Genomic DNA, 72,089 nt, shown 5'->3' with positions numbered 1-72,089 from the left:
ACTATATTTAGGATTAAAAGATTGTGTGTGATATAGTGATATGTAAGAAGATAAGATACAGATATGTATATATTGTTAATTAAAATTCTTTTTATCACATATAGTCCTTGTAGTTACTAAAGAGAAGTTACTGTCATGGACTGTTGGCAACGAAAATAAAAAATCTAAGGACCGTTTGCAACAAAAAAAGCACAGAGAACAAAATGCAAATATAACAAACCATAGGGGCCATTTGTAACATTTTCTCATATATTTCTGCCCCTCTAATGGAGCTAGATTCCAAATCATAATCAATTGATAACCTGGCTTAACTATCTTTTATCCATATCCATATAACACTATAAACCCATAATATAATAATCCTCTTTTGATAATCGCTAAATTTATCTTATCACTATTGTGGAAAAACAAATGAACAAACAAAAATAAAACTACATCTATATAAAATACTAAAAATCTTTGCTGAAAAATATAAGCTTGAAATGTTTGAGGCTTCAAATCCACATCAATTATTTTTTCTTTTTTTCTTTTTTTTTTTAATTATTGATAGCTAAATTATCTTACAAAGTTATAGACATTGTATTTAATAATCTTTGTGTTTTTATATTGTGTTTCTATATTCTTACAAAAAAAAAAAAAAAAAATCAAGGTTGGTAATGCACAGCTCCATCTAGACTTTATAATTTCAGTGTAACCATCTCTTATTATTATTTTGATGAAGTTTTTAAGTTAATGTTGCATATGATCACCATCTAACTAGTTGAATGACAAATGCATTATCACAAATAATTTTCAATTTAGCTTAAGCTGAATGTATGAATATAACATAGTCTTAGTTGAATACACTTGGAATCAAGAATGTTGTGAAAAATGTTGTGAGGATTGTTGAATTGTGTGGTTTCTCTCCGTCTTCCAATGGTGCAAGAATATGAACAACGATATTTGTATCTTTTATCCCTTGTTCACGTGTCCTTTTCTTGTTGTCCATCTATATCAATCGGGCATGTATGAAGAATCTGCAATAACAATGAAATAATCAAAATAATATCTCATACATACCTTTAATACTATCTTAAGTAGAATTGTGTTAACTTTATTTAAACCCTTGATTTTCTATTTAAGTTTCTTAATGCTCAGGCTTGTGATCATTCAGCTATTTTCCAAATAGGTGACATTTGTTTTAAGTTTTGTATGAAAGTAGTGTTGTAGAGATCATATGTTAAGATGGATAGAAGATGGAATTGTTCAATAGAGAAGTTTTATATGACAGATGGTTCCCAAGCCGATTGTGGGTTCATCTCATGGATCTTTGCCTCAACAAACTTGCTTGAGGACTCCTTGGCCATTAACACTTGACATCTTCAAATCAATACTCCGTACATTTTAAAATATTCTACTAATATTAATAAACATTAACTTTATATATTTGTGTGTTAAACAATCTAGAAGCGGTCAGTAACATTGTGTGTTAAACAATCTAGATGCGGTTAGTAACACCGTTTCCAACTATTATCACCTTCTGACACATGTATTGAATTGAGTTTAGGAAGTTTATGCACAGTTGCACACTATGATTTGATTTTTTTTTTTTTTACATAAAAAAATAATCATAATCATTTCATCATAACTTATATACAACCGATTTTTTGATGACTTTTGTTTCTAAGCACTCCATTTGTTTGTCGATCCAACCCAAACACTCCATTTTGCCACACCCCCCATGCGAACACTTAAAAAAGAGATGAAATATAGGCCATGACTTCTAAAGCCGTCTTTTAACACTATTAAATTATTAATCTTCATGAATAAACTCGTACAGAATCCTCAAATGCATGTGATCACATATATTAGAGAAGTAACCGAAAGTCCGAAACAATTAACAAGTAACAAAACAAAACTACTACATCGCCGTACCCAGAACATACTCTCTCAAGAACACCAGCCCGAGCTATATTCTAAACACTAACCTCATTGAAAACTCAAGTTTTCATGTCCCATAAGCAATTTTACTACTACAGAGATGATAACATAGTTGATGTATATGAAATCATCAGTAATAGCGTGATCCAGAACCATAAACACGCCCACCAGGATACTGCCCTCTGGGCTCAAATCCGGGGTCTCTAGAATCCCTATTACCTCCAGCGAACCGAGGCCTGTCTCTGTAAGAATCTACATGAGGGGTATTATAGGCTGCTCTATGTGCTAGAGACTCTCCGCCACTGTAACCATGGGGTTCACTAAATCCAACGGCACTACTGGCATGTTGTTGTTCCATTGCAGCTTGCTGGTATTGTTGTTGCCGCGCTTGTGATTCCCTCCGGAGAAATTCATCTCTACGATTAGTGTGCCTGGCTCGAAGTGCAGCCAGCTGTTCCTCATATTGAGTGTTTATTGCATTTATTCTCTGCACAGATCATTCTTGTATTAGCAATTAGCCTCACTAATGGCATAACATGCAAATATTTATTCATGAATTTGTAAAATAGATTGGATGCAATTATTTAACACCGAATTTGCAATCACAAAAAAAAAAAAATAAAAAAAATAAAAAAAAAAGACAGAGACAGAGAGAGAGATGACATATACTCACATTCAATAAAACAATCACTTGAATAAATAAATAATAGGCTTTACGCCTGAAATGCCAATGTCCTTTTAGGAATGTAAACAGTTGCACTACATACTTTTCATACATGCACATCATGCTTTTTTATTACCACCAAACTTCCAGATATTGCTATAAAAGGGTCATCTCTAAATTCTTCAGATATGGTTATTAGAAAGTTGAACAATATTCAAAAGTTGATAACCATATTTGAACAATACAAGAAAGTTAATGGGCAGTATTTTAGAATGTAAACAACTTTACACGAATTGTCATAGTGTGTATCGAACTTCAATCCAGTGCATTGTATGTAATGAACTTTCAAATCCCATTGTATGCGTCCAAGTATATGTGGCAACCAAATAAGCTGCCACTTGTAAGTTTTTTATTGGCCGAATACATACAATGCACAGGATTTAAGAGTTCATTACTTACAATGCACGAGATTGAAGTTTGATACACACTATGACAATTCGTGTAAAGTTGTTCACATTCTGAGGTACTAATCCCTAGAAAGTTTGATGGTTGGGCTGTACGTGACTAATTTTAGTTTTAGGAAATTAGAGATGCCTATTCTTGAAGAGGAAGAAGCTGGTGAATGTAAATTCCCTATGGAATGATACTTTGACATCCAGACAATTGAGGCTAATCATCACTTACGGATTTTGCTTATATTTGTATTGTAGGCCCAACTATTTCAGGGTTTTGCTAGAGTGTGGGTAAGGTATCTTTCAGAATTTGGAAAAGCTTAGAATGATCCCTGACACGTTCTCCTGGTAACTTTGACATCCAGACAATTGAGGCTAATCTTCAACAGTCTTATGTGGGTACCCCTTATGAGCAATTTTTAACTGTTACTCTGGAGAGCTCAGCTAGAGCATAAATTACATTATTAGGAAAGTTAGCAGGAGAACTTGTCAGGGATCTAGACCCAATTTTGGAGGGAACCTTTTCTGAAAGACTCAAACTTAATTTGCAGGCGGACATTGTGTTATGCAACTCGACTGTGTTAACCATGCGGTGATACTATCCATCTTTATAGATAAAAATAAACTTAATGAAACTGTTTCCATCCGCTGTGGTTCAATTAGGCCATCTATATCAAGTATCAGTTACTATAGCAATCATAATAGTAGAACTAGTTCCAGGCTTTGTAGAGGTTCATCTGAGAAAAAAAACCAGCCTCACTTTATATTATTATTTCTATATGTAAATTATTTTTAGTTTCTTAGATTGTATGTGTAAGTGCATTGTTTCTTTTGTGACTATCCTTCTAAAACAACAAAGATATAAATACAAAATATCTTATTATTGCTCAAAAGAATCTCAATATTAACATCCCGTTTACAGTGTGGTTTGGAACCTATCCGGTTCCGTACTGGTACCGTATCAGACGCATAACATACTCCAATACTCCATCAATAAAATTTGGTACAGTTCTCTTCGGATTAACCCTGTTCGAATAGCTTGGATTGAGAAGAATCTCAGAAAACACAATTCCAGAAGGTTCACCGTTGTAACCATAACAACGGGAATCAAGCTTGGGAGTTGGGAGGAGAAGCAATAGGAGCACGCTATTAAACTCAAAGTTCCCACTCACATCCACTTTAATGGTTGAAGGAGGCTATAGGACGCTTAAAGCTATTAGATACTATATAAGAGGAAGACTGAATCTGCTCAATACGAATAATAGGGTTGATACATCATCTGTCCACTAACTAGTCTTATTCTTGTGCAAGTCCACAATCACTACACCAAAGTAAATTACATCCCATCTAAGTAGTTAAGGACCAAAATTTCGGTGTTTCGGTCAAGCACTGGTATTTGAAATATCGGTTATTTCAGTGGTATTTCGGTGATCTTAATATTGTGAAAAATATTATACATAATTATATATATACCAAAAAGATTGCAATTATACACAAATTGGAATTATATTAAGTAAATACTCAATCTAAATATCAAATTCAAGCTTAAAAGTGCCAATCTTTGATAAATTAGTGTTAATACTTCAAAATTTTACTGTTTCTTATGTTGTTTTTTAGTTTGGAAAAAAATAATTTAATGAAATAAATTTTTAAAATCTGAAATACTAGTATACCACCGAAATTTGGACTGAAATTTGACCGATTTCGGTGAGATTTTGGTAAATTTCACCGAAAATCTCGGTACCGAAATTTTGGACAAAAATCTATACCGGTATAACAGTGGAGGACCGAAAACCGAAATACCACCGGTATATGACTGGTATACCACCGAAATTGACTACATAGCATCCCATCGAAATAGATGTTCTAATGAACTCAAAGGTAAGATGTAACTCTCAAAGAGCATATCCATTTTTTCTTTCCCGTCATGTTACTCTCAAAGAACATATCCAATTTTGGTCTAATAATAGAAATACCACCCATACTATGTTATCAATTTCGGTGAAATTTTGGTGGTATTTCGGTGGTATACCGGTTTTCGGTGGTGGGACATAATTTCGGTACTGAATTTCGGTTTTGATATCGTTTCCGAAATTTTCGGTGGTTTTGACCGAAATACCACCGAAATTTCCGAAATTTCGGTGAATTCTGTTTCAGCACTTCCAGGTTTTATCTTTTACTCTTATTTATGTGTATATATATATATATAATATTAGAATTACCGAAATACCACCGAAAAAAACGATATTTCGTATACCAGACTGAAACACGGAAATTTATGTCCTTGACTACTTAGCAGTTAGCACCCATATCAAACTATAGTAATCTGGATAACCACAATGAAAACTTTCTTATAATCCTCATCTAGATTCTCATTATATTGGAATTCCTAGATTATGAGCCCTTCATCCCATCTATTATAGTAATGTTTCCTAGATGATAAAGCATTTCTTCAAGTCTATATTATTTTTCTGGCATCATAGCCTTGGGCCCATTCTTAACAATTTTAGGCCCAACAGCAGATAATACACAAACTTATTCAGACATGTATAAGAAGTGAAATAACTAGGAAAAAATATAGAATGGAAGATATCAAGAAAAGTAACGTAATATTCTACAAAGTAACCTCTCGGTGCCGTGCATTTTCAGCATCCTCCGCATCGTTCTGTTCTTTGGTGAGTTTCAATATATCATCATAAAATCTTTGCTCAAGACCTTCGAAAGTCTGGCCTGCAGCACCATCCTCATAACCTATATCCATACCTTCCTCGCGAGGCTGAGATCTGAGATCATTACCCTGCTTCTCAGGGGCCAATCTTTGGTCAGATCTTTGACCCTGGGTCTGATAATAAGATCTAGATGCATCTGCCCCTTGCCCTACATACAGCAACATAAGGCCAAGTATAAGAAGCAAAATCTTTAATATCCAATATCAAATAACATCGACATACTACCTAAATCATATTATATACTTCATAATCTGATTACAAAAAGGTCAGCAAATTCATAATTTCTACCCATAATGATTGACCATTTTGAACCAAGCCCATTTTGACCCAAGCCCATTTACACACAACAAATATGTGTGATAAGATGTACACAAAATAAGATAGCAGTATGAAAAGGGCACAGGATAGTGCATACCTTCATTGAACATGTGGGATGACCCATCCCGTTCCCATCTCCATTGTCCCTCCCCTTTTAAACCACCATATGACTTTTCACTTTCAGAATTCACATGATCTGCTCGTCCTTGGTAATTATTGGGCTTGTGCTCCATTCTTTGACCAGACATACGTTGCATTTGGGCGGCAGCATATGCATTGCCACCAGAATCAGCATACTGCCCAGGTTGTCTCATCTCTAACACGTAACAAATTATAAATAAGACAAATCTGAAAAATACAAATTCAGATACCAAGAATGAGCACTAGAAGGGAAAGAATTTAAAAAAAGAATAAACTAAACGAAAGAAAAGAAAGGAACGTCGCTGGGATACATCTGTAGCAGTAATTTTTGGTGAATCAAAGTGTAAAACAAGTTGCAAGCAGATATATATAAAATAAAATAAAAAAAAAAAAAAAAGTGTGCCACATCCAAAATCCTACCCTTCTTACGTTTTCTACTATTAATCAAGTTTTCTACGGTACGTCGGTACCTCACCCTAATCTCTTAACCCACATATTATTTACACTAAATTTTCTCCAGTAAGAGTTGAACCCATCAAATCTTAGTTGACGGGTCACAACGAATAGCACTAGGCCTTTAGTTTGAACTTAAGTAGCTAGAGTCATAATTAAACAAGGGGATAACATATATGTTGCTACCAACACTACCGTACGAAGATGTTCAATTCCATTACTATACTTTCAAAATTTATAGCAAGATACTTATATTTCTATAAACATCAATTAAGTACTACTACAGGTATAAACTTATATATTAATAATTAAATTGGATATAATGAATTGTGGGTGCAAGAAACTGATGCAATTTTTTTAACACCTTTGTTAGTTAATATATGTATATGTAATCCTGGGTTCAAATCCGGGCAGTGTCGTATAATTAACTACTACAACTAATTAAAAAAAAATAACGTATAAGTATATACATATATTATCAGGATTCAGAAACATAAAAATCACAATTAGAAATTTGAAGCTCATTGATGAAACCCTACCTCGCATCCACACAGAGATAAAGTTTGATATACCAAACAAAATTACAGAAAAAATATATAAATAATGATTGAAATTAAAGAAGAAAAAAAAAACTAACCTTAGAAAAATTAAATAGATGATTGATTAATTAATAACGATAGGAATCGACAATCACCAAACAGCCAAAAGCAATCCGTGTTCAAACTGTTATTACTCAATCTCCCATTTTTTACAAATTAAAGCCTTCAACTATTCCTCAATTACAAATTTGGTCCTTAAGGAAATCAAAAGCAATGTTAATTTCATTCGAGGAGGTTAGTGCCTTGCCGCAAGAGACCAAGAGTAACCTATTAGCGACAACAGGTACCTGTGTAACACGGTAACAGTATGGTGGCGGCGATGGTTAACGGTGGTGTGGTGGTGACATTGAGTAGTGTAGGTAAAAGTACTGAACGTAAAATGAGTAGTGATGATATCTTAAAAGATTAGTAGTAATAATATAAATGAATTTATTAAGGACACTTTGTTAAATTCACATATCCAATAAGTATGACTTTAGACATAGAGGTATAACGAGAGTAAGTACCCGCACGTTACGACGATGGGATTGTGGGGTGATAGCTCATAAAGTGTGATAGCCATAGAGTGGTACTCCCTCCGTCCCATCAAATATGTCCATTTTTAAATTTTCCAAGTCATTTTTTTTACAACTTTGACCTTGCATATCTTTATTTGTGTTATATAATATTCGATTAAAGTTATACCGATTTAAAAATATGTATAACTCAATTAATTCATATAAATTTCATCAAGTATTATATAACACAAACAAAGATATTCAAGGTCAAAGTTCTAAAAGATTGACTTTGAAAATTTAAAAGTGGACACATTTAGTGGGAATGAGGGAGTATAACTAAATACCTTAACCGTATGGGTTCGACCTTGGATTTAAAAATTCGTCGAAAATATATCGAATGACATCTCTAATGAAAGAGCATGAAATTTTAAGAACACCCATATAATTTTTATAATTTATCGATGTACGGGTTTTGAGATAAAAGATTTTGAATGAATTGAAGAAATAAATGATTTAGTTATTTTAAGGAGACATGTAAGGAGAGAAAAAAGGTATTATAGTTATTTTTGGTAAATATAGAATAGATAGGGGCATTTTGAAAAAGTAAATGTTGAAACTTAAAATTTAAACAGGGAAAATTTGTTTTATAATATAGTATATGAAGTATACGATAATATAAAAGTATAGAGGTATAAATATAGATAACTTTGCATAAATCATGTTGTATTAACATAAACTAGGTGGTTTCACCCCACCCGATGGACGGGTTTTCTGAAAATGTTTGCGTTTATGGACTAAAAATAAAAAAACCTAAAGCTTTTTTCCAAGAATATGGAGTATTCATTTGGCTCAAAAATAAAACAAATTGCATAAAAATAAAGTTGTCACGTCTCATATACCATTTCTTTCCCCACACGTTGTTGTTATCTGTTTTCCTTTTTAAAATAAATACCACAACTACACCAGCATGTTTATCTTCACAAAATTAACATGTTGTAAAAAAAACTCAAAAGTTAAAAGAAAACAAAATAAGCGACTAAATAAACTAAAAATAAATCGGATAGAATATATATCAAACAAACTTTGACCAAAACAAATAGCTAAATATATAAAAATGTTAATAAAAGAAAATATTATAGAAAAGAAAAAAAATGTTACAAATTGTAGAAAATCAAAAATGATTAAATAAAATATTAAATAACAAATACAAAAATTCAAAAATGTTAAAAAGAAATGATAAAATATCAAAAATTACAAACACATGTAACAAAAAATGATAAAATACAAAGCACCAACAAAACAAAAAATATAATAAAAGTTTTAAATTAAACAAAAGATGTTAAAAAAAAAATATTTTAAAACCAAAAATTTAAAAAACAACTTTTATTTCCGTATAGTATAAAATTTAAAGACTTCTAAATAAAAAAAATAAAAAGTAGAATATGTCATTAAAACATCTCCAAATATTAGAAGGGCCCAACAGTATCTTTAATAAACATAAATAAATAAATAAATAACACAAAAACGATGAGAGTCATAACTATAACCATGTACCTCTCAAATAAAAAGAGAAACAACAACCAATCCCTCTATTTAAAAGTTTGTTCATTTATTTGGTTTAGTAGATATATATGCAATTCAAGATTTTATTTTTTTTATATTTTTACTAATCACATCAAATTACTTTAATACAGTATATAAGTAATATTTCTATCCGGGCGTTGCCCCAGAAGAAAAATAAAACTCTCGTGACAAAAATTAAAAAACATTAAGTGAAAAAAAATAATTTTTGTGGCAAAAGTTAAGAAAATAAAAGTTGTAGTCAAAAGTAAAGAAAATGGTATGTAGTAAAAAACAAATAAAAGAAAAGTTTCAGAGACTGAAGAAAAACAAAGTTATGTGAAAAAAAGTATAAAAGTTAAAAACTTAAACTTGAAAACAAAGCTTGTTAAAGTTATGTAGAAAAAAAGTAAAAGGAGAAATGTAAAAAAAATAAAAAAAGTTTTCGTGACGAAAGTTTAAAAATAAAAGTTATGTGGTAAAAATAAGAAAGAAATAAACTTTTGGCAGGAAAAGGGTAAAAACTAAAAGTTATGTAGCAAAAAGTAAATGAGACAAAACTTTAGTGGCAAAAGTTAAAAAACTTAAACTTGAAAACGCACTCCGTTAATTATCCTTTTGTAACTACCGCTAGCTAGCCAAACAACACTTAACGACCGTTAAGACCGTTAGTTATTTCTTTTTACCTAATGTAAATATTTTCTCATAGAGAAAATCTTATGATTTTATCTATGCATGCAATAGATAGTTATACTACGTATGCTTAGAACACTTGTAAAACCATATAACATTTTAGTATATATATATTGACAAAACATGGATAACAATAATTATATTAGTTAATATCGATAATGATATTCTTATAGGGATGATATAATGTGGAACTCACGATAATTAAAAAAATGATAATACATTTTAAAAGATATTAAAGATCACACTTTGATACAATTATATAATGTATTTCAAACAAATAACTCAACAAAAACTCAATATAAAAGAAAATCTTCAGTTAATAATGTATATATTTTTTTTATGAACTTCTTGTAACCATAAATATATAACCCACGATGATTTATCCATAATCTAATTATAATGTGTATGGTTGATACGCTTATTAAGCCCAGACTACCTTCATGTATCAGAAAACTGATTTCAAGTTAAGAAAAGTTGTTATACATCTAACTTTTAATGTAAAAAAGTGTATGTAAAATCAAATTAAAAGAATATAGTTCCAAAACGTTAAACTCATATATTATATTTCATCTTTTATAATATTTTTGTAAATAATGTTTGTTCAAATTTTTATGATCCAACATCTGTTGTTTATCATCACTTTAAAACACTACTAGAAAACTGGGTATCATTGACGAATTTTCCGACGATTTTTTTGTTCGGAAATTTTACTATAATTTACCAACGAATTTCAAACAAAAAAAACATGAATAATTGTGCGTACTCGAGACACTTTTTGATTTACTCGAGATATCGTAAAGTATAATTGTGCGTACTCAAAAACTGAACGTCGTAACTACAACCAGCTTTTAATAAAAATAGTTGATAGCATTTTACATGAACATTGTACCCTTTACAGGGTCGGCTCTTTAGTGGCTCAGATGGTGCTAGGGAGCCATGCCTACCTTTTTTGAGGACCCACAGTTTTTTATAAAGTTTGTTTAAATATATATATTCTTTACAGCGTTAGTACGAAATCTGGTGAATTATTATATATACTAAAAAGCATAAATCAGTTTGCGTGCGCCACACATTTTCAACACTTTTAGTCCCTGTCGTTAAATTTGTTGCAGCAATGGTCCTCATCAGCTAACGGCTGTTAATTTTTTCCTGCAATTATAGTCCCTGTCGTTAAATTTGTTACAACAATGGTCTTTATCAGCTAACTCTAACCTTTTAACTTTAGGTTTCTTAATATTTGCCACATAACTTTAACCTTTTAACTTTTGTCACATAACTTTAATTTGTTTTACTTTTAGCACAAAGGTTTGCTTTTATTTAGTTTTTAAACATATGTTTTTCTAACTTTTGCCACGAAAGTTTCATTTTTTTACTTTTTATGACGGAAACTTTTAACTTTATTTCACTTAAATTTAATTTCTTTTATTTTTGGCACGAAAAATTTGTTTTATTTATTTTTTAAACTTTTATTTTTCTACATTCTTCCACGAAAATTCATTCTTTTTACTTTTTATCACAGAAACTTTTAAACTTTTACTTTGTGTCACATAACTTTTATTTCTTTTATTTCTTGCACGAAAATTTTGTGTTATTTACTTTTTATACATTTTTTTTCTAATTTTTGTCACGAAAGTGTCATTTTCTTTACATTTTATCACATAAATTTACGAAGTTTTCGTCATTTTATTTTTTGCTACATCACTTTTATTTTTTCTACTTTTCACACAAAGTTTTGTTCTATTTACTTTTTATACTTTTATTTTTTCAACTTCAGCCACCAACGTTTCATTTTTATTTACTTTTTATCACATAACTTTTTACTTTTTAACTTTTGCCATGAAAATTTCATTTTATATAATTTTTCACATGTTTACATGTTACGTAATGTCTCCCGGGATAACGTCTGGGGACAAAAGAGTAGTTGGTGTCTAAAAAGAGACGTTGGCTATTATGGACCATAGAAAGATATAAAAGCCCATGGACTTCTAAGTATAACCTGACACCTTCTGCCCTTCTGTGTCTCTGTTTCCAAATAGCACCAATTGACAATTAATTCATGTTACGTATAAACTAATAAAATCAATTGAAAACCCATTTGTTTGTCAAGTTGCAGCCCATCCTTAGCAGTCTAGTTCGACTCTTTTCTTTTTTTAAAGTACTATTATTCAAACCTAAATGGCTATAATTTATTATTTAATTGTTTATTAATTTAAAAGAACATATATCTTAGTTAGATTTTACTCATTAATATTGTAGATCGACAACTTTGCTTAAAAAAAATTGCAAAGAGAGTTGTACGATTTATTTAATAATATAAACTAGGTCATTTTTTCCATCATACTTTGATTTTATTGTCGAAAATGTTTATCTCCATAATACTATGCTATTACATTTTATTATTGACTTGCTATATTAAAGGGCCATTTTTATTTTTAAACTAGGCCCGGAAAAATTTTTACATTCTTGAAGACGACACTGCTTTTATTTCTATTCAAAACAATGTATCAATTTATTGGAAAAAAACAATTATCAAACTCAAATTTTAAAAATTAAATATATTGATTGAAAAAAAATATTTGACATTCATGATTGAGTTAAAAGATAGAACTTGAGATACAAATAAATGAAAATTGATATTATATAGTAAATTATCAGTTAATAATATTAAAATAAAAGAGTTATTAATTTAAAAGCTATAGAATTATGTAATGATTGACACCGACTTTTGCTAATCACATTAAATATTTGGTCTAAGATAAAAATTATTTACTGAAATCAAGGATTTTTATTGGTTAATATGTTGTTAAAGTAAAAATTTTAATATATACAAGGGCAGACATATACGTTATAAAAATTAATATTTCGTAATGAATTTCATATGGAATAGACGAGTCTTTACATGTTAAATGCTAAATATTAAAGTATTATATATTTTAATAATTGTAAACATTATTATATCATTATTTATGTAATTTACTAATTATATTTTAATATTGTATATATATATATATATATTTATATATATGATATTTTAAAGTTATTGTGTTAAAATATTTAAAAATAGATTTATACATTTTTAATACTTTGATTTATATACCCATTGAAAATATAAGTTAACATATAACTTTAATTGTTAGGTCAGAAATCGATCAAGTATAATTTGTTCAGAAATATTGAAGCTCAAAGAAAATACTTGTACAGAAATTCTGAGACGTCCCTCAGAATTAGTTCTCTGAAGCTTCACCTCAGATCAAGATCAACACATCTGAAGACGTTCATTCAGAAGTCGAAGACTGAAGACTGAAGAAGGGAAACTTCTGAGAAGCAGAACTCTGAGAAGATTCCATCTGATTAAAGATCTGAAGGCTCTCAGTGAAAAAGTATTTACAACACTTTTTCACTAATTACGAGGAAGTCTTTTTACAGGCTTTAAACTACCTTTACCCGGTTAATAGCTTTATACCTGTGATTGGGACAGTTTTAACAAAAGATTGGGAATAAAGTATGTCAAGTCACATTAAAGAAACTTACATACTTTACCTTAAAGAAACATGTTAAGGATTTGTCCTACAAATCCATAAATACACCCAACCATATTTATACGGCATTTGCCACGTCATCAAGTCATGTTTGCCTATAAATATAAGACTTCTCACACTTGCAAAATGGCTTGGAACTTTGGCATTGCAACGTGTGATATATACTCTAAGTATTCTTACGAGTATTTCCTTGTTTGTTTAGATCATTTGTATTTCTAGGTTTTTTAGATATTTTCACAAGTGTGATTATCTTTGTTCCGCAACAACCTTTGTATTTTGTTTATGACTACAAATAAAATACTTGGAAAATACATCTTGACTCTTTTCCATAAAACTTGATTATACATAGTATTTATATAGTTTTAAGCACTTGTTCTTTATTGTTCATATCCATTATCTGGATCGTAACTCTAAACTAGTCTTCTTCTAGATTAAAATTACTTGCCAGTCAGGCTACTTGATATATTCTGTTATCATTATTATTCTTTTGTTATATCTTGTTCTCGTCTAACATCTTGTGTAGGTGAACTCACATTAATATATTAGGAAAGGAGAAAATTTATAAATGATATATTGAAATTTTTTAAAATTAAATAAATGATGGAAAATTAAAACAAAGTTCTCAAAGTCGATAGCTAAAAAATGTAATGATTAAAAATAAGTATTTAGTGAGGCTAGCAAGTGTAAATTATTGAAAAAAAAAAACAAAATAGTATACATTAGTGAAATTTTTTTTATAAATACTAATATATATTATCATAGATAATGATTATTATGATTTTTAATTTATAACTACATTAATAATAATAATAATAATAATAATAATAATAATAATAATAATAATAATAATAATAAAATCATCAATATGTAAAATTTGAGGATTGAAAAGTCATGATTGATAAATAAGTGGTGAAATCAGTTGTTTATAGTATATATAAAAATTCGGGTTGATATTTCTCATTGTTAAAACTCGATAAACTTAAATGGAAACACTATCATCTCAACAAATTTGTAATACAACCAATAAGCTGTCATCTCATCAATTCAAAATCATTTAACTTATTTATTTTGTGGTCGATGCAATCCATGCCACTTTTGGTCCAAATGTACAAAAAGTATTTATCTGCACGTTTTTTAAAAGAAAATAGCACATAATAAGTGAAAAACCCAAGACTTTCGTAATAAATTTGATTGGTAGCACGTTTTATTTATCTAAGCTTTAGTACAACTTTCACATTTGTATTCAACATGGCAAGGAAATAGTACTAACATGACAAGGAAATAAGTACTAGCATATGTAACATGACAACGATATAGAACTAGAAATCAATAGATTTGAAGAATAGATTTTGTACTTGACTTTTTACACTCGATAAATAACTATCTTCGTTATGTTGATAAACCACTTGAGAAGCTCTTGATATGTTAAAGGCAACTCGGATAATCGGAAATAATGCTTGGTCTAATTTAACTAGCTCTGAATTTAGATTTTTCCATAAAACATGGATTATCTGCAATATTTGTTTCCTTGCTTCTTTTTCACATGTAACGTTCTTATCTTTCATGACTAATTGTATGCTTGATAATACATCTCCTCTTTCCACTTCCTCCTATATACATTTTTATAACCACATAAGATTTTGATCAAACTTAATCATTAAAGCATTAGGGCCATTGTACAATAGGATAAATTGAAAACCTTATGCCTATGTACTTTTTTGGTACTCACATAATCCTAGCAAGGATAGTGTTAAGTAGGGCCATTGTATTTTATGAAAACCTCTAATCGAGTTACTTACTTTTGTTATCTTTAGTAAGCTAGTCACTTTACTTTTGTTATCTTTAGTAAGCTATTCCGGTTTTACATGTTAGATTCAATGATCAAATTGAACTTTTCTCGTAAAGTAGAATGACCTCAAGTGCTCTAACCCGTAAGTAAAGATATATAAATTGTCATCTTTCTTAAAATATAGTACTCATAGTACTTAGAGGCTACCCAATACCACTTGTTCCTCACTCGTTCGGCTTGGAGGAACGAATCCACATCATTGGGTGGGACTTGTCCCCCACTCGTTCCTCGTACTCGTCCATTCCATTCGTTCCTGCATGGACGAGTTCATGTAGGTGTTTTTTTTTTTATATAAATAATTTTTAATCCTGTATACAAGGAAGAAGACAAAAAAAAAAAAAACTGGTGGGTCCAAGACTAGTTCTTGAGAGATGAGTGTATTGGGTATGTTTTGGAGTAATTAGTCCTTGAAGTGTTTTTTTTACTGATGTGACACTGATTGAGACTAGTCCTTGAGAGATTTAATTTATACAAGTACCTTAAAAGAAAAAAACGTAAGTTGAGTGACTCAATGATAGTTGTTTTAGTTCACAATCACCATGAATTGAAGTAACATTATTTATCATAAATCAATACCTTAGAGGTTCCGAGGTCATCCCATAAACGAAGAATGGTTCCAGCCAAAGTGAAAAATTTAGGATATGGATCAAGAAGACGTCTGATGTTTTCGTTTGTAACCCCTTCAGATATTAGAACGAATAAATGCACCATTGCCATATATGTCCCTGATGATACAATCCCATTGTCCATGTAATCTTTAAGGTTTGGTACAACCCCTTGTCTTACCCATTCGACTTCCACCATGTAAGCTTCAACCAAGTCAATCCACTAAAATATAAATAACAATCAATCAAACTCTATCATTTAATTTGAAAACAATGCACCTTTTTTTTATAACACATGGTAGTAGTTGTTAATTAGTAAGTTTTTCTCAAGTTAATATGTAAACGCCAATATCAAGATTTGAATACGAGACTTTTTGAGAAGAAAAGACTTTCATCTTGTCTTGGATTACTAGACCAATAGCTCATTGTCGAAAACGACAACTTTGTTAATCAAATACTCATAAAAATAAATAAAAAATAAAATAATAATGGAATATTTACCGTTTTTTTAAGAAATGGTTGGACACACAACCCATGTTCTTTGAGGACTTGGTCACAAATCTCATTGTTAGTGTTATACAATGCCATGTAGCATACTTTCATGTACTCCGGAAGTTGTTCCACTTCTTTCAAACCCCATCTATGAAAGATTTTGAATATTTTCAACTCAAAAATGAGGGTAATAAAGTTTTTTATTTAAAGAAAAAGATGGCCTAAAAATTAAACAAACCTTTGAATTGCTCTAGTAAAGAGGACAAGATCATCGTAAGCGCCATAAGTGTCATATATATCATCAATAACCAACATAATGGCGATGGTTTTAGCAAGCATAATTCTGCAACTCGTGTCATTTGGCTCCGGTAAGAGTCCCACGGTCCATACAAAACACTCGACATGTCGATCTCTAACAAAACTTAGCTTACTAGCTAGACCCAATTGTTTCCACCAACTAAAATCATTTCAAAATCACTAAATGAGGACAACTTATAAAATTTACAATGGAAGTAATCAACTAGGGGAAAAAAATTAAAGAAGTATATTACCTGGTTACCTCAACCAGCTCCTTTCGAAAAATTGATTGGACCCGATTGTAATCCATCTTTGCAAATTTTAGCAGCATTGGGCTATGATCATCTTCATTTTCGTATTCTTCAATGTATCTTCTTGCTTCTAACCTTTCCATCCTCATATGTCTCGGAAGCTTTAAACCGTCAACAACCTTTTTCTTAAGTTTTGTGCTAAGTTGTGATAGAGATCTCTGCAGGTATTTTGTAGTAATATCCTGTGCATCCAATAAAAGATATTCTTCATTTGTACTGAGGTACGAAGCTTCATATAAACTCAACATTCCTTCTATGTCTTCACTTAATGACTCGTTTAATTTTCCATTTGCATCCAAGAACTTTTTAAAGACGTCTGTTTTGTCATTCAAAGTATATCAGAATTGGAGAATTAATAAACCAAACACTACAAAAAATTAACTGAAATATATATGAATAAGTTTGTTTTTTTTGTTCTGTTTTTTTTATTCATATATCCACACTTAAATATGAGACATAATAATAGTAGCTAAGTGGAGATAAAAGTGATATGACAAATAAAATAAGAAAGTTCACACTTAAAATTATGAATTTTTAAAAATTCACACTAGATAAATTTCTACGCATTTTAAAGTGTGGACTTTTGTAGTTTGACAAACCTTTATTATTTGTTTACAATAACTAAAAGCGTGGATACTTGGTTATATTTTATGGATTGAAAGTAATGTAAATTAGCAAAAGTAGTATTATGATTTGCATATGTCTTCCACAATGGTTGAAATGAAATAGAACAAATTATTTGTGCTAAGGTACGTAGATCAATCAAGTTGATATAAGTTTGTACCTGGATTCGTATGAAGGCCATTATGTCGTTGAAGGCGAAAACATAGGGCTATAGTAAATAGATCATCATCATCATCAGGCAGAAGATGTGGTAGGCTACTCAATATTTCATCAATTTCTTCTTTGAAATAATAACCAAATCCCAATCTTTGAATCGTGTCAATTAGCTTCATCGTCATTATGGGATCTGAACTCATCATCAAAACTCTTCTCGTATTCTCTTTAAGCTTTTTGATTTTATTGTTAGCATCAACCTGGAAAACATGTGTTTGAATTACCCATCAATTATGAGAATGAACAATATTGTGATTCATCATGGTATGTTTTCTTCTTCATATATAGTAACATACAAGTGCATACAACTATACAAGTAATAGAGAACTTACCTTTAGTTCATGATGTCCGTCCAACTTAAGAGAATTCTTTTCTTGTTTCATTCCCGTATTGTTTGCCCCTAGAGATGTTGAAGAAGAGATACACATAGGAATTTTTGAGATTTTAAAGTGTGAAATATTCACAAGCAGCTGCCTTGGATATGAAACTTTGCATGAAACATCATTAGGCTTAAACATAGAAGTTATGTAATACTGTGATGTCATCTTATTAAGTCTTTTTTTTCTAGGTACGTAGATGTAAATTGATGTGTATTGAAATCACTTGCATGGAATCAATTTATAGTAAAATACTTTATACGGTTGTTCAATGTTAATTATATTGATGAGGCCGGCTTTTATTATGCATATCACTAAAAGGGAATTAAATATGTTACATGTGATGGTGTTGCTAATTAAGGAATAACATATTCCGTTCGAGAAGGCTTCGCGGTCGGTGTGGAGACATGGACAAATGCAGGGGGAGTGAGTTGATTTAAATATATCTATATGCATGTGTGTGTGTTTATTAATTACTACTTTATTTTATGGCTTATAGATTGTTTTTGATTATGAGATTCTTTTTTTTCCGCTTCTATATGCTTGTTTGATTTCTTACATATAACACCTCTAGTATATCAATAATATACTGATGAATATAATTTTATTACGAGTATGATTTAGCTAGATTATCGTATATAATATTAGTTCTGATGGGCTGCTGATAGTGATTTCGTAACTACTTGTATTCGACATGGATCATGGGTTTATGGAAGTTTGTTTAAGTATTAAGTAAATTTAATTGGTTGTTTGATTTATTCGTTTTACATGGCAATACACATAATGTACTATATTTATTGAAAGAATCTTTTAAAATTTTCTTTGAGCTTGATAAATTTTGAATTATTAAAGTTGCATTTTTTTATTACTACAATATGAATTATATTTATTATTGTAGTGATTTACAAAACTACAAGAATGTGATGGCTAATTGGCTTCTAGATTTTTAAACAACCAATCTATCAAATAAGCAACTTCTCTGAAAACTATAGCTTAACGACTCTATATCCCAAATTATCTACAAGCATTCGATGATATTACACGACTTGCAATTCAACCCTGATGGTGTAATTTCGAGTCTTAAAATTTATAACACGAATCACCTAGCGACTAGCGACTGACTACTATACACTTGCGGGCAGTGGACCCGTTCGTATGCAGTATAGTAAACCGTTAAATCCAATATCGTTCACAAGGACTTTTGTAAGCAATTGTCAAAATAAAGTGATTCAAGAAAAATGGGGTTTTGTGACCGAATTGTCACGTTGTAAATAGTTAGTGAAATGGTTAGTAATCCCGCAGGATTCATCGCAAGAGAGAAAGTTTTAATGTCAAAAATAATAATTTAAAAGGCATCCATCTTGATTTCGCTCAACAACATGTTCAGATTGCACATAAAATGAAGTTCAAATTAAGTTCAGTCGATTAAATAACCGAGACTCAAACAAAGCACCAACCCCATAACTGTCAAGTTAATAACTTTATTCAACTCTCTTGTATAAACTAGTTCCATTACAAAGACCGGTACCCCAAGACATCTTTTATAACTATACTAATTCAACAATGATTTTGGTTATTAAGATAACAATTACATCTACCGATTGTACCCAACCATTAACACATTTATTCCTATTATCATTTAATGATTATCTACCGTACCCGTCATAGATCCAACTCGTTTGTACCCAAACAATTGAAATAAAATATATGTGAACAATAATTACCATTGAAGACACATATAAATCACCAACCAATTCAAGATAAATGCTAAGGAATAAATATACTAAGATCACGATCTAACGTTAAGTATAATCAAGCTTGAATTATTAAAAAGTGTGCAATCCTTACATATTGTCTTACTCCATCAAGATGGATGAAATTGTGATTAGCCACTCATATTAAAATATGAATGATAAATCACATAAAGAAAATTCATCGTCACCGAAGACAAAAAATTGAAAGGAATAAACGAAATTGATCCAATTGTGTTCTTGATCTTCCACGATGTTTCTACAGATGAAAAACTCCTGAAAAAGCTCTTGAAAACGGCTAGAAAGAATGAGATAGGGTTTTGCAATGATTAAGCATGCTATTTATAAGTTTCCAAAAATTATAGTGCAGATTCGGCAGTAGCTGTGGGGCAGCTACTAAGCTGCGGCGCGCTCACCTTGACTGTTGTGGACTTTTTGACTTATGTTGACTTAGAACTGGAAGTGCTGCTGCGCAACTATACCTTTCTGTTTTTGAGCTGCTGCGCAGTGCTTCTATCTCCAGCGTTGACTTTCGTTGACTTTATGCAATCTTCATCCAAATGCTTCGGCAATCATCCGTAAGCACTTATTTCACTTCAAGAATGTCGTTTTCTTCAAAAATACGCTCAAATACCTGTCGGTAACCTGAAACAATAACAAATACCATAAACTCGCCAAATGTATATAAAAACGACTCAACAAACATGCTAAATCAACTCTATTAACCGTGGGAAATGAGTATAAAATACGACATATTAAATCCCCCCACACTTAAGCTTTGCTTGTTCTCAAGCAACTCCAAGCTGAAAATCATAAAATACCTTGGCAAATCATGGAACTACATTTCAGTAATAAAAAAGAAGCTCTACCATGATCAAAAATTAGAATAGGTGGGAATTTTTAACAATATTTGACTGATACACAAGTCTTAATAACACGACTAAGCACAAAAAAACAAATAAGTGATTTCTCGCCTATCCTACTCTAGCTAACTTACTTTTGGGGTTGAATATTTGAATAATCACTCAATGCCAAGTCGTGGTGCATACTCTTTTAACCATAGACTTGTACTAGGTTCATTCCTTCTTCGCCAAGGCGCAAGCACCCTATAACGTCTATTGAAATAGGACTTTAAGGATTGTAACATAGTTGAGGCTTAATAGGGTATTTAAATAAGGTATGGAAATTTGGGTAAACAAGTAGTGTTAACAAAGAAATAACACAACATGAAACAAATTTTTCACATATAGTCTAGTCCATAAATCCCATGTCATTAGTTGCCAACGGTCCAAAACCCGAGAAGTCTTCCCGACAATACCCCCCAATAGAACGATAGAAACCTACACCATTGTGGTGTATGACAATCAAACATCTCAATCCTCCTAAACTATCCATGATGGCTTAAACGAACATGCCAACTAAAGAAGAATAACTCAAAGGATATAGTATTGCAAGATCCTTTTCCCATTGGTTATAAAGATGTACCAACTTAACTTAATAATTCATATAAACGATGAAGCTTTTGTTGGTGTTATAGATGAACCAACTAACAAAACAGATTTGACAAAAAGGAGAAATACCAACCGACAACCCAAGATCTTTTTTTATTTTTTCTATTTTTTTTATTTTTCTATTTTTCAATTCTTTTATTTTTTCTATTCATTTTTTTTTGTGAGCTACTTTTACTCTGACTAATTGGTATTCTCTTAGATAATGTAAAAACAGTGACAAATCATATAATAACATGCTAAGACGAATAATCCGGACTTGATAAAAAAAATCATGACGAATTCAAACTACCCCCATAAAATGAGAATATCCCAACCCGACATAATAAGACAAAACCCAAACCATCCACTAGCATAGGCAACCAATGACCCACCAGGACTTCGACTATCGGTATGGCTAGGAAAGATGAAATTTTCAGTGGATTTAAAAACAAAGAACAGGCTAATGACAACAAGTTTTCGATTGTTTCTTGCACTAAAAGTGAGTGCAACATAAGGGTTTTAACAGGTGGTTCACTAACCAGTGTAGTTAACTACTAAGCACATTAACAAAACATGCACATAACAATATTTTACGAAACAAAGGGTGAATATACAATGAACAAAGGTTTTATTCCTAAATTGCCTCTTCTTCATCTAGAAAACCATGCAACGATCAACCATAACAAGTTATAGAATCAACACAATCACCGGCACACTCATAGCAAATGAAATAACTCAGAAATAGAAAATCAACCTCAAACTTGCACATCATAGTTCAGAGCTCTAAAAGAGACCCTTACTTCTAGAAAAATCTAAAAGCCTATGAGAGGGACAAATTTACAATGCTAATAATTCCAAAACCGTAACACCTATCATACTAGCAATGAATCAATAATCTCACAATTTGGGTGTTTTGATGCTTTGAGCGTGCAAGCAATGTTATTAATCCAGAAGGGATGCCACGTGAATCAGTCAAAACACATTCCACATATTAAATTTTTGTACCAAGGGTGTAGTTACATTGCTCATTAATATCTATAATTAGGTGACAAAGCAATTAACTACAAGGACAAGCATGCAAAAGTTTAAAAATTCCTATAAAAATACCCGATTTTTTCCTATTTACCACCCCCAACACTTGAGTTGGACAATGCCCTCAATGTCCAATGAACTAAGGCAAACTATGGGAAATAGGGGAAAGTAAATAAAAACAAAATCAATAACAAGAAAAACTTGCCGGGTATAACGGGTGTTCCATGCTTGAATGATGCCATCAAGAATATTGCGCTGAACTTTCTGCCAGCATATGCATATGACAATCAACATGCTATCAACATTAACACACAAATCAACGCAAATAGGAATACCAAACAAATTGCATAACCATAACCATCATCAAAAAGTTCATTCAAAAACACAAACAAACAGAAAAATGAAAATTTAACATATAAATAACAAAATAGAACACACGGGTTGCCTCCCGAGAAGCGCTTAAATTATTAACGAGTCGTTAGCTAGACTCCTACACCAAAAAATTACCATGGTGGGGCCTTTGACGCCCCCACACTTAAAGTGTTGGGCGGTCTACCCTTAAATGGTGAAAAACAATTAACTTTCACCTTTGTTGGACTCCAACTGTTAACATGACCAAGACATAAGAAGTCTAGTGGCCTACACGAGTAAGGTGAAATTTTGGTAAACTTAACTTTTATCCTTACCCATTCCTTAAAATCCACCTTTTCAAAATCTCCATCCACATGATCTATCGCATCCATTTTTAAATCTATGAATTCTACCCAATTCATCCATTTACTATGATCAAACAATACTGGGTTACCTGAAGTGTAAATACGACTCTTTTTTGGGAGAATTAAGCACTTATTAATGAGGAAAGTAGTCGATGCTCCCTCTAGCTTCATCTTTTTGCTCACCATTTTAAAACTTGCTTGAACTGTGGGTAATACATCTGTTATGCTTTTCACAAGCTTAATCATCTTGATCGGACCTGTCACTTCCTCTTCATCCAAGGTATTTTCGAATTTATCTTCCAAGTCCGGCAAGATAAAGTTAGCAAAATTTGTGTCATCATAAGAAACATCATATATCTGATCAAGAAAAGAGGAACAAATCTTTAAGTCAACAACTTCAAGCACTGGCTCATTGCTAAAGATTAGTAGTTCATTTGGTTCCGAAGGAGTTGACTGATAATCATCTTCTTTCAAAATAGCTCCCATGAAAGGTTGTGAATGGAATTTTGGTTCTTTGTGCTGCTATCTTACTCACACCATCGCCCAGTTCCATAAATTCTTCTTCAAGGCTTTACTCTTCCATTATCACTTTACCAAAGTCAAATTGTGGAAGAGACACATGTGGCTCCTCCAATGCATCAGTGTTCAAGATTTGAAACGAATCCTGTATATTTTTGGCTTTCAAGAGGTTGGGTATGAGATTCATTTTCCAAGAAATCATAAGCTTCCGTTGTTTCGTTCTCTTCTGAAGTCTCATACTCTTCTTGCCATCTTGTTTCATTTTTGGGCAGATACACAAATTCATTCGATTGAACAAATTCTTCCAAATAATCAAATACCTCGTCAGTATTCATCCCTACTAATTCCGCATCTAGAATTTCGTATGATTCGTCATCTAGCCCACACAAATATATGTTAACAAGTTTACCAACAAAAAAGTTGTTCGTGGTTAACTTATCAACTACGTATCTCATCCTCAACCATGCTTCATACCAAGTTTCGTTGGGCAATTGCTTAAAGTACCGAATCCCGTCCGGATATTCTGCCTCCAACTCATAGTCTTGATCTGCCATGGGTGATGCTAATACTACAAAACAAAAACTACACACCCCGTGAAAAGCACAAATGGAAAAGAAAAACTAAACAATAAAATGGACTAGAACTAAATAAATAAAAATTTAACACTAAATTACGCTAATCTAAGAAAGCAATTAACTTCCTCACAAGTGAGAAATGATCGAATCACAAAATTGAACAACTACTTAAACAAAAGTCCCTGGAAATGACGCCAAAAACTTGATGTGTAATTTCGAGTCTTAAAATTTATAGCACAAATCACCTAGCGACTGACTACTATACACTTGCGAGGAGTGGGCCCGTTCATATGCAGTACAGTAAACCGGTAAATCCGAGATCATTCACAAGGACTTTTGTAAACAATTGTAAAAATAAAGTGATTCAAGAAAAATGGGGTTTTGTGGCCGAATTGCCACGTTCACGTTGCAAATAGTTAGTGAAATGGTTAGTAATCCCGCAGGATTAATCGCAAAAGAGAAAGTTTTGATTTTAAAAACAATAATTTAAAAGGCATCCATCTTGATTTCGCTCAACAACATGTTCAGATTGCACATAAAATGAAGTTCAAATCCAGTTCAGTTGATTAAATAACCGAGACTAAAACAAAGCACCAACCCTGTACTCGTCTAGTTAATAACTTTATTCAACTCTCTTGTAAAAACTAGTTCCATTACAAAGACCGGTACCCGAAGACATCTTTTATAACTAAACTAATTCAACTATGGTTTTGGTTATTAAGATAACAATTACATCTACCAATTATACCCAACCGTTAACACATTTATTTATATTCACATTTAATCATTATCTACCGTACCCGTCACAGATCCAACTCGTTTGTACCCAAACAATTGAAATAAAATATATGCGAACAATAATTACCATTAAAGACACATATAAAACACCAACCAATTCAAGATAAATGATAAAGAATAATTATACTAAGATCACGATGTATGTTAAGTATAATCAATCTTGAATTATTAAAAAGTGTGCAATCCTTACATATTGTCTTACTCCATCAAGACGGATGAAAAGGCGATTAGCCACTCATATTAAAATACGAATAACAAATCAAATAAAGAGAATTCATCGTTACCGAATACAAAGAATTGAAAGGAATAAACGAAATTGATCCAATCGTGTTCTTGATCTTCCAAGATGTTTCTACAGATGAAAAACTCCTCAAAAAGCTCTTGAAAACGACTGGAAAGAATGAGATAGGGTTTTTTAATGATTAAGCATGCTATTTATAAGTTTCCAAAAATTATAGTGCTGATTCGGCAATAGCTGCGGGGCAGCTACTAAGCTGCGGCGCAACTAACCTTGACTGTTGTGGACTTTTTGACTGATGTTGACTTAGAAATGGAAGGGCTCCTGCGCAGCTATACCTTTCTGTTTTTGAGCTACTGCGCAGTGCTTCTATTTCTAGTGTTGACTTTCTGCAATCTTCATCCAAATGCTTCGACAATCATCCGTAAGCACTTATTTCACTTCAAGAATGTCGTTTTATTCAAAAATACGCTCAAATACCTGTCGGTAACCTGAAACACTAACAAATACCATAAACGCGCCAAATGTATATAAAAACGACTCAACAAACATGCTAAATCAACTCTATTAACCGTGGGAAATGGGTATAAAATACGACATATCAACCTCTAAACGACCATAACAATAACCACGATTTCCATAAATGAAATGGACATCAAAACAGGTTCCATTGATGGTATGGAACCATCAATTGTTCACGGGATAGATTACACATGAGTTAGGTCATTGCGATTATCTAATAACGCTACATATCAATTGCTACACTGATAATTTATCCTCTTAGGTAAAATCCGATTATAGCCCAACAAAGTAACAACAAAATAACCAAAATTGATACAATAATTGGTGAAAGGAAACGATACACGGGATTAGAAATATCATCATCTTCCAAAATAACATATTGCTGTCATAAATTTGAATATATCATCCAGGCAATTGTCCAGCCTATATATTACGACTAAGAAACAACCCATAGTTTTCATATTTAGATTACAAGTTTTTGTATATATAGTGGCTTGATCATCATTGTAAATCATCACTTAATCAACGATACAATCAATTCTTTCTTTCATATAGTTTAACATCGTATCAGAGCTTTGGTTTTGATCTCATCATGTACCAATTCAACCCACAAAATAGTTTGAGCCACCATGGCAAGTAATTTCGGCTCGAACTTAGCATTGCAAATTGCATATCTGTTTCAAAACAATACAAACCTGCAAACACAAAATACCAAATTATCAAACAACCTTCAAATCAACCTTAAATTAAAGAATTAAAATTATGACCTATGGACTCAGATGATCCGAGTAGCCATAGGAGGCCGACCAAAAAATTTGTTAACACATTTAACCGACAACCCACAAGAAAATTATCATCAGATAAATATGAGATATGGGAACAAGAGGACCTGATCGTGTTCTCGTTGCTCATTCAAAATATCGAACCAGTTCTTGCCGGCATCCTTACCGAATATTCCACTGCAAGAGATTTATGGGATGCCTTAACCGTCATATATAGCAGTAGGAAAGACAAGCTGCAAACTTTCAATCTGCACATTAAAGCCAATGAACTCAAACAAAGTGACTAGTCACTTGAAGATTTTTGGATTGCTTTACTCGTGTATGGGGCGAAATAGATCGAATAGATCTGAACCCAATGAAATGTTCTAATTATATCAAAACATTTGCAAAAATCAGAACAGACTTTCAATTATTACAAGTGTTAGATCAGAAATTCGACACCATTAAAAGGGAGATTCTTCGAGTGCACCACTTCCCTCTACAGAGGCAGGATACACCACGGTTTGCAAAGAATCCGCTCACCAGAGTATTCTAGGAGCAACTAGCAATGATTCACCAGGCGTAGCATTGGGTTTAATCGCCAGAGATATTGAGGGATCCGGTTTCGAAACCAAGGGATATCGTCGAAGATATGATGCTAAGAAAAATTCGACAACCATAGATAATAAATCCGATTTTCAAATGTAAAAAATGTGGCATGAGTCGACACACCAAAGACTAGTGCTTCGAAATCATTGGCTACCCGAGTTGGTGGACCGATGGTCATAAAACGTCGAACAAATCGTGTGCCAAGAAATTCCCTACCGTCGTTTCAAGTAATCTCATAAAAAAAATAATGATCCAAAGTCAAATGGGGGGTTTTGTTGGCATCGCGACGAGCAGAAATAGAGAAGAGGGGGCGTCGACAAGTTGGTGGTAGAAGGTAAAGGGGGGAGAGAAAGTGAGAGTATTTCTCACAATTATCACAAATATCCTTCCCTTTTTTACCCTAAATCTTCTCACCCTTTTTTTTCTTTTATTATCCTAAATCTAAACTGATGGGAGGGGGTTCGGGTTTAGAGGCCCAACAGAATGGGGGTTTAGAGGCCCAACAAAATGATTATTGCCCTAAAATGATCATGGTGGTTTTTGGTTAGTGTTTAAATTTATAATAATGTTGTACGAGTAGATATCTCAAACTAAACACACCTTTATAGGCAAAGGACCAGATCAATGTAGTATAGTAAGTGATAAGTACGGGATCGCTGTTAGGGACACTTGCGTTACCTAATCTAATAATATGTGTAATTTTAGCGGTTGGAGGTTGTCACGATGTCCTATTAAACTTAATAAATACTGAAAAGTAAATAGAAGTCGCAACCGCTTATTCAGCGAGAGGCTTAGTCTGAAAAAAAATTGAAAAAGAAAATAACAGTATTTAAATTAAAATACTTGTTTGGCCCCTCAGATATCAATATACGACCGGATATTACTCTACCTACTTCTTATATTGTTGGAAACTTAATCACGGCTCAAGTTCTCGTTAGATTCACTTTGCCTAAGTAACTAGTGTTGTCCCTAGACTCACACTACTCTTTAAACAAATTCTCGTTTGATTCATTGTTTAAGCATTAATGACTTAAAGTTTGTGTTACTAATTCATCTCTAAGTTGTCTGGCTCTTTAGCTATGACCAGATAATAATTCCCTCTGGTGACCATGTCACCAGATCGCGTCTGACATTGTTAAGCATAATGTTTTATTCATCCTAATTACTATGGTTATGGATCCCTTAGTTGTAAGTGAATCACCTTTTACATCTAGTTATAGACCGACTAGTGTTTTTCATCCTAGCACATTAGTCCTAGTGTATGATCATAGACAACCATAAGAATTAAACTACTATATTCGGATATAGAACCGATAATAATATGAAAAAATAGTAAAACATGGATCTACGATAAATAGTAAAACACATTCCAACAGATCTAACAAAACAAATTAAAATAAATAAACGTTTACATGATTACATCGATCCAAACAAGTACTCACCCTACTAGCCTACCATTATTAAAGGAATAACAAAGTCTGAAAAGAGGAAAGACATTGTTTACCAACTGAAAGTAAAATAAAAGAGAAGATCTAGGTAGAAGATGAAGATCGAAAGGTGTTAGAAGCTTCAAAACCTCTTTGGAATCTGCAAAGTGGACCTAAGGGGGCTAGGGCTGCTTGATCGGCTTTCTACTAGGGTTTTAAGGGCTACTTCGACGTAAATAGAGGCATAAGTCGGTTGTTGAACTTGGCCGCTTAGCGGCGTTAGTTGGGCTCCAGCGGTGTTGCGCTTGGGCCAGCCGTGCTAGCAGCTCCTGCCGCTTCTCGTATCTCTTCGTTCGACTCCCGAATCACCCTCTTGTGTCTTGTAACCTCATAGGCCTTCATCTTGAGTCACTTGATGCCATTTACCCTCAATCGCATCTTCTGTGAACCTGCGTAAACATAGAATCCATTAAGTACCGATAGTTCTGGAATATCAACTTATTTAAGACATTGAAATGAGGCCCTTCGATAGGGGTTTTTATCACAAAATGAACGCTCATCAAATTGTCCTCGTTGATAGCCTCCTCGGTATTGGTTCTGGATAAAATTGACTTGTTCGGTAGCTTCCTCTTCATAATCCTCGGTATGCAATAAACTTGACCCAAGTATATCTTGAAAAATCATCAACAATTACCAAGATGTATTTCTTCCCATTTCGGCTTTGTACTTTCATCGGCCCACAAAGATCAATGTGAAGCAAATGAAGAGGTGCTAATGAGTTTGGAGATTTCTTTGGTTTATGAGAAGCTCCTTTAATATTCCCAACAACACAAGAAGGACAAACATGTTCACTTTCATACTTATAGTCAGGCAAGCCTTCAACAAGATGCTTGTTGACCAAAGCATTGATAGTTTAAAAATTTAGATGAGAAAGTCTTCTATGTCATAACCAAAAATTCTTCAATGTAGCCTTTGAAATGAGACAAATATTATCGGTTGGTTGGTTATCATCGAGATTGACGGTAAAAAGGTTATCATCACGATCACCGCAAAGAATGTCAACTCCATCTAGAGTTTGGACTTTACACAAACATTGTCGAAAAAGAACTTGAAGATTGTTGTCACAGAATTGTCCAACACTGAACAAGTTATGACTTAATCCTTCAACATAGTGAACTTTCTTGATGACAATTCCATTGCGTTCAATGTCTCCATAACCTAAGATAGGAGCAAAATTGTTGTTTCCAAAGCGGACAATTCCCATGAATCATTCAACAAAATTCTTGAGCAACGATTTATTTCCAGTCATGTGCTTCGAACACTCGGAATCGAGTATCCAAACACAGATGGTTATTACCTGCAATCAAAGAAATTTATCCGACCTTAGGTACCCACTTGAAAACGGGTCCTTGACGGTTAGTTAAAACAGGCATGGTGTATAACTTAGGAAATGCATACAAAGATGCTTTAGAATCAACATAAGCATTAATAAGCACATTATCAACAAGCACATTTGGATAAAAAGTACGAACATTCACACGGGAATTAAAGGTAACATGTCTACAAGTATTAACGCCAACCACACGAGAACATGAATTAACATTGTTTACAAGCTCACAAGGCTTTGCCTTGGCATCATTAACATTGTCTAACAAAGATGACTTAAAAGATGAATTGTTTGACTTAAAAGAAACACTCTTCTTCTTATTACCAGCCTTTCTCCTTCGCCTTTTCTTCTTTTTCTCAACATTAGTGAACTTAGGTACTAATGACTTAGCTATCCATTTAGTATCACTATTTATGCTCTTTCCACCTGTTGAATTAAAACTAAAAAGATTAGAACGATGGGAATTAAACACTTTCATCTTATTAGGAGCTTTTGGAGGTGGGGAAACCTCTTGCTTCTTTGGTTTAATGAAGAACCAACCATATCTATCTCTATATCTAGTTGTACCATTTGATGTATCCTTAGTTAGCAGAACTGAGCTAGACTTAGACACCTTAGGTAAAGAACTAGATTGAGAGTTAGATGGAGAAGCCTTAGGATAGTCTTTCGGAAGTTTCACTTTGGTGTACTTAGGTCTAGGTGCGGTCTCAGCTTGTTCCTTTTTGACATGTTTAACTGGGGTAGGAACTTTTGGTTCTAACTTAATGGTCTTTGGTTCAGTCTTGACGAGTTTGGTCTTAACTCATTCCTTTGAGTAGTATGAAGTTGGAGCTTTGAAAATTGGATTATGAGGTTTAGATTTCTCTTTTGTTTCAACTTTGATTTTGGTAGATTCAATCTTTTTCTCTGTTTCTGAATCGAAAACATGTTCTCCCTCCATCAATTTATCAAAATCATCTTTAGTGAAATCATTTGGAAAATTAAATTGCACTGGAGAGTGATTTGTTTTAGATTTTTTTAAAAGTTTTGAACAATTAGAAATCTTGGTGTCCAACTTCACATCATGGGTTGTAACAACCGTCTTAGAAATGTTCTTAATAAGTTCTTGAAACGTATTTTCGCCACTAGAACGGCTAGACAGTTCAAATTATCTAAGTTCTTGACGTACTTTAGACCTAAATTATGTGCTTATATGAAGGTCAATTTGATTTTAAATCTTGATTTATATGACGAGTTCATGACTAAGTACAATGAAATATTAAAGTTTGGTTCATAAACGTTCGTGTTCATAAAAGTTCTAGACCAAAATGTTCGCAAATGGTCCTTGCATTTATTGAGTTCATTTAATATGAGAAAGGTATATAAAGAAAAGGATGAGAAACCTAGAGAGAGGAACAACCATATTTCATCTCCTTCTTCTTTCTTCTTTCTCACACTAGAAACACATAGTGCAGCCACATTTTCACACACAAAATTCATCTTTTGATTTTGGATTGTTAGACCAAAATCATTTGTACTTTTAGCATCCTTGTGATGATCAAAACATATTTCTGGAATCAAATTTCAGGTAACAACAACAAATTATGAGTTTTTGATCAAATTAAAAGTGTACTTTTTCAAGTCTATGTTCTTGATGATTTGGTCCAATTTTGATATGAAATCGTGTTAATGATTAATGAGTTTGTGTCTAAATGTGTTTAATAACATTTGTGTGAACAAATTTGGGTCATAACATGTTTTGATTTACAAAACCCATTTTTGAAAGTGAAGTTAAACTTGTTCTTGATGTGTCATGGCTTGTTCATGTTATAGATGGTCTTGAAATCGTTAAAAGTGTTAATGGTTAATGTTATTGTGCACATATGTACTAGTTTTATGTTCTAACAAGTCCCGGAATCGATCTAAATCTTCGTGCTAAGTTCTGTTCTTGTTCCACCCCATTTGGGCAGTGGGACGGTCTTGAGGTGGGACGATCTTGGTCCCCAAGATCGTCCTAGGCTGCTTGATGTTCTATAGTTCATGTTCGTTCGATCTCGTGTGGTGTTGTTGGTACGTACATGGGTAATTGATCCTTTGGATTGGTTTAGCTCAAACAATTGTTCAATCAATTGATCATGTGCCTTGTTCTTGTTCATTGGATCATAGGACGATCCTGATCTAAGTCCTTTAGGACGATCTTGAGGTATTGTGCACCTAAAACGATCTTGGCTAAACTAAGACACTAAGACGATCTTGAACCTTAACTTGTGAAACGATCTTGTACAATGAGGCAACTGAAACGATCTGGTCTAAGGTCCTGTAGGACGATCTTGAGTCACCTAGGACGACCTTGAGTCACCTAGGACGATCTTGAAGGGTCACCTAGGACGATCTTGCATCCAAAACCCTAGGAAGACTTTGTGAAACCTTGAACCAACACATACTTGTTCTATATCATACCACACTTGATCCTTAATCATCAAAACAGTTCATAACATCATTATCACTTGATTAAACACATCAGAGGTTGTTCATTAACATCCAAGCTAGTTCATAAGTCGATCTAAGACAATGTAGAAAGTGCAAACCCTAATTAAGTACATTTAAGGCATGTTCTATCTTGATTACTAAAGTACAAGTTCTATGAACAAGTGAATCAAGTTCTAAAGGCTAAAAGTTTATCATTAAAGATATGTTCAACTCATTAACACGATAAGTACTTATGTGTGAGTTCAAAGACGTTCAGTTCGAGTCAAGTTCATGTACTTAAAGTTCATTTAAAACTTTTTTGAGTCAAAACGTTCAAAGATCTTCAAAGGACCAAATCATCAATTCATCAAGGACATTTCAGTGATTGAATATCACTTGAACTAATATATGTACTTATTTATGATCAATGATATGTGCTTAGGTATCCATCAAGACGTGCTTGGATTGTGATAGATATAACTATCTATTTCTGCTTGTTCTCTGTGCTTGTACCGGATCACTGTGAGTTCACTAATCCCCCTTTCGTACATTTTGTTCAAAGTTCTTTATCGGGGACTGAAAAGTATGAAAACTATTTTGTACTAGTACGTATGTTCTTGAACTATCTTACGTACTATTTTATGATCTTGAACTACTTATGATACAATTCTGAAACTGATTTACAAAGTGTTTAAGTCTTGAATGGGCAGGATCTTAAATACATCTATACTATTGTACTTGATCTTTACTATGTTCTAGTTCGTATATGTACTTGTTAAGTTCTTGTTCACAGCTATCAATTCATCTCCCACAGTTCAGGGAATGAACCGTAGGTAATTATGGACAGCGCTGTTTAGGGTAGGCCCACCCTCATTCTCCACAGTTCAGGAGGATGCATATTACTTGTTCTTGTTCATGTCATTGTTCTGACATAGACCTTATTTGAAGTACTTGAGCTATATGAGCATACTATTACATTAAAGTTCAGTTCTGGCCAATCGATTTAGCAGTGACAACTTATAACTAAAGTTCATTATATGTTCTTGTTCTGTTCATACTATTATTGTAAAGTACTTATGTTCAAAGTGCAGTTCTTGACCTAGTTCATATTATTATAAAGTACTTATGTTCAAAGTGCAGTTCTTGACCTAGTTCATATTATTATAAAGTACTTACGTTCAACGTGCAGATCTTTATCTAGTTCTTATCATTACAAAGTACAATGGTTCAACGTACAATACTTATGATCTTGTTCTTATTATACATATATACGTATATGTAAACTAAACGTACATTATGTGAATTTCACCAACTACTTTTGTAGTTGACCTTTTGAACTTATATGTTTTTCATGCTAGGTTCATAGTTCTTTAGCATAGGAGTCTTCCTTTCTAAGCTCATCCTTTTGGCGATTGTTCGAGCGTGCAAAATCTGGAGCTGTGAAGACCTCCCTTGTTTATTCTGTTCAAGACTTGGTACTTAAAGACAACTTGTTCTGTCTTTGGTTCATTAACTATTCTGAGTACATTTTATGTTTTGTAATAACTATCGTACTTCTGTTCTTTAATGATCAATGGCTGTGTTGGAACTTGTACTGTGTGCAATTGTGCTTATCTGTGCATCCCGTATATTCCGCTTTAGCGGGGTGTTACACGGGTAGTCTCAGAAATTAGGTCAACTTGAGCTGACACATCTTCGGTCTCACAAGAAAATTGAGTAGAAGTATCAACACCTATACTAGTACTAAGCTTAGGGTGAACAACTAACTCATCAAGAGTATTGCATGTGAAAAACCTATAAAAGTACCATAACAAAACTAAACTATGCGCAAGTTCGTCATAAGATAAATCAGATTGCACATAATCATCAGCTATAGAGGTAGCTGTATCTTGATAAGTACATTCAAGAGAATCAGTCAAGGTCTGAGTGGAGGAATTTGTAGATGAAGCACAAGTAGTTTGGGTTGAATGGTCTACTAAATCAATTAGGTCAGTTTGAGTAGAAGCATTCTCACAAACTTTCTTAGCATGTACAACAACCAATTTATCCTCTGAATTTGGACTTTGAGACTTGAGATGATCAATGACTTTTTGTTGAGAATCCACCTTTTGTTGTAAACCTTCTATTTGTTTTTCCAAAAATGTTGATGGAATATACATTTTAGTTGGTTTAGGTGGAGGACTTACAGATTCTTGGTTTTGAAAATTCGATGCAATTTCTTCCAATTTAAAAATTGAAGACTCTTTTGTTTCGTAAGAAGCATTTAGAGCATCATAATTAACCAAATTCATCTTTTGGTTTCTCAACTTCATTGGTCTTAAATTCGTTATCCAATGGACGAATAAATTGTTGTACCATACCAAGTCGAAGAAATTTTTCATCATACAAAGGTTTTATTTCATCCTTGGCTTTTTGCAATGGTGTGAGATTCTCAAATCCCAACCCGAGAAGAAGATCATCTTTTTCAATTTTTGACTTGTTAAAATAAGCAGTGAAATCCAAGAGAGGGTTTTGTTTAACTTTATATAACTTCTCTTGATAGAAAAGTATATTCTTTTTAAACTCCTCAATCTGTTTTTCAAGATTTTCAATCTCAACGCCTTTTAAAAAACAATTATGATTTAAGTCAGAAATCTTCCTTTCGAGTTCAACATTGTTTGGTTTAGCTTCTTGAAGCTTCTTATTGAGAATATCAACATCAATTTATCTAGCATTTGCCCGAAGCCAGTCATTTGTCTTTTGAATTTCAAGATCTTGATTGGCTTTTCAAGATTATGACATTTTTGTAATAACTTAGAATCAGGAGAGGCATTCAACTCACATTCTTTAACCAACATCTTGTCTTTATAAGCTTGAAAATCTTGTTTAATAGTATCATAATCAAAAAGCAATTTTGAAAATTCACTTTTAGAAAATGAAATACTATTTTTCAACTTTTTGTTTGTGTTGGCTAAAGATTTGATATGAGTTGTCAAGTTTGACAAAGCTAATCTACAAGACTCTTTGTCTCTAATTAATGAAAAAGTAGAGTCAAGATTTACCTCATCATCCGGGTACTCATCATTAGTGCTTTCTGCTTCAAGGGCTTTGTCTTTGGTCAACCTCGCCATAAAGCAAACATTAGCAGAGAGATCTTCATCCTCATTATCGGAGAGCAATAGCCATTTGTCATCTTCAGCGAGCAAAGCATGTCCAACTTCAACTTGTTTTGCTAAAAGCATCTTCTGCTTGTAGTACTCATAGTTCCGCTTTCGAGGTTGCTTGCAATCAATAGCAAAATGACCAGGAATTCCACAGTTGTAGCACTTTTTCTCCGATGTTTTACCCTTCTCAACAACTTGTTTCTTAAATCCTTCTTTCTGCTCACCATGCTTTGATCTACTTCCTTCACCCTGCTCATAAATCTTTGAATGATAGTGTTCCTTCTTGGGAAATGCACTTGTAGAAGAAGTGCGGAGATTGTTGTTTGTTGGCCTCGCTTTGTAGAATTTCTTCTTGAAATGCTTAGTTACCGCGGCAAGAGCTTGATATAGTTCATCTGAGACACCATCTCTTGTAGCCATCATATCATCTCCCTCCTCATCTGAAGAAGAAATAACAACCATTTGCCTCTTAAGAGCTTCCGAAACCTTCTTCTCAACAATCAATGCCAAAGGATCAGAAGATACAACTCCTGGCATTTTGTTTGATGATGCTTTGCTTAACACTTGATTTTCATTGAGCTTGAAGGATTCATAAAGAGTATGAATGGTGAACTTGGTTAGATTTTGATGTTGCTTGATTTGAGTTCCAAAATCTTCCCTTTCTGGACCAAGAGCTTTAATGAACTTGATGTTTAACTCAATCTATGTTTTCTTGACATTGTTCTTCCTCAGTTCATTGATAATATTGCAGAATCTGTAGTAGACATCTTCAAGAGATTCATTTGGCAGTTTGTTGAAGTTGTCAAACTCAGTCAAAGCATTGGTCAATCGAATGGTTGAAGTTATGTCAGCTCCTTCCATTTGTCTTGCCACCTTATCCCATATCTCCTTAGCTGTCTCATAAGAATCAACGGAGCCATAGATCTCATCGGGAAGTGCTTGATACAAGCATGATCTTGCTCTGTTATCTGCAGCTGTTCAATCTTTTTGTTCGGCATTCAAAAGATCAAGAGTGAGGATTTCCTTAGTAGTGAGATGGCGATGAACTGCAAGTCCATTAAGAATTGAATCTTTAAGCATGTGACCATTTTTTTGACGTTCCACATAGTCCATAAATCTTTTCTTCCATAGTCCATAAGAACCACGGTAGAGAACTGGAGGTCTTGTATCTGAACCCAATGCCAATGCTTCACGAGAAGCCATTTGAAATTGATTTGATTTGAAAATTGAGTTGAAATAAGAGTTGAATAAAATTGGAAATGAAACGATCTAGGGAAAGATCGTCCTAGAATATCGTTCTAGGATGAAGATCGTCTTGAGTGAAAGACAGTTGAAACGATTTTGAATGAGATCATCTTTGAAACTTTGAAAGAAATTTGGCTAAGTATGAAATGAAATTGAAGTAAGTTTTGAAATTGAATTTAAGAAATGAAATGAAATGAATTGAAATGAAACGATCTTGAGAGAATCGTTTTGGAATTCTGGAAATGAGACGGTCTTGGAGGAAGATCGTCCTAGAGTTGATTAGTTGAAGAAATTTTCTAAGTATTTTTGTAAAAATTGGACAGAGTTTCAGTATTAAATGGATCTAAAGAAATTTGAGCAAAACCAATCAATGAGATTAGTTACCCAGGAAGTGTGTGATTCCCAATCACAACGACTTCAAATGATCAACCAAACCACAACAACTTTTCAAAGAAACTGGGAAGATCTTGTTAGGATCGTCCTAGAATCAGTGAGCTGAGACAATCTTGAGGAGATCGTCCTAGCTTTCTGTCACAAAATTTTCAAGTATCAAATACTTTTCAAGTATTTGAATTGACCAAACCAATCCTTTCGGACTAATTAGCCACAAACAAATACTTCACACCACAACCACTTGCCAGAACGATCTTGAGGAGATCGTCCTACAAGCCACAAAGCTTAAAGTATGATAAGTGAAATATCAAGCACCGAGACGATTTGATGAAGATCGTCCTAGTGAGAATCGTCCTAGCATCATCTTCTTCATCATAAAAACTGGTATTTTCAAAAACTCCATTGATGACTTCTAAAAACTTCAATATCTTTCAAATTACTGGGAGTTATGACTTGAAATAACTTGCAAAAAGTTTGTTTTCACCCCCGTAACAAAATCAAATCCCAAATTTTAGCGCCAAAAACTAAAAAATTCAATCTCGAGTTATAGATTGAATTCGAACTTGAAACTTGACAGGATTATGTTTTAAACTATCAGGAATCTATTGGTGAACAAAAATCTATGATTTTATGTGATTTGAGCGGTGAAAAATGATGAAACAGTGGACGGATAGAAAAACGGTTTTCGAATTTGATTTTTGATGAATTTGAAATCGAATTCAGTTATGGATCGATATCAGAATGATGTTTGCTCTGATACCACATGTCATAACACGATTTCTCGCCTGAATTCGAGCTCAACAATGGTGGATTTGTGTAGTGTGTAGTGTTTGTGTTCTTGGTGTATGTGTGTGTTGAGAGAGAACGTGTGTGTGTTGAAAGTTTGATTTGATTAAATGTGTAAATGGAATGGAAAAAGGTTATGATTATCTAAGGTATGAGGGTATTTATACCTAAATACACAAATATGCTAATTATCACAATTAGCCCCTCAACCTTAGTAATCATTCACCTATGACCTAACTACAAGTAAGCCCACTAATTTAAATTACAATTTATCACTATTTTTGAATTTCTAACAGTCTACATGATCACATCGATCAAAATAAGTATTTAGCTTATTAGCCTACCATTATTAAAGGAATAACAAAGTCTGAAAAGATGAAAGAGATTGTTTACCAACTGAAAGAAAATAAAAGAGATAGATCTAGGTAGAAGCTGAATATCGGAAGGTGTTAGAAGCTCCAACACCTCGTTGGAATATTCTGCAAAGTCGACATAGGGTTTGTAGGTGGCGGCTAGGGCTGCTGAATTGGCTCTCTCTTAGGGTTTGAGGGTTTCTTTTGCTTAAATAGAGGCAAAAGTCAGTTGATGATCTAGACCGCCCAATGCCGCTGGCAAGGGTTTCAGCGACGCTGGTAGCTCCTAGCTCTCTGATTTTTTTCGTTTGACTCCCGAATCGTACCCTTGTGTCTTGTAACTTCATAGACCTCCATCTTGTGTTGCTTGATGCCATTTACCCTCACTTGCATCTTCCGTGAACCTGCGTTTATTTCGGTTCTATTAAGTACCAATAGTTCCGGAATATTAACTCATTTTATACATTGAAACGTGGCATTTTGATGGGGGAAGTTTTCACAAAATCAACGCTCCATCACCTCTACATACCTGATCAACTGTCTTCCAACAAAAATATTAAAAATGAAAACACTGTTAGACATATTGAAACAATACACCACAATCCCCAAACCCCTTATACTTCAACCTCGGGTGTTTGGATGTACAGTTTTTGTCCATTTCCCAAAACTTACCAGGATAAACTTGATCCATGTGCGGAGAATGTGTTTTTGTGGGGTATGACATCAACCAAAAGGAGTACAGATGCTATCATCCTAGCACTTGTCGGATTTTCACCACCATGAATTGTGACTTTCTTGAAACCAAATATTACTACTCCACCCAACACAGTGGTCAGGGGGAGGAACAAGATGACACACTGAGTTGGTTAAGACATGGCACTACTAGTGTCACCGAAGAACCAATCACAATACCAAAGTACCTGCAATTTCTTCTTTGAATACCAGTGCACTAAAGATATTGTCCTGAACTTGGTCTCCGTTTCCGAGGTAAGTAATTCTTAACCTATGAATTCGATGAGTGAAAACTCAGGTAATATCACTAATGAACATGTGGTAGAATCTGCTTATGAGAATAGATAGGAACACAAAGAAAAATAACCTATTTCTGGGGAAATACCGAGAAAGTGTGTACTCCCAGAAAGATCGACCAGAGGAGTCCCAGCCAAGAGATATTCTCCAAAAAAAACTAGCAGAAGCTTAAAATACCCTATGGCTAACATGGCCGAGGGAACTTTTTCCCAAGAAGCAAAAGCATTCACTGCAAGTCTCTATTCAAAAGAAATTCCCTCAAGTCTAGAACAAGCTCTAGAGTAAGTTGATTGGGAAGAAGCTATGAAGTGTGAAATGGAGACATTAAGGAAACATGAATCGTAGGACAAATGTATCCTACCACAAGGAAAGAAACCAGTAGGATCTCGGTGGACTTTTACGATAAAGTGTAAGCCAGACGAAGAAATTGAAAGATATAAGGCCTGATTAGTGGCAAGAGGATACACTCAAATTTATTGTATCGACTAATCTGAAACCTTATCTCTAGTTGCAAAAATTGATACCATAAGAGTGCTTTTTTCCATATCTGCGAATCTGAATTGGCCACTTCACCATTTCAATTTAAAAAATGCATTTTTACATGGAGAATTAAAAGAAGAAGTATATATGGAAGTACCACCTGGTTTCACTCATAATTTTAAACCATGAGAAGTTTTTGATTGAAGAAGTCATTATATGGCCTGAAACAGTCCCTCAAAGCATGGTTTGATAGGTTCACACTGGCGATGAAGAAATATGGATTCAGACAAAGCAACTCAGACCATACACTATTTCTAAAACACAACAGTGATCGTGTGACATGTCTAATTCTTTATGTTGATGACATGATCATTACTGGAAATGATGAAAATGAAATCAACAAGCTAACAAAAGGGTTGTTTACAGAATTCGAGATGAAAAGCCTGGGAAACCTAAAATATTTTCTTAGGATTGAAGTAATGAGGTCACAACAAGGAATTTTCATCTGTCAAAAGAAGTATATACTAGATCTTCTAGCAGAAATAGGAATGATTGACTGCAAACCATCTGAAACACCTATGACGATGAACCAAAAGTTGTTCATTGAAGACGGAGCCAAATCAGCTGACAAAGAAAGGTATCAACGAATAGTAGGACAACTGATGTACCTCTTACATACCCGCCCTGATATAGCGTATGTTGTTGGAGTAGTCAGTCAAATCATGCATGACCCTCAGGAGGCACACATGAATGCAGTCTTAAGTATCATCCGATATCTCAAAAGAACGTTAGGTCATGAAGTTCTATTTAGATCAAATGGACATCTCAAAATACAGGTATATACAGATGCTGATTGGGCTAGAGACAAAGGAAATAGGCGATCAACTTCCAGATATTTTTCCGTGGTAGGTGGAAATTTGGTGACCTTAATGAGTAAAACGCAGAAAGTAGTAACATTATCAAGTGCTGAAGCAGAGTTGAGAACCAAAGGATTAACAGAAGCACTATGTATCAAAAAACTCATGTTTGAAGTAGGATTTTCCCAAAAGAAAGCACCCAGCTATCCAGATTTCAGAAAATCCTGTTCAACATGATCGTACAAAACATGTTGAGGTTGACACACATTTTATCAAAAAAAAAAAAACTAGAAACTGGGATTATCCGTATCGCATTTGTCAAGTCATCAGATCAACTGGAAGATATACTAACCAAATCCGTAGGAACGACTACCTTTCACTAGTGTCTGAACGAGGTAAATATCGGTGATCCCACTAGTCAACTTGAGGGGAAGTGTTGAAAGGAAATTAATGACACACGGGATCAGAAATATCATCACCTCGCAAAATAAGAGATTGATGTCATAAATTTGAATATATTATCCAGCCAATTGTGTTGCCTATTACGACTAAGAGACAACCCATAGTTTCCATATTTAGATTACAAGTTTATGTATAAATAGTGGCTTGATTATCATTGTAAATCATCACTTAATTAGTAATACAATCAATTCTTTCTTTCATATTTTTTTTTAACAATAATCGTGGTTGTACCTACACTTGTGATCGAAGGACAAAATCTTGCAATTAACCTTCACGAAACCACACAAATTTGGCTAGTAAATCAAAGGGGATGCTTTGGGTTCTTTTTTGGATCGATACCTCTTGCTTCAATCAGAAAATGGGGCGCTTAGGGTTGACTAATCCCCTTCAAATCCATATTATAGTTTGCTATAAAGTGTCACTTAAACTCCTCAACTCATTAAGGACTAAGTTGGCTTCAATTAATGACATAACACACTAACGGGTACACAACACGGTTTATACATATAAGACACACATTAATATACTTAATTTCTACATTATAATTCATATACACTAACACGTCGTTTTAAAAAAAAACTCATATAAAACACAAATATTTCTCACAATAGTTATCTCCATCAATTATAACGTAACGGGAGACCAACTTTGACTAATGCTCAAGGTTAACAAATGAACAAAAAAGTTTAGGATGTTACAAAAAAAAATCTCTCCATTAATTCTTCGGAATTAATAACTTGATCCATTTAACTAACTAATTTCATAGAATTGTGCCAACACGGTCACAACGACCCCCCTTTTACTCTGAATTGTTTTACTTAATTTTCTAAACAACAATTCTTGTGTTCGACCTCGAATTTACCAAGTGAACTATATTACATACGGACGGGTATATTGTCCGAGGGTATGTAGTAGTCAGTAGCTAGGTAATTTGAAATTACACATCAGGTTTACAATCAGCTTGAATGAACATTAAGGAGCTTGGATTTTCACAAGTGTTTCAATTTTTCCTTATGAATTCTACATAACACCATCAACCTTGGGATAATATAAACATGCCCAGTGGGTTAGAAGTACTTTTTACCTCTTGGTTTAGTAGAATCTGTAAGTAGACTCTGTACATCCCAACCTCTTATTACACGGTCAAAAACAATATTGAAAGCCTAAACCCATAAATAAATTACGACATCATTACTTACTTACTGCTTGTTTTATTTTTCTCAAAAAAAAAATAGTTCATGATAATACATAAGACTTTTGAAATAAATATGATTGTTACCACATTTTATTAATCTTAACTATCTATGATGTCGACAACATGCACATATATCTTACATGACAATGAGATAGAACTAACATATTAACATGACAAGGAAAGAGAACTAACATGTTTGAATTTTGTGAAAAGGAGATCTAACAGGCGGTGCATTTTTGAACTAGAAATCAATGGGTTTGAAGAACAGATTCTGTACTTGACTTTTTACACTTGACAAATAGCTATCTTCGTTATGTTGATAAACAACTTGAGAAGCTCTTGATGTGTTAAAGGCAACTTGGATCATCGGAAATAATTCTAAATTTGATTTAACTAGCTCTGAATTTAGATCTTTCCATAAGCCATTGATTATTTGCAATATTTGGTTCCTTCCTTCTTCCTCACATGCTATGTGCTTATCTTTCATTAGTAATTGTATGCTTGACAATGCATCTCCTCTTTCCTCTTCCTCCTATACACACAATGTAAAATATAATTACCACTTAAATATTTTTGTAAAATTCAATGAGTTTCTGGTGCTTTAATCCATGATGATATCACTAGGGTTAAGTGCATTTTCATGAAAATGTAATAAACTTTGCTCAAAAAGTTATTGTGTGCGTGAACTTACATAACATCTATTGTATGCACAAATTTTGTAAAAATGTTTAAGTTATGTAACTAAATATGATTAACCAATCAAAAATTTGCATGTGGCAGCTCATATGAGGTGTCACGTACACCATTTACATGACTTGAACATTTTTACAAAGTTCATGCATATAATAGAGGTTATGCAAGTTCATGCACACAATAACTTTTTGGGCAAAGTTTATTACATTTTCATGCCCTTAACCCATATTACTAATAGCAATTTTTTTCAAAAATTAATACCTTAGAGGTTCCGAGGTCATCCCATAGACGAAGAATGGTTCCAGCCAAGGTGAAGAATTTAGGATATGGATCAAGAAGATGTCTGATGTTTTCGTTTGTAACTCCTTCTAATATAAGAACGAATAAATGCACCATTGCCATATATGTCCCTGATGATACAATTCCATTGTCCATGTAATCTTTAAGGTTTGGTACTATCCCTTGTCTTACCCATTCGACTTCCACCATGTAAGCTTCAACCAAGTCAATCCACTAGAATATAAAAAACAAATTAACAACCAAAACATTGTCATTTGAAAATAACGGACTTCGTAAATCATATAAATACTGGGCCGCCTAGGCATAGTACGAAGTGGGCGACTCAGGCTCGATTTTCCGACGGTCCAAATTTTATTTAAATATTGTATATATGTACGAGTGTGTATTTAATTCGTTGCGTCTAGGTGCCTTTTGTCGCTTTTATAAATAGGCTTTTTTTGTTGTACCATGAGCTCATAAATCCTGAGGGCCGCCCAGATAATATATTCTGTAATAGATAATCATAATTGAGTATTTACCGTTTTTGTTAGAAATGGTTGGACACACAACCCATGTTTTTTGAGGACTTGGTCACAAATCTCGTTGTTAGTATTATACAATGCCATGTAGCATACTTTCATGTACTCCGGAAGCTGTTCCGCTTCTTTCAAATCCCATCTATTAGAATAACACATTGATTATTTGTATGAAAAAAACATATAGATTATAGATTTTGAATCTATTCAACTAAAAAATTAAGTTATTAAATTTTTTCGGAAAAAAAAAAGATGGCCTAAAATTAAGGTAAACAAACCTTTGAATTGCTCTAGTAAAGAGAACAAGATCACCATATGCACCATAAGTGTCGTATATATCATCAATAACCAACATAATGGCGATGGCTTTAGCAAGCACAATTCTGCAACTCGTGTCTTTTGGCTCCGGTAAGAGTCCCACGGTCCATACAAAACACTCGACATGTCGATCTCTAACAAAACTTAGCTTACTAGCTAGACCCAATTCTTTCCACCAACTAAAATCATGTCAAAATCACTAAGTAATGAGAACTTATAAAATTTACAATTGAAGTAACTAGGGACAAAAAATTAAATTAAAGTTGTCTATTACCTGGTTATCTCAACCAGCTCTTTTCGGAAAATTAATTGGACCCGATTGTAGTCCAGCTTTGCAAACTCTAGCAGAATCGGGTTATGATCATCTTCATTTACATATTCTTCAATGTACTTTCTTGCTTCTAACCTTTCCATTCTCATATGTCTTGGAAGCTTTAAACTATCAACAACTTTTTTCTTAAGTTTCGGGCTAAATTGTGAAAGTAGTGATTCTTCAAGGTGTCTTGTAGCAAAGTCCTTCAAATGCAATAAGAGATATTCCTCATTTGTACTAAGATATGAAGCTTCATATAAACTCAACAATCCTTCTATGTCTTCACTTAATGACTTCTTGACTTTCCCATTTGCGTCCATGAACTTTTTGAAAACATCTACTTTGTCATTCAAAGTATATCAAAATTAGAAAAGTAACCAAATTAAGGTTAATTAGTAAACATATATATTATATGTGTTAAAATAGATGAGTTAATTAAGTTGAAGTGAGATAATACTTGGATTTGTATGTAGGCCATTGTGTCGTTGAAGCCGAAAACACAGAGCTGTAGCATATAGACCATCATCATCAAGCAATAAATGTGATACACTTTTCAATATTTCATCAATTTCTTCTTTGAAATAATACCCAAGTCCCAATCTTTGAATCGTATCAATTAGCTTCATCGTCATTAATGTGGGATCGGAAGTCATCGTTAAAAGTCTTCTCGTAATCTCTTTAAGCTCGTTGATCTTGTTAACATCAACATGTGGCTGAATTACCTATCAGTTATGAGAATGGACAATATTCTTGTTCATATATTATCTTATGGTAACACACATGCATGCACAAAAGTAGTTAAAAATTTACCTTTAGTTCATGATGTTGGTCCAGCTTAAGAAAATTGTTGTCTTGGATCATTCCCATGGTGTTGGTAGCTAGTATAGGTGACATAAAATCTAAATTGAAACAGCAAAATATCACTAAATGTTTATATATCTATTATATGTGACTATATAATAAAATGCATAATTAAAGCTAGAAATGCACTAATTAACTTAGTATGGGGTACTAGTTTGTTTTCTCTATAATATAATCATCTCTAAATTATGCGATTAACTTTTCTAAAACATTACAATACCATAATGGCTTTTATTTATATATGTTTTCTATGGAACATGAATGTATATAAATATAGAGTTTTTTTTAATATAATGATTGAAGAAGGTCGGGCATGCAACTTGTGTACACACCTGATAGTATGTCGATGTTGGTCTTCGTTGTGTTGGTCTTATTTGCGCCTAGCAGTTTTGAAGAAGAGACACACATAGTACATATCTTAAAGCTTTTGAAGTGTGAAATATTCACTAGTTGCCATGGATATGAAACTTTGCATGAAACATGACTAGGGACGTTGAACTTACAAGTTATGTAATATCGTGAAGTCATTTTGTAAGTCTTTTTCACTTGGTGGATGTAAACTGATGTGTATTAATTAAATTTGTGTGGAATCATTTTATAGAGAAATATGAGATTCAATATACATGAGGGTTTTATTGTGCACATGAAAAAAACGGGTTTAAATAGATTAGACGCAGGCTTTCACGATACAACGCATGGTAGCGTCGGTTTTGTGGCGGTGGTGGGGCAGTGACGGGTGGCAATGGTGGTTTCGGCGACGTGTGGTGACGACAACGGTATTGTGGTAATGAATCTCACAGTAATTATGTAAAAGAATTTAGTATAATTATTATTAGGTTAGATGAATTAATGTTTATTTCATTAAGGATGTTATAGATATATTAGGAAAAAAGATTTTAATTAAAAAAAATAAAAACTAGGGGCAAAATAGGAAGATTGTATTTTGAAAAAGGTCTTTTTGCTTTAGAAAAAACTTCTTATTTGATGGAAATCAAGCAAATGCAATAGATGCAACTGTGTTAGGTCCTTGATTTTAAAGTGCTCCTGATTACTTTAAAATGCCTAAAATTTATTTTTAGAAGTTAATAGTTTTCAATTAGCATTTGAGATATCACAGTAATATTCAATTGGGCAGTATAAGGAGCACAAATCAAACATGCCTTGAAATCCAGGACTCTCGAAACCCCCTAATAATCCACTTCAACTAATGTAAGAAGCGTAATTCAAACCCTAATAGATTTTTCCAAGGTCTAACGACTAATAGTGTAGTTATCTTAAGTGTTGAAAAATTCATGCTGTAAATTATTTTATTAAAGGTATTATAGTTATATTAAGTGAGAATATTTAAATAGAAATAGGAAAATTGTCTTTTTTATTAAAAAAAGGGGGGGGGGGGGTTTGCTTTATTAGGTTGACATATAAAGTGTTGCAAAGGAATTGTATTTCATCGAAAAAACCTCCTGCTCGACGGAGATCGGGCAAGTACAATAGAGGAAGTCCTTGATTTTTAGACGTATCTGCTTATTTTTATAATACTAAAAATAACTAAAAAAAAATTTTAATATAAAAAAATCACATGTTAGATATTCTAGAATGGGAAATAATTAATCCTCCTAATTCATTAGCCTAAAAATCCTCTTAATATATTGGATGGTGACATGTGAAAATTTAAAGGGAGAGATCAGAAAAAGATTAAGTGAGAACCACTTATCACATTCTTAAAGTTTTAAGAGAATTTTTAAAGTAATGTTTCAAAAAATCAATCATTTTTCTTTAAGAATACAAAACCATATATATGGACATGGAGATATTCAATAACATTTTTAACCATCGATAATAATATATGTTTTATACACTTTAAGATTGTCTTAAATATATACTGTGTAGCTTTTTCATGGGTCTACTTTTTCATTTTTTAGGCACTATTCCTTTAATCATTGAATATACATGATTATCTTTCCCTTGTCCATATATAATTATTAACATTGCAAAAACATGTCAAAATTTATGGTTAAGATTAAATGATCATCTTTTAAGTCATGATTTTTTATTTTAATGCAAAGGTTAAAATCGTTTTAACTTAACAGACTTGACGGGATCCTAATCCCTTTGTATTAAAGATGAACGTGAGACTCTCGTATCAGTCCCGATACCGAAAATCACTTAAACATGGTACCCATTTCATGTGTGAAAGTCAATTTTTAACACATGATTTCTTCACACCCTCCATGTGTGAAGATATTATGTATTACAAATTAACTTTGACACTCTTAAGTGTGAACAATTGATATATTTTTATACACTTTAAAGTGTGAACTTTCCTTTTCTACATGTATAAGTGTGTAAATATTGTGATTTTTTAAATTTCTTCACACACTTTAAAATGTAAATTATTTCTACACACTTTTAAATGTGATTAATTATATGTGATTCGATACAACTTTTTGATACCATTTCCATGCACTTTGGTCCTAAATTTCACGAATAAAAAAAAAATGAGTATTGGTCCCGATCCCCAACCCATTTGGAATTTGGATATCATCGTCGGAACATGATTGGGATTCGGAAAATTATATATATTCCTTTCGCTTGTTATTGTGTATGATACATATATAGTACATTTAAACATTATAAAGTAATTTGAAAATTGTGATTAGAGCTTAAAATAGTAGAAATAATCATATAAAGAGGAAAAAAAAAATTTCATTGTGCATATATTGGTCTATTTATCCGACAGTTATAACATGACTTTTATTTTTATTTTGTTTTACTTTTACTAAGTACAGCCATGTAGTTAAGGTATATTAAAAAGATGTAAACTTATTATAAAATTTAAGGATGAACATTTTATATGAAAATTATAATTTTTTATGCACATTAATTACAGCCCTAAATGCTACATTTAGTAATTTTTTTTTTTTCAGGTTTCTTCTTTTGGCAATTACAAGATGATAAAACATTTATATTAACTTTCGCATTAGATAAATGTAAAATGAAAATAATTTAGAAAGAGAAAACTAAAAGTAGTATTTTAATTTTTTTTCGAACCGTCAAAAGTATTATCATTGATAATATTACCTAAAGCTAAATTACATAAAGGATACAAGCTAGTATAGGGAGTTGTAAAAACAAAAACCAGTGAATGAAGAAAAACCAGGGACTAAACGTTAAATCCATTCCACTACGACCAGTCTATATCTTGTGAGGGCGCTCGGTTGGTGAGCCAAAGGAAGCTTTTGTCTTTGAGCTCTTCTGTTGCTAAGTGAAGGGACGATGTCTTGTTATTGAAGATGCACTCATTTCTCGTCTTCCATATTGTCCAACAGTAGGCCAAAATGATCAGGTTTATAAGCTCACTTTTTTCCTTCGTAAAACAAGGTCGAGGTGTAACTGAAAAAGGTCCCTTATGGAGGTGGGTTTCGGAGTTGTGAGCTTACACCATTGCATAATAAAGCTCCATAACATGTCGGCAAAGGGAGTATTTCATTTTTAACACTAAATTTTGTTCCTGAGTTTTAGTTTATTTATTATCGTTTTATAAGGCGTTTTCAAATCACATATATATATTTATTTATTAACTATAAAAGTTATGGTAACTTTTTCTTGGAAAAAATGAATTTCTAATCTTTTATCTTAATTATTTTTTGATGATGATAACCTTCAAAACTTTATAGCATAGTTTAATATTATAATAATATGCCTAAAAAATGTATCTATTTATTTAAGTTTTGACATATAGATTACATATATTTTTTTTCATAATCTTTAATGTGTCATTCTCTTTTTATCAGGGATATATCTTTAGGCTTACATATTAGGCATATTAATCATTTTTTTTTCTTATAATTATCTTGTAATCTAGTTATCTTTGTTGTACGTTTGTTAGGTATTTCAGGTATTAGGACGGTGTATTGTTGCGATTCCAAATGTTCGCTTTTTATATATTTTATTTGAGTATTTGAAAAAAAATATATATATTAAAAAATAGATATATATTTAATCACTTTCAAGTTAGCTTAGTCGTCAGATAATTTTTTTTTTTTTTAGAATTGGTTTCAAATGGTTAAAGAAATGGTTAGAAAACTGAAAAAAGGGTATCTACCAATAAACTAAACAATGTTCTTGAAATGATCTATGTCGTAATTCTTGATCGATACTTGTCATTTTGATTTATTTATTTTATTAAATTAGTTTTTTTAGTTATATACAGATTCAATTTTTTTTATTATACTTAAAATTAAACTCTAACTTTAACTCTAAGCTTATAGATACAAAACACATTATAACCTTATTTAATTGATCGATTTTTCATTAATAAAATTGTCTTTTTTTTCCTTAGTTCTTCAACTCCTATTACTTATATTACTTATAATAAGTTATTCACCTGAAGATTTCAAAGTTTTGAGTTTACGATCCGAAATCAAAAACCTATTTGACTTCATATATTATGCTTACAAGTTTTGATTTTGATGTGATTTTAAAAGTTTCAGCTAAATCCAATACTTTAGCTAAACATATATTATATTTATCATGACTGTTTATCATAATTTAGCTTCAATAATCGGTTTACTTTAACCACAATTTATTTCATACTCACGAATCATGTATGAGGCATATTTGAATTTCTTTATAATATAATCTATATAACTACCGTACATCGTATGGGTATTAGGTTTAGTAAATGATAAAATGGTATGGTCACAATGTTGTAGACATAAACTATCAGCCTATTGTACGTGAGTTGTGACCCACTACGCCGGCCTTGTTCACCACAGCACGAGATATTCATCTTAAACATTTTCCAATTCTTCATCCTTATCCTATGTCGTTTCCTACACCCTACGGCCTACCCGAAAACATTAAAACTGTGCTATTCCATGTGTTACACACGTCTATAATCTATATACACATGAATTATTGAGTGGCGTGTCACTAACTCACAGGAGAAACTATTTAAAAAACATGACTAAATGTATCTGATATCTTAACAAGTCTCGGGTATTTAAGGAAAGGTTTAGAAACATTTGACTAAGATATTCCGATCTCTATATAGAATAAAAAAAAATAAAAAATTGTTTTGACATAAGCATTTTATAAAATGTTAAAATGAAGTGGCTTCAGCATAAAAATTTATACATTTCCAAATATAAAATAGCTTATATGTTGTCTTCACATTTTTTTCTTAAAGCTTAGTTCTTTTTTGTTCATGTCATAAACACTTTCCTTTCTTAAAAATTATTTATTTTTATTTTGATTATTTATGACATCATTTTTTTAATATGATGTTTTTATTTATCTGAAAACTCTAGTAATTTATAAATCATCTTTTAAATTTTTATTATCTAAATGATATTTTCATAACAGTTTTTAAGTTATCCATATATTATGTGGGTTAATAAGCTAATTATATTTATTTGAAAAACATAAATATATTATTCGGATGTTATGAGTAATATATTTATGTTTGTTGTTTACCCAATGCACAATAACTATATTTGAAAAAAAAATTAAAAATAAAAAAAATTTGAAGGTAGCTATAAAAATTTTAGTTATCCAAACTAAAAATTGTTTTAGTAAATTATCACATAGGCATTTGGGAACAGGCTAAATCAATTTTGTCACAACTTCAATGGTGAACATATATTTTTACAAAACTTTTATTAGTATGCTCAGATTGAACCCGAGTTAATTAACTAGTTAGACAACGTACATATATATGAGTCAAATAAACTTTTCAACTATCATATTTGACTGGAGCTATTTTTTCTATATAACGTATACAGTTGTAAAACATCTATCTATAGACAAACTTAAATGATCCATATAGTCGGCATGGACGGAGGCAGCATCGGGGCAGTGGGGTCAGCTGCCTCCACTCCAATTTTTATACAATGTAATTTTTTAAAATTTAAATGATATATTTGTAATTTTTTGCTAAATGTAAAAAAATAAAATAAGTAAGAAATAAATACAAATGTTACCTTCTTTGTCATAAGTTTATTCTTTTAAATAAACTTTTCAACTATCATATTTGACTGGAGCTATTTTTTCTATATAACGTATACAGTTGTAACATCTATAGACAAACTTAAATGATCCATATAGTCGGCATGGACGAAGGCAGCATAGGGGCAGTGGGGTCAGCTGCCTCCACTCCAATTTTTATACAATGTAATTTTTTAAAATTTAAATGATATATTTGTAATTTTTGGCTAAATGTAAAAAAAAAAAATAAGTAAGAAATAAATACAAATGTTACCTTTGTTGTCATAAGTTTATTCTTTTAAAGTCATTGGTCATTGAAACATTAATTTTGGGATAGATCTCTTCATTGGAAAAATATTCTGATATAATTCTTATAAGTTTGACAAACAACTTTTAATTTGCCACCTCGCAAAAAATATTCTTGCTCCATCTCTCATAGTCGGACGAATGACTTGTGAAAGGTAATTTTTGCGTGATCGGTGTCTAAAAAGTATAATTTTAGACGTTAATATGTGTATTCCATATTAGATATTTGATTTCGATTTTTTTTTAAGTCGGTCCGACAAGTTTTGTTCGCGGAAGTAATTAGATCAAGACACGTGTTTGTCATCCACATCATTCGTGAATTGTCATACGTATTTAATTCTTATCTATAGTGAGCCAGAGTAAGTTTTCTTTTCCATATCTCTAGGTAAAGGTTTTTTCTTTGAGAGGTTTGTGAGGGGCTCTTTAAGACTATAATGTGAACCTCGTTAAAATAATATATGCTAGAACTCTCATTATTCACGAATAATTTTTACCTTTTAATCACTGGATACACCATGTATTTTCTTTCTTGTACACGGTTGCATAATATCAAATTTTATTGAAGTGAAACACCTTTATACTTTCAATTTTTGTACATGGTTGCATAACGTGTAAGAACCCAAACCTTTTTAAACAAAATCGTATAAAATTTTTTTTTTTATAATGCCCACTGCGGCGCAGTAAGGCAAAACACCTAGTGGAAAACTTCGGCAGAAAAAGAAATGAGGCTCACTGCGGCGCAGTGAGGCACCACACACCCATTGCGGCGCAGTGGAATTCCTCGGCATCAATTACCCATAAGCCCACCGCAGTGAGCTAAGACAGGCTCCCACTGCGGCTCAGTGGAGCTACCTGTAGCAGACTTTTGTACAAAAATCAGGTTTTCCCTGCACTTGACTCTTTTTGCTAAAACCAAAACACCATTTCAACTTCAACATCTCCAAATACTAAAACATGACCTTTAAAGCATATAAATCACCCATACACAAAATCATTTCTTTTTACAAGACTGATGACTACAAAATTCCACAAGCAGGTCGATAACCCTACTTGGGTAATTGTCAAGCTAGTTACAAATTCTACCATTACTAACGTTTTTAACGCAACTACAAACTTTCAAAAGTTCTTCCAAAATAATTTGACCAAATAACATGTATCATAAGCCAATGGGTACCAAAGGGATCATCTACCCAAAATACCCAAAATGCCAACCTTCCAAATGGCAAGAGCTTCCAATTTTAACTTCACTCGATTGCTTCCATACCTCTGCTACTACCAACTCCTATAAAAGAGTTAAACACTAAAACATAAGCAACGCTTAGTGAATGCATACACATATAATCATAATCATGTCATTTCAACTTTGTGCATCAAGCACCATATAAGCCTAGCAAGCTAGCCTTTTCATACATTTCAAACAACATACATTCATTTTCAACATGGCCATGAATAATTTGGCTAGTAGGAATTTACCCACCTACTAGCTCTTACAAACAAATTGTCTAGTAGGAATTTACCCACCTACTAGTTCTAACAAACAACTATCAAATGGGTCATAGGAATTTACCCACCTATGACCTCTAGTAACAAGAACATGATTATATGCATATACACTCACCTTAAACTTGGCTAGTTGACACAACAAGGCTACAAGATCAACAATTTAATCTTCAACACCTATACAAGAGTAATCACATATCATCTATGAGCTCCATGACTCAACTACTTACATTCATTAACTCTAAGATTATGGTGTTTGGCTACTAAACACTTTCCACAAATCTTCAAATTCTCAAAATAAAGATTTATTTCATAAACACTAGCCAAACACCATGAGATTCTTACCAAAGGGGATTCTCACTAACAACAAATTCTTTCAATCAATAATCCATATATCATTCAAATTTAGTTAGGATTTTACTTGAAAACCCTAATAGCAAAAACCCCCAACTCTAAGGCTAAGAACCCTAAATTTTAATAAAAAATCAAACTAGGGTTATGAAATCTATACCTCGAGAATGGGAAACAAAGAATTAGGGTTTTCAAATTGAAATTCTTCCCCTTTTTCTTCCTTAATGAATCGGTCACCACCACCTCCAAGAAAGCCCCAAATTTCAATTCTAACACAATAGGAGATGATTGTTGATATAGTTTTAGGATTGAAATTCTTTAATTTATGAATGAAGATTCAATTGCATGGACTATGGAAGAATTTTGAGACAAATGGGATAGTTGGGAAAGAAGTGAACTTGAAGTGGCAAAATATAAGTCACAAAAGTGTTTGCCTGGCTCGTCACTTGAAAGCCACATCCCATACAAAATTTTTAGTGGGTTTAATACCCGCTAGTCACTAAAGTTCCAACTAAATTAACTCCTTAACTCAAAACAAAATACCAGGAAACTAATTTAATGTCAAAACTACAAAAAGGGTTAATTTTCTATTAGCTTAAAATATTGGGGTGTTATATAACGTGACCCGCTTTAGCCTGTAAATTCTATTTTTTACACTAGACCTAGTTGACTTTTAAGTAAACATAATATGTTTCAAACTAGCAATTTAGAGATCGAATAACTTGTAACCGAAACACGATCCAACCAAACGGCTTTCACACATGTATTCTCTAGACCCCAATCTATATATCAACTAAGTAACAACCTTAAAACTTGCACAATCAACCCGAAAACCTTATGAGAGCACAAAAACTAACTTTCATGCGAATGATCAGATGGTAACGAAACTTCACCAAACTTTACCCATAACTTAATGAAACATAAACGAACTCATAGAAACTTTCATAATGAAATTCTAACATGTAACTTTTGCGCAACACATATCTAAAGTTTAAGGACACTAAATGGTAACGAGAGATATACTCAACCAAATCACAAACCGTAACTTGCAAATGACTTTAATAACATTAACTAAGAGAAACATAGTGAATTTAAGCAATAATGATCGGAAATTTGAACTGAAATCGAAACGAAAGTTTAACTGGGTCACGTTGTAACTTACAAAATAAACAACTACACAACTAGAAACGAAAGTTTCTATGAGTTCGTTTATGTTTCATTAAGTTATGTGTAAAGTTTGGTGAAGTTTGGTTACCATCTGATCGTTCGCATGAAAGTTAGTTATTGTGCTCTCGTAAGGTTTTCGGGTTGATTGTGCAAATTTTAAGGTTGTTACTTAGTTGATATATATATATATATATTGGGGTCTAGAGAATACATGTGTGAAAGCCGTTTGGTTGGATCGTGTTTCGGTCACAAGTTATTCGATCTCGAAGTTGCTAGTTTGAAACATATTATGTTGACTTAAAAGTCAACTGGGTCTAGTGCAAAAAATAGAATTTACAGGCTAAAGTCGGTCACGTTATGCAACCATGTACAAAAAATGAAAGTATAGGGGTGTTCCACTTCAATAAAATTTGATATTATGCAACCATGTACAAAAAGAAAAATACATGGTGTATCCAGTGATTAAACCCTAAAATTTTATAGTTTCAAAATAAAAAGATAAGACTGAAATAACATGACTCAAAAGTTCTACTGTGTAATGAAAGTTAAAATCAAAGTTAGGCGCAGTAAAGAAGATTCTTAGCATGAAAATAATTTAAGATGGACATATGTTGAGGTGGTATCAAATGTAGGGATGGCAACCGGACGGGAAAAAAAAAACGTAATTCGTAGATACCTATCCTTTATGAACGGGTAATTTTAATAAATTTTACTCGTGGATACATAACAGGTATAAATATGTGTCCGTTTACGGGTCACAGACAAATATTGGGTATATTATATCCGGATTTTTTTTTTCAAAATAGTGTAATGGATAAACTTATTTACCAAATTGGTATAGTTTCAAAAATATTTACCAAATTAGTATATGTTCAAAATTACACTAATCTAATAAATAACTATACTCACTGCCTAGTTTAGAAAAAATATTCTTTTCCAAACTATGTATCTCAACTAAATGACTCATCCAGTGAACCTGTTTTTCAAATGCATTTCAAATAAACCTATTTCGCATTATGGATAATATATATGAAAGCAATTACAGACTTACGGTGAACTGTTTCTTGCACTGATGCATCATGTAAAGAAAGTATAGAAAGAATATAATTTAAATTTTAATATAAATGTATAACTTTTAATAACTAAATATAGAAAAAATACAATTTAAATTTAAACATAACTAATTGTAGTTTTCCTGTTAGAAAGTATTTTATTCCATTTATATATAAATGTATAACTTTTAGTAAGGATGTGTGATATTTGTCAAAGTTATGCTGAAAAAAAGGAATTGTGATAGTTGTTAATTTTTTTTGATAATGTTTTATAAATTATGTTCTATATAAAGCGAATAGAGATAAAATGAGGGTAATGGATATTATCTGATATATCAATATTTACTTTTTCTTATTATTTTTTTTTTTTTTTTGGAAAGGCGATATTTTATTATCATACTAGCAAGACGCTAGAATTAATGGTACATACACAATCAAATAACAAAGTTCATAAGAAAAAGAAATCATTTCATTGAGCTTCATTGAATACTACCCAAAGATAACCGATAGGCTTGATCTCTCTTAGAATATGAGAGATCTCAGTCTTCTTGTGATTAAAGATCAAGTCATTTCGGGCCTTCTTGTGATATATTTACTTAAAAATGAATCTTTAGGAAGAAACAAGAGAAGCATACAGTTAATTAACTACTGAGTCACCCAAATGTATATAAATAAACATATGTTGAGAATTTACGGAACTTTACTATCAAAAGAAGTGTTTTGTTCATTTGAGGCCTAAATTTTTTTTGGAAACTAGGGGACAAATCTTGACCATTGGATTATCCCCTAAAAAATAAATCCCAGCCCTTGATATCTGCCCTTCCCGTCGTCTCCTTCCTCCCACCACACACACACACACACAAACACAAATACACACATAGATTCTCTCTTTCTCCCCCGTTTTTCCGACAACGACTCCGGCGACGGGATCTTGAACCACGACCATCTCCACCTTTATCTCTGACCGGCGACGACGACCAACTCCTCCTCCTTCTTCTCAGGCAATACAACCGCCGGAAAATGCAACAACTTCGCCGGAAAACTTCAAACGCCGATAAAACCTTCGTTCCTTCGAATTAGAACATCACACTTACACCAAAACACTCACAATCACACCGTGAACAAACCATGACCAGAAATTAATCCGATCTACACTCGCCGGAAAACTTGAAAAACTCACCGGAAAACTTAAAAACGCTATAGCTTTGTTGTTTCTTCGAATTAACGCATGAAACTTGTACCAAATCACTCAGAAACACATTCCGCACAAACCCTAGCCAATAAACACTGTTTTAGAGCTCGCTGGAAAAATCACAATGTCGCCGGAGAAGATTCGACGATGTTAGTGTCTTAGTGATTACCAATCAAGCTTGATTTGGCTTGACCAATCAAATATGATTGGACAATGTCGCCGGAGTAATTCACCGGAGTAATTCGCCAGAGTAACCAATCAAGTTTGATTAGTTTGACCAATCAAATATGATTGGACAATGTCACTGAAGTAATTCACCGGAGTAACCAATCAAGCTTGATTGGCTTGACCAATCAAATATGATTGGACAATGTCGCCAGAGTAATCCGCCGGAGTAACTAATCAAGCTTGATTGGCTAGACCAATCAAATATGATTGCACAGTCGCCGGAGTAATTCACTGGAGTAACCAATCATGTTTGATGGGATTTTGATGATGGTTGATCCAAGAGCTGAGATTAGTCCCTTGGTTTCCATCATTTTTAAAGGATTCATATGAATACAACCCATCAAAAGAAACACCCTTTTTAGTTTTTAGTAATAAATTGAATACATAAATTGTGAAATTATACTAGAATGGTAAATATTTTTGAAACTATACTAATTTGATAAATAATTTTAGTCATCATACTAGTTTGGAAAAAAACTCATTATATCCGTCATGGATAAATCCGTATGGTGACCTCATGAAATCTATGTAAGAGACCCGTGGATATATCTGTAAGATAGCGTTAAACCCGCATGTTATTATTTAAATGAAAAACAATTAATATTACCATTTGTGATATATATTAATGTGATAGTGTTTAATGTATTGTTATTTGATATAGGATTTGAAAAACTTTGTTTGTGTGGATTTCATATGCATTTAGTTCCTTTTAATCATGGTTGTGGAATTCGGGAAACGGGATCGGATTGGCGAGGGAGAGAGTCGGTATTTTTTAAAAATCCGAATCGGATCGATGAATAGTGGATTATTATATATAAAATAATGATTTTTGAAATAATAGGTAAGAAAAAATTAAAAATATAAATAAAACTTCAAACTTAAACATAACATAATTTTTCAACTTAAACATAATTGTCTAGTGTTAGGTCCAGATTTACTGGACTCACTCCAGACCTGACTGCTGGAGCTCTCTGAAGATTTGTCCAGAAATTATGTGAAGACCAGTGAACAACTTACTTGTACAGGAATCTGGATTCCACCAGATTTGTTCATTGGACTTCACTCCAGTCAAGATCTTTCCACTGAAGAACATTCTCACTGAAGTCGAAGACTGAAGTCTGAAGAAAGAAGTCTGACAAATAGCGGAGCTCACTGGAAGACTTACCAGATCTCCTGACTGGAGTCCTTGTCAGTATTCTAGACCTTACAAGTCTGAACACTGATTACGAGGAATTGACTTTATGCCTTTACATGCCTTTAACCGGACAATCCATTTGTCTTTTGTTAAAAGCCTTACACGCATGTAAAGGTGGTTGGTTAATTAGAAGACAAGTCACTATCATGTGACTTTATTCTTGTACTTTAATCAATGCTTTTAAGGAATTAAACTAATTTCCTTAAATGCATGTAACCATATTTGTACGGCAAAAAGAATATTATATTTATTCTTTTTGCCTATAAATACCAAGTCACCTCCTCGTCCAAATTACATACTTTTGCAATTTGGTGCCTTTGCTCAAATACTCTCGATCTAAACAGTCATACTTCACAACTTTAAGTATTTCGATCAAAGAGTTTATTTAGCAAAGATTAGATCACTGGTAATTCATAGGTTGTTTAGATACTTACTTTGTAATATCTTGTTCCGCAACAACCTTGTATTTTATTTAACATCAATAAATAAAATACACTTGAAAATTACATTGTGTTTCACCACTTACTTACTTGCTTATCTTTATATTGCTTAAGTACGTATTACGTTATATATATTCTTGCATTTATATTTATCGTAATACTAGTCCAATCTAGTGCTTACTTGTGTGAAAACGTGTTTCAGCACGTTCCCGGATCGATTAACACGAGATCTAACAATCATAGATGTGCGGAATCCGTCTTTGATCGTCTTTAGGGTTAATTAATGATTATCATGATAAACACACACGAAGATAATAAGAACAGGAGATAAACACAAAAATACTACCATTAATCATATGATTACAAGATGAATCCGTATGAACAACATCTACATTGATTACGGATTACAATCATTGAGACGAATCGTGATAATTTGGGCGGTATCTCGAGGTATAGATCTCTACCTCGAGAACCTAGTGAATGACTTTATGTTGCAACTAAATCATCAACCTAAATTCGTGACCTAAGACTTATATTTATAGGCTGTACAAACAGACTGGGCTGTCAAATTCGTACAAACGGGCTGGGCCTTACTAACTTAATAGTTCTTACGAACTTAATCTTCGTAAGGCATATATGTACGAAGTTAATAGTTCTTACGAACTTAAACTTCGTAAGCATAATTGTACGAATTTCTCAGCCTTTTAGAATTATTGCATCGGACAACAGATTGTGCACTTTATGTGCTTTAACAACTTGACGTTTAATACTAGTCCAATCTAGTGATTACTTGACTTGTTATTCTACACTTGTGGGTTAAGCCATCGAGTGAGGGACTTCACATCTAGAAACACTAACATAATTGATAAAAGTTTAAAAAAAAAAAGTTTGACTTTGGTTGACCCGATCCGATACAACCGAGTCATGACCAAGTTGACCCAAGTCTGGAACGCTGGTCGATTTTCATACCGAGTATAGCAAACTCGTATCGTCAGTCGGGCGTTACACGATCCGACTCGGCTGTATCGGCCGAGTTTCACAACACTGCTAAAATACACTATGTGTATCCTGTTGTATAAAGTATCTACTAAAAAAAAGACTAATGTTTCATTGAATACCCGTTTGACAAAGGGCGTTTAGAATTAAACGGATGAAAAGATTGGGAAAGGAAAATATTTTAGGAAACTGATTAAGTATCAAAGGATATTAAATAATTGATTCTACTCTATAATTTAACATGGGGACCCACATATCTATCCATGAACTTGTATAACCGTGGATCATGGACATGAATAACATATTTTACGCGTTGGTGGATACCTGTAAATTGGTGAATCATAAAATACGCGAACATGTTAATAGTACGGGGTGTCCGCACGCATTATCCAAGGCTGTCATCCCTGATCAGATGGGGCCTTGAAACTTAAATTTTGATATATATTTTTAAATTTTCATATATAAATTTTGACCTGCTTTCGATTTTTTTATAAAGTTTTATAATTGCGTCTTATCTCGAACTGTTGGTACTGCCATTAGACACATACAAAGTTATTTATTACTCAAAAAAGGTATATTGAATAAGTTCTTCATCGTTTTAATATACACTAGATCAATGCCTATGATTAAGATGAGTATTAATGTTTAAAAAGATATCGCTGTATTTGATAAAATGTTTAAACTAAAATTCATGTCTCATATTTGATTTTATATGTAATTGTGGTTGTTAATGAATTGCATCTCATTTGATATATATGTATTTGTAGTTGTTTATGTAGTGAATTACACTTGATTATACATGTATTTGAAGTTTATGTATTGGATCAAGTTTAATTCAATCAACTTTATGATGTTGTATCCAATCACATGGGATTGGTTTGTACATTTTAATGTGGTTGGATAAAAAAAATTACTTGTGGTTGTAGTCTGCAAATGTATCTTGATTATGTATCCAATCAGATTTGATTGGCTTTTCCAAATTTAGATTAAGCTAATCAAACTTGATTAAAATGTATGAATAAAATCAAATTTGGATTAAGCTAATCAAATTTGATTGGTCCATCTTAAAACATTTGCACTCCAGTATACAATTAAGTTGATGGGCTAAGCCAATCCAGCTTGATATCGTTTAAAAAAAAAGTCAATCAAACTTGATTGGTCAAGGATAGCACATGATGTGACTAAATTTATATATATTTCCCATATGGTTTTTAGGTCGTTTTATGCACATTTGTTAGTTATTTGCATGTATATTCGATGCTTTATGGTATGCGTGAGTGATTTCAGGTTATATCACGCGTGACGGATAAAAATGGCAAAAAACGACTTAAAGAAGGATGAAGTGAAGTTTGTGAATGATCCGGATGAAAGATGTGGTAAAAGAGAATGATAAAGTGAAGAAATCATGATGGAAGAGGCTTAACTCCCGTTACAATGCTTAACTCCTGTTAAAAGGATCAATTAAAACCATTTCAGCAACTAATGGCCGTTAGCCACTGTAACTGCCGTTAGTCAGATTAACGGGCATTAGCATCTGAAGGACTGATTATGTACAGAAAGTTAACGGTAGTTAGACGGGAGGAAGCCTTTTAACGGCCATGACAACTTGTAACGATCGTTACATGCTGATTACATATATATAATTTCTTTCATTCACTATGGATGGAGGGATTGGAGCTTTTAGCCACTTTTTGACCTAGAAAAACACAAAGACGAATTCAAGGCTTTTGGAGGTCGATCCCTATCATCCGGTGCTTGTGAACATCAATATTTGTTCAAGGATTCATCATTGCTTCCCGAATCAATTAAGATTGTTTCTACAATATGATATCTTTCAATATTGATTGTAATTATCATGAGTAGCTAATTATTTTATCATCTACCGAGATGAAATAAGACATTATGTGACAGTTACACTTATTTATTAATTCAAAGTTGATTTCAATTAAGGTTGTGTCGAGATCTTGATGATCTGGTACTTTATCGATTAGTAATTTGATATTAGTGATATATATGTTCTTCGATAGTGGTACTAGTTGAATATATATGTGATTTTAATTGTTTATCTTTAATCAATTGTCGTTAGTTCATAGTATAATAGTGAATGTCATTTTAATAAAAGGAATCATTTTGTCAATGTGTTGATTGACGGTTGGTGGTACCTGTAACACCCCAATATTTTAAGATAATAGAAAATTAATTTTTTTATATATATAGTTTTAACATTTAATTAATTTCCTAGTATTTTGTTTTGAGATAAGAGGTTAATTAGTTGGAACTTTAGTGGATAGCGGATATTATACCCATAAAAATTTAAAAGAAAACGTGGCTAAGGGAAGGGATACCCAGCCACAATTTCTATTTGGGATCAATACTTCTATTCTCTTCTTCTCTACAATCTTCTTCATTTTAATCTTCTCTTCATATTATTACAATAAATCAAATTAATCAATCAATCATTCAAGTGAATAACGACCATCAATAATCCTCAATAAACAAAATTGAAAAGCTAGGGTTTGTGTAAGAGGAGGTGGTGGTTGAATTTTTCAAGAAAGAAGAAGAATTGGAAATTTTATAATTGTTTGATTTCTCTTTGAGGTAAGGAATTCCCCATAATTGTTGAATTATAAATTAGGGTTTTTATTGTTGAAATTAGGGTTCTTAAATATTGAAATTGGGATTTGGTTATATTTGGGGATTTTGATGAACCCTAATGAAAATTTAAAAAGGAAGAATTAAGGGGTAATGAAAATAAGTCTTTATGGTAAGACTTCATAGTGATAAACTATGTATTTTTGGTGTTTGGCTAGAAATAAATTATGAAATTTATTATGGAACTTATGATGAAAGATCTTGTGTAGCCAAACACCATACTGATTGAGGTCTTGGTGAATTTAGTTAGATGATTGCGAATTAAATGAGTTTATAGAACTCATAGCTAAACAATATATGTTGTGTAGGTGGTGAAGAGCATCTTGTTAAGTCTAGTAGTCATATTGTGCATAGTAGCCAAGTAGAGCCTAATAACCAAAATCAAGGTGAATGCATATTTATATGTTCATAGTATTGTTATATAGAGGACATAGATGGGTAAATTCCTATGACCCAATTGTGTGTTGATTTTGTGTAAGACTAGTAGATGATGATGATATACCTACTAGCATATATTGATTTTGTGCAAGACTAGTAGATGATGATGTACCTACTAGCATATATTGAGTATAAGACTAGTAGATGATGAGATACCTACTAGCATATATTGATTTTGTGTTAGACTAGTAGATGATGATATACCTACTAGCATATATTGATTTTGTGTTAGACTAGTAGATGATGAGATACCTACTAGCATATATCCTTGGCCAAGTAGAATATACATGATCATGAATTGTTTGTCGTTGTCTTGATTGTTGAAAGAATGGTTCAAGTTGTTTATATGCATTTAAATTGATATAGCTATATTGATCATACATATATGCATTCACTAAGCTTTATTGCTTATATTTTAGTTGTTTAATTTTTATAGGAAGTGGTAGTAGCAAGGAGAAGGAGTTGGCCAAGTGAATCTAAGTTAGAAGATCATTGATTATTGCTTTTGAAGGTTGACATTTTGGGTAAACTTGATAGACAATCCCTCTTTGACCCATTTGGCTCTTGATACTTGTTCTTTTGATAAACAAGTCAATTTGGTATAAAACTTTTGTAAATGCCCAACCTTTGGGTTTTTTGAATTATATGTGGTAATGTAAATAACTAGTAGGGCAATGACTCAGGTAAGCGACCCGTTTCGTTGTAACTTGGTTAACCCATTAATGGGTTATGCAATGATTTTGGTAACAAAGTTGTGTATAAGTAGGAATTTTGATGTCAAATGTTTGGTTAAAAGATGGAAGATTGTTTAGATATATGTAACTTTGATATATAAGTTGAGTCATGTGTGGAAATCAGATTTTTGAAGAAAAGTGCTGAGCAGATTTTTCCCACTGCGGCGCAGTGGGAGAGTTTAGTCCCAGTGCGCCGCAGTGGGGGCTTTTGGTAGAATTGGGCCGAGACTTTCCACTGCGGCGCAGTGGATGTGGAAATCAGATGTTTGAAGAAAAGTGCTGAGCAGATTTCTCCCACTGCGTCGCAGTGGGGGCTTTTGGTCAAACTGGGCCGAGACTTTCCACTGCGCCGCAATGGAAGGTGTCAACTCCACTACGCCGCAGTGGGGTCCCTAAAAAAAAATTTACGGTTTTCAATTAAAAGAGTTTGGTTCTTACAGTACCACGTTGTCTTCACATAGATACAATTGTTAATTTGATAATCAAACAAACTAGTTGGTTAGGGAGATTGTTTTAAGCATTGGTGGTGCCGGCTTTTACAAAGGAAATAATTAATTAGGGGATTTAAATGATTTTACAAACGTTGGTGGTACCAGTTTGTGTCTTTACATGGTCATGATTATCTTGGTCAACTGAATTGGATTTGAGCTTAATTAAGTGCAACCCGAACTGTTGTTGAGTGGATTCGAGATAGATGACTTTTAATTCTTCTGTTTAAAACAAAAACTCTCTTTTCGATTAATCCGGAGGGATTACTAACTAAGTTCACTAACTTTTGCAACGTGACAATTCGGTAACAAAAACCCCATCATTTCTACTTGAACTACTTTATTTTAATAACTGCTTAACTTAGTCCTTGTGTTCGACCTCGGATTTACCAAGTCAACTATACCTTATACGAACGGGTCAACTGCCCACAAGTGTGTAGTAGTGAGTAGCTTGGTGATTCATGTTAATAAATTTAAGACTCGAAATTACATATCAACACATTTGACATTGAATCAAACACATTTCAGTATATAATCAAATTTGATTGACTAAGCCAATCAAACTTGATTGATCAAAGTTCATGTACTCAATCATACTTGATTATATGATTGATCAAAGTTCATGTACTCAATCATACTTGATTATATGTATATCTGTTGGTGTTTATGTAAAATCAAAGTTGTGAATCAGAACTTAAAACACATTTGATTGGGTATTGATTTACTTTTATACAATCAAATTTGATTTAGTTATGAACATCACACTAACTTTGATTCATAATAAAGTTAAATATAGTCTCCAATCAAGTTTGATTTAGTTAACAACGTACTTGATTTGAAATAAAGTTAATTTCAGTATTTAATCAAATTTGATTTAATTAAGAACAACACCACTTGATTGACTTTTCTTACCCGATTTACCCTGAGGGATGTTTTGATATGGTACGGGTTTAGGCTTAGAAATTCTAGGGTTACCTTTTACAGCTAACCCTAGAACTTCAAACCCTAAATCCTACAATTACAGGGCCTTCGGCCTACACTCTAGGGTTTAGGGTTTGAGGTTCGAGGTTTGCCTAACTCGAACCTCAAACCCTAAACCCTAGAGCTTATCATCTGAATGGGAAACTACATTCTAAAATCCTACCCTTTGGGGAAATTAGTTGATACAGTACAGGTTAAGACTTAGAAGTTCTAGGGTTAGCCATACGACTAACCTTAGAACTTCAAACCCTAAACCCTAATTAGCTAATCCGATGGGAACTTCAAATTTGATTGTATACATGTTAAGTATACTATGATACTTGATTTCTCACATATTCCGCATACAATCAAGTTTGATTAAACATATTAGTATATGTGTTTTTTATACAATCAAATTTGATTATATAATAGGAATAACTGTAGAAAATTGAAATAAACTTTGGTCAAAATCATGCAATTAGAAATGTACTTTAAAACTTACCTTTTTTAGAAATGATCTTTTATATATTCACACAAATACCAACATGTGTCCGGGTAACTGGCTAACGTAGCAGTTTTGATAGTTAATTCACATAGTTAGAAATGAACTTTGGATGAATTCGCAAAATTAACAATATCAGTATTTTAATAATAATAATAATAATAATTTTCGAACGACATTCTATACTACTACTACTCCTAATTACACGTATGTCTGGAAACCAGGACTCTCAAAAAATCCCTATTAATCCACCCTGACAAATGGGAAGGAGACTCAAACCCAGGTGGATCCTCCCAAAATCAAAGACCTTACCAATGGGCCACCAACCCCATTGGCATAATAATAATAATAATGATGATGATGATGATGATGATGATGATGATGATGATGATGATGATGATGATGATGATGATGTAAAAAAAGTTTTTAACTTTAAAATCTCACTATCAAAAAATAGCAAATGTGGGTATAGTTTCTTGTAATATCATACCGTGAACCACAACGACTTGTTAGTAACATTTAAAAGTTGTTTAATTGTTAAAAAAAACATTAAACTTGACCAAATAAATATCGAGTTATTCTTTTTCAACCGTGTATATCAAGTTGTTTTTAAAAATTAAAAAAAAAACCCATAAATTAGTCACATGTTTAATAGTTTAATTTTAAAAAATTGAAAATTATGACTCGTCAGTTGAAGTTAGATTAGTTGGTTTTTAGTAGGTATGAGCAAGATCACTGAAATACCGAAACCAAACTGATACCTTTTTGGTACCAAAAATCAATAGCGATGGGGATTCGGTTTTGTATTGTTTTTTGCTTTGACTCATTTTCGGTTTCGATACCAATTGGTTCGGCTGCACTAAAACCGAATTTAAAACCGACTTTTCAAGCCATGCAAGTCTACAGTAGTAAGGTGTCAAAGAATTGAGGTTATGATTTACTATTATCTCCAAACACAACTTCTCAGTGCCCATTTCAATCTTCATAATATATTTTTTCAATCAAAAAGGTAATACCAACATTTACATAAAAGTTTTATCCAACATCATCCATTAGGCATATATAGTTTCATTGAATATCTACAAACAAGTAAAAAAACAACTACTACTATTATGTTAATTCCTACTAGGTCTGATTCAATATGCTACAACAACGTCATTTTAAGCATTCCGAAGATATTCTCGCCACCACTTTGCTAGTCAATAAGCTATTTGTAATTTTTAATTCGGTACCAAAGGGGAAAATAGCAAATCCCGATACCGGTATCGAAATGAGGTATATTCGGTTCCTATTTTGGGCTTACTTCAGTTTCGATACCGAAAACCATTCATAGTTTTTAGTATATATTATTATTATTATTATTATTATTATTATTCGCCCAAAATAATATTGTTAATTCTGTGAATTTATCCAAAGTTCATTTTTAATTCCGTGAATTAACTATCAAAACTGCCACGTCAGCCAGTTACCTGGTCACATGTTGCTATTTGTGTTAATTTCTGAAAGATCGTTTCTAAAAATGGTAAGTTTTAAAGTACATTTCTAATTCCGTGAATTCGACCAAAGATCATTTATTATTGTTTAATTCATACATTTATATAAACAAATGGAGTTTTTATCAACAAAACTTATACAAAATCAAATTTGATTGTATATATACAATTTCAAAACGCTATACAAATTTGATTTTATTCATACATTTACACAAACAAATGAAGTTTATATTAACAAACCTGTACACAATCAAATTAGATTGTATACATACAGTTTCAAAAAGATATACAAAATCAAATTTGATTTTATTCAAAAATTTACACAAACAAACGGAATTTATATCAACAAACCTATATATAATCAACTTTGATTGTATACACACAGTTTCAAAAAGTTATACAAAATCAAATTTGATTTTATTCATACATTTACACAAACAAATAGAGTTTATATCAACAAACCTATGCACAATCAAATTTGATTGTATGTTTGAATCTGTTGTATTTCGTATCATATGTGTTTGTCTTTGACCAATCAAGTTTGATTGATTGATTTAGCTGATTTTATTTAGAATCATAAAGGTGATTAATTTATATTATCAACCTTTGGTTTAGACATTCCATCAAACACCTTGTATGCAATACTTTGATTGTGATTTGATTCTAAATCATATATAAGAAACTTTGGTCATCAAACACCTTGTAAGCAATATTGTACCAAACAACATAGTCAATTAAATATCTAACAAAATTTAACAATTTCAAATGTTAGAATAGATATATGTAGAATCAAGTATGATTTTCTATGTAAATAGTAAATACGTATATAATCAAACTTGAGTTAGTATATACACTTTGATTTAGACATTTAATCAAACACTTTGTGGACAAAACTCTTTAAAAAAAATTTTAACAACTAAGGATACAACATCTTATCATATGAAAAAACAAAAATAGTTGAAAGAAACTACAAATCACGGTGAAAAATGGTTTCTTTATCTATTTTTTTATATAAAAAACATTAATTACATAAGAAAAAAAATCAAAAATATCATTATTTATTTCTTGTTGCTGCTAGCGGTTTGAGGTGGAGATCCAAAAGGTAATGGTGGTGGTCGGAGATGGTGGTGGTGGTCGCCATCCAAGGAGAAGGAGGGGAGGAGAGGAGGATATCTAGTGTGTGTGTGTGTGTTTTGGTTGGGGGAAGAAATTATGAAGATAAATGGGTAGAGTTTTTATCGAATGCAAATTTCTATTATACCCCTCCGTGTTTTTTTTTTTTTTTTTTTTCATTTAGAAGATAAGTTTTGATCCTAGCCATTGATGAGATGATTCAAAGGCCAAGATTTACCCTTATTGATCTCAAGCAAAATTATGGTTTTAAATGAACAAACCACCATAAACCTAATTAGATTTCTATACTAATACTAACATATAATATTTTAATTAAAAAATAGATTGGAAATACACTTGTCGATCAAAGATTTTGACATGTGTCACTTGAACAACCTTTCATCCTATATTAATTTATTCATAAACAAATTATATCATAAACAAATTTGAATATGCCTCGATCCGTGGGTATGAAATAAATTGTGGTTAAAGTTAACCGATGATTGAAGCTAAGTTATAATAAACAAATTTGAATATATGTTTAGTTAAAGTTTTGGATTTACCTAAAATTTTTACAATCACATCAAAATCGAAACTTGAAGTCATGTTGATTGTCTTGTGATTTCCGATCGTAAATTTCAAATCTTTGAAGTCATGTTAATAACTTATTATAAGTAACATAAGTAATAGAAGTTGAAGAATTGAGAAAGAAAAAAAAGACAGTTTTATTAAGGAGAACACGAATCAAATAAGGTTATAATGAGTTTTGTATCTATAAGTCAATAATTAGACTTTAATTATAAGTATAATAAGAAAATTGAATCTACATACAATTAAAAACTAATTTAATAAAATAAATAAAATAAAAGTACGCATGTCGATCAAAGATTACGTCACGTGTCGTTTTAAGAACATTTCCATCTTAGCCAAAAATTAGACTTTAACTCTAAGTCTAATAAGGAAACTGAATCCATATACAATTAAAAAAAACTAATTTAATAAAATTAATTAATTAAAAGGACACATGTCGATAAAGGATTATACCACATGTTGTTTTAAAAATATCTCAATCCTGTTTTAGTTTATTGGTAGATAGATATAGATATTTAACAAATCATTTTATGCGTACTTTACGACATTATAACTTATTTATAGTAAAGACACACCAATAACGTTACTTTGCTTAAAAAATAATATTTTTGGCCAATATACTTCTCAAAAGCATTTATTTCGATTTTTATTGTTTACACATATGTTTATGTTTTTCCTTTCTTTTTAACATGGAGTTTTTGTGTGTACTATACTGTGGTTTTATATGTCGTTATTATTGTCTTTATCTGACAAAATTAGTTGCATACCGTTCAATACTTTTTTTTGTACTTATTTAGTTATTGATTGTATTGTAGTTTATTTAAAACACTTTTTTGAAGCATATAAATAATCAAAATATTACTTCGTAACTCACGAGTGTAATCTAGTTTCTCCCATATAGTGAAATCATAGGTTATGCATGTATTCTTATGTTGATTTAGTTTCATGTTTACAAGTTTTCGGCACCATTGATACATGTGTATATTTAAAAGGTAATGAGTCTGATTAAAAAGGTCCAAAACTTCAAATTTGAATTAATGATAGATTAACTTGATGCGTGCTACATCAACTCATCCAGACGTGTATATGTATACCATCTTATGATGTACTCCTCAGCTGAATGAAATAAGTAGACCCTTTTCATCTTTGCTTTCAACTTATTCCATCTGTTTCTGTAGGAAAAACTACCTCCATCCACCAGCATTGCGTTCATATAGCAAAAGGGAAAACTTGCCACAGAACTCATGGTGCATGTAGCATAAATCATCAGCTTGAACAAACATGGCCCAAAATTCGAAAGCCCTAACGTGGTCATATTTTGGGAGGCGAAACCAGATGGTCAGATGAATCCTCCTCTGGTAGCTTGTCTTGAAACTAATCATGAATATAATCAAAGACCTGGAAGTCATCATATACGAGTTTATTATCTGAATAATGAAGCATGAAATAGCAAATGCCGCAGAAATAGCAAGGATTCTCTGGTGCCCACTTGTCATCCACAGTCACTTTTCTTGCTCTAAAAATCTTACAGCACGAGCACTTTTGGAAACGCAATTTTGACTGGAACATAATCAATGGATAAGCAGCTCGATTTTGTACATCCTCCGGATGAATTAATCTCATGTCTCGAATCACCAATACATGCTTACAATCTCCCTACATCACCAACAAATTTCATGTCAGATTGTCAGCTACTCGAATTTGCATTCTTCAGATTCGTTGATCATTGAGGTGGCAATTGGCAAAATGGGCAAAATTGAACAGGTGAGTGATGGGTAAAAATTGATAATTTATACAGATCAAGTGCTGAGTGTACAAATAAGATATACCAAATAAATAAATAAACTAAAATTTCACTAAAGAGTAACATACTCACCTAAACTCTATTTTCAAAACTTTTGAAAGGATACCTTTGACCTCCAAAGGGTAATTTACTAGTGTAAATTTGAATAACAGGGTAACTTGCGTCAAAATTGCCCATTCTAATAATTTCTAAAAGTTCAGTACGTTCGTGGAGAGTCACCCGACCATTTTGTGGATAAAGGTAAATCACCTCACCATAGTTAAATACTTTACACAAAGTTTAACCTTTGATGCCACTTTACCTTACAAACATTAATTTGTGGTAGTAATAATCTAACTTTTTAAAAATAAAATGCTTTTGGAGGTTCTATTCATTTAGTTACACACTTAGGACCACATTTGACATGTTAGACCCATCTGACCCTTTCTACCTTTTTTAAGCTGTTTGACCCATCTGAGATAAAATATAACAAATCGACCATTGATGAGTAAGTGGGTTGAGCTGCCACCTATGGGTTTTAAGGTTTCTTTTGAAAAACGTAAGTCAAAAATAAAACCAATGCAAGTTTAAACCAAAACAAAGCACGTGTATAAAATAGGAATTATATCTGATGACAGTACAAATACCCTGCTCCAACTCGGAAATTTAAGTCACAAAAATGGGTTCCCTGCATTGGACGATCTTTAAAATGAGGCAATTTTGGTCCACGTCCGCTACCTAGAAATTTCTTTTGCTTGTGCTGCAGTTCACCAGATACAATGGATTCCCACTTTTCAAGTGCAGTCTCCTTGGATTCTCTAAGCCAATCACGAATGGGTTTACTGTAGTCTGCAGCACGGGCATTCCTTGAATCATTGTAAAATACATCCTACACAAGTATAACTTTTTGATACATGGTTGACGAACTATATAGAAGCATATTTGAAACACACAGCAAAAGATTCAGTAAATTACTTCTATGAGGAAATATCCAGACGGATCATCCTTTGTGGCCAACTTCATGATTTGGTCTGTTAAACAATATATTTTATCTCTCAGTTCAGTTAATAATTGTTGTCCAAGAACAACAATTTCTTGAGTCTACAAAAAATAACAAGATAAAAATTAGTTGTCAAATAAGTTAATATAATTGTAGAGAGTAATTTATCAACAAAAAGAAAATGAAATGTTGGATTCCCAATAATATTTTTACCTTAACCCATGTTGCTCGTCGGTTAATATAATAAACCTCTACACAAAGAAGAATCTCACTACCATGTAGTGGTATGTGTTCACGAGTATTTGATGACTTTACCTGCTAAGAGAATAAAAAATGTTACATATGAAGATTTCAATTAGTTCACATTGGCAGGC

At 32.5% G+C, this 72,089-nt stretch overlaps 4 protein-coding genes and 1 pseudogene across 8 annotated transcripts; 1 reads left to right on the top strand and 4 right to left on the bottom strand.

Moving 5' to 3' along the window:
* Window positions 1-1,773: 1,773 nt before the first annotated feature.
* LOC122604361 lies at window positions 1,774-7,370 on the bottom strand. 3 transcript variants are annotated; one of them, XM_043777253.1, is made up of 4 exons: window positions 7,315-7,370; window positions 6,181-6,399; window positions 5,663-5,913; window positions 1,774-2,407 (listed from the first exon to the last, which is right to left on the bottom strand). In XM_043777253.1, the coding sequence occupies exons 2-4, from the start codon at window positions 6,395-6,397 to the stop codon at window positions 2,051-2,053; spliced, it is 825 nt and encodes a 274-aa protein (XP_043633188.1). In that variant the 5' UTR covers window positions 6,398-6,399; window positions 7,315-7,370; the 3' UTR covers window positions 1,774-2,050. The 3 variants fall into 3 exon arrangements, with proteins under 3 accessions (XP_043633188.1, XP_043633186.1, XP_043633187.1); XM_043777251.1 differs by having other exon boundaries at window positions 6,181-6,431; window positions 7,315-7,363; XM_043777252.1 differs by lacking the exon at window positions 7,315-7,370 and adding an exon at window positions 7,217-7,234 and having other exon boundaries at window positions 6,181-6,431.
* Window positions 7,371-14,884: 7,514 nt separating this feature from the next.
* LOC122604287 (probable terpene synthase 11) lies at window positions 14,885-18,501 on the bottom strand. Its single transcript, XM_043777173.1, has 7 exons — window positions 18,289-18,501; window positions 17,904-18,156; window positions 17,063-17,435; window positions 16,750-16,968; window positions 16,521-16,659; window positions 15,991-16,242; window positions 14,885-15,175 (listed from the first exon to the last, which is right to left on the bottom strand). The coding sequence occupies exons 1-7, from the start codon at window positions 18,499-18,501 to the stop codon at window positions 14,885-14,887; spliced, it is 1,740 nt and encodes a 579-aa protein (XP_043633108.1).
* A 21,800-nt stretch (window positions 18,502-40,301) lies between these two features.
* LOC122604285 (uncharacterized mitochondrial protein AtMg00810-like) lies at window positions 40,302-41,129 on the top strand. Its single transcript, XM_043777171.1, has one exon. The coding sequence runs from the start codon at window positions 40,302-40,304 to the stop codon at window positions 41,127-41,129; it is 828 nt and encodes a 275-aa protein (XP_043633106.1).
* Window positions 41,130-42,609: 1,480 nt separating this feature from the next.
* Window positions 42,610-46,132, bottom strand: LOC122603908 (probable terpene synthase 11). 3 transcript variants are annotated; one of them, XM_043776762.1, is made up of 8 exons: window positions 45,882-46,132; window positions 45,499-45,587; window positions 45,146-45,401; window positions 44,650-45,028; window positions 44,336-44,554; window positions 44,061-44,199; window positions 43,504-43,755; window positions 42,610-43,081 (listed from the first exon to the last, which is right to left on the bottom strand). In XM_043776762.1, exons 1-8 carry the CDS (start codon window positions 46,075-46,077, stop codon window positions 42,791-42,793), a joined length of 1,821 nt encoding a protein of 606 aa, XP_043632697.1. In that variant the 5' UTR covers window positions 46,078-46,132; the 3' UTR covers window positions 42,610-42,790. The 3 variants fall into 3 exon arrangements, with proteins under 3 accessions (XP_043632697.1, XP_043632695.1, XP_043632696.1); XM_043776760.1 differs by having other exon boundaries at window positions 45,146-45,410; window positions 45,882-46,131; XM_043776761.1 differs by having other exon boundaries at window positions 44,650-45,025; window positions 45,146-45,410; window positions 45,882-46,131.
* Window positions 46,133-69,830: 23,698 nt separating this feature from the next.
* LOC122604284 overlaps window positions 69,831-72,089 on the bottom strand; it is a 5,159-nt pseudogene continuing 2,900 nt past the window's right edge.

Source organism: Erigeron canadensis, chromosome 6 (assembly GCF_010389155.1).
Source record: "Erigeron canadensis isolate Cc75 chromosome 6, C_canadensis_v1, whole genome shotgun sequence".
Classification (NCBI taxonomy): domain Eukaryota; kingdom Viridiplantae; phylum Streptophyta; class Magnoliopsida; order Asterales; family Asteraceae; genus Erigeron; species Erigeron canadensis.
The sequence above is the reverse complement of the archived record's forward strand: the minus strand, read 5'-3'. Positions and strand labels throughout refer to the sequence as shown.

What these genes read in the sequence shown, in the direction of transcription:
- LOC122604361 (XM_043777253.1), bottom strand. Translation starts at nt 6,397, where the DNA reads ATGAGACAACCTGGGCAGTATGCTGATTCTGGTGGCAATGCATATGCT. An exon ending in ATCCCACATGTTCAATGAAG is followed by an intron (nt 5,914 to 6,180) that starts GTATGCACTATC and finishes TGCTGTATGTAG; the next exon opens with GGCAAGGGGCAGATGCATCT. An exon ending in AAAATGCACGGCACCGAGAG is followed by an intron (nt 2,408 to 5,662) that starts GTTACTTTGTAG and finishes TGATCTGTGCAG; the next exon opens with AGAATAAATGCAATAAACAC.
- LOC122604287 (XM_043777173.1), bottom strand. Translation starts at nt 18,501, where the DNA reads ATGACATCACAGTATTACATAACTTCTATGTTTAAGCCTAATGATGTT. An exon ending in GAGCTGGTTGAGGTAACCAG is followed by an intron (nt 16,969 to 17,062) that starts GTAATATACTTC and finishes AAATGATTTTAG; the next exon opens with TTGGTGGAAACAATTGGGTC. An exon ending in ATGACCTCGGAACCTCTAAG is followed by an intron (nt 15,176 to 15,990) that starts GTATTGATTTAT and finishes AAATGTATATAG; the next exon opens with GAGGAAGTGGAAAGAGGAGA.
- LOC122604285 (XM_043777171.1), top strand. Translation starts at nt 40,302, where the DNA reads ATGAAGAAATATGGATTCAGACAAAGCAACTCAGACCATACACTATTT.
- LOC122603908 (XM_043776760.1), bottom strand. Translation starts at nt 46,077, where the DNA reads ATGACTTCACGATATTACATAACTTGTAAGTTCAACGTCCCTAGTCAT. An exon ending in CAACATCGACATACTATCAG is followed by an intron (nt 45,588 to 45,881) that starts GTGTGTACACAA and finishes GTTTCAATTTAG; the next exon opens with ATTTTATGTCACCTATACTA. An exon ending in ACCAACATCATGAACTAAAG is followed by an intron (nt 45,411 to 45,498) that starts GTAAATTTTTAA and finishes CATAACTGATAG; the next exon opens with GTAATTCAGCCACATGTTGA.